This window comes from Mobula hypostoma, chromosome 14, assembly GCF_963921235.1.
Source record: "Mobula hypostoma chromosome 14, sMobHyp1.1, whole genome shotgun sequence".
Classification (NCBI taxonomy): domain Eukaryota; kingdom Metazoa; phylum Chordata; class Chondrichthyes; order Myliobatiformes; family Myliobatidae; genus Mobula; species Mobula hypostoma.
Window position 1 is genome coordinate 4,256,111 of NC_086110.1, and position 60,948 is coordinate 4,317,058.

Sequence of the window (60,948 nt, forward strand, 5' to 3'; positions counted from 1 at the left end):
TCATTGGAACGTACCGATGCAGAACTCCACACAAATATCTCCTGAACATTTGCCACATTTCTTCCGTACTTTTCCCTGAGAACATCTGTTTCCAATTTAAGCTTCCAATTTCCTGCCTGATAACCTCATAATTCCCCTTATTCCAATTAAACACTTTTCTAACTTGTCTGTTCCTATCTCTCTCCAAAGCTATTGTAAAGGAGATAGAATTACGGTCACTATCTCCAAAATGCTCTCCCACTGAGAGATCTGACACCTGACCAGGTTCATTTCCCAATACCAAATCAAGTACAGCCTCTCCTCTTGTAGGCTTATCTACATATTGTGTCAAGAAACCTTCCTGAACACACCTAACAAACTCTACCCCATCTAAACCCCTCGCTCTAGGGAGATGCCAATCGATATTTGGGAAATTACAATCTCCCATCATGACAACTCTGTTATTATTACACCTTTCCAGGATGTGTCCCCCTATCTGCTCCTCGGTGTCCTTGTTACTATTGGGTGGCCTATAAAAACACCCAGTAAAGTTATTGACCCCCTTACTGTTCCTAACCTCCAGCCACATGCTGGAGGAAGCCAGCAGCTCAAGCAGCATCTGTTGACAGGAATAAACACTCGACGTTTCAGGCCGAGACTCTTCTTCAGTACTCTAAGGAAGGGGGAAGAAGCCAGAATAAGAAGGTAGGGGGGAGGGGAAAGTGTATAAACTGGCAGGTGACAGGTGAGACCAGGTGAAGGAGAAGGTGGGTAGGTGGGGGAGGGAGGATAAAGTAAAAATCTGAGAGGTGATAAGTGGAAGAGGTAAAGGGCTGAAGAAGAAGGAATCTGATAGGAGAGGACAGTAGACCATGGAATAAAGGGAATTTGGAGGTGAACCAGAAGGAGGTGATGGCCAGGTGAGAAGAAGAGAAGGGGAGAGAGGGTGGGGAACCAGAGTGGGGAATGGAAAAAGAAAGAAGGGTGGAGGAGGAGTGATTACCTGAGGTTTGAGAATTCAGTGATGGAATATGAGATGTTGCTCCTCCAACCTGAGAGTGGCCTCATCATGGTAATAGAGGAGGCCATGGACAGACAAATCAGAATGGGAGCGAGAAGCTATCAGGAAATTTTGGCTTGACAGCGGACGGAGCAAAGGTCTGCAGTGAAGCAGTAAAAATGCTACGTAAGATTTCATCGTATACATACAGAATGGAGGCTACCTCCTCTTTCCTAGGTGGTACAGGGTTAACTGTCTTTCATATATGGTCACTGGTTTTGGACTCTCCCATAAATCAAAGTTCAAAGTCAAATGTGTTGTCAGAGTACATATATGTCATCACATAAAACCCTGAGATTCTTTTCTTTTTCTTGTGGACGTACTTAGCAAATTTATAGAACAGTAACTATAAACAGGTTCAATGAATAACAAACTGTGCAAATGCAGCTATAAATAAATAGCAATAAATAATGAGGATGAAATAACAAGATGAAGAGACCATCAGTTGTGGAAACACCAGAAATAGAATAAGTGTAGTTATCCCCTTTTTTTCAAGAGCATGATGGTTGAGGGATAGTAACTGTTCTTGAGCCTGGTGGTGTGAGTCCTGAGGCAACTGTACCTTCTAGCTGACAGCGATGCAGGTAGATGCTTTCCCGGTGTCATGGATTCTTGATTACCTGACTGGCAGACCACAGTACGTGTGCTTGCAACACTGTGTGTCCGACAGAGTGATCAGCAGCACTGGGGCTCCACAGGGGACTGTCTTGTCTCCCTTTCTCTTCACCATTTACACCTCGGACTTCAACTACTGCACAGAGTCTTGTCATCTTCAGAAGTTTTCGGATGACTCTGCCATAGTTGGATGCGTCAGCAAGGGAGATGAGGCTGAGTACAGGGCTACGGTAGGAAACTTTGTCACATGGTGTCAGCAGAATTATCTGCAGCTTAATGTGAAAAAGACTAAGGAGCTGGTGGTAGACCTGAGGAGAGCTAAGGTACCGGTGACCCCTGTTTCCATCCAGGGGATCAGTGTGGACATGGTGGAGGATTACAAATACCTGGGGATACGAATTGACAATAAACTGGACTGGTCAAAGAACACTGAGGCTGTCTACAAGGGTCAGAGCCGTCTCTATTTCCTGAGGAGACTGAGGTCCTTTAACATCTGCCGGACGATGCTGAGGATGTTCTACGAGTCTGTGGTGGCCAGTACGATTATGTTTGCTGTTGTGTGCTGGGGCAGAAGGCTGAGGGTAGCAGACACCAACAGAATCAACAAACTCAATCATAAGGCCAGTGATGTTGTGGGGATGGAACTGGACTCTCTGATGGTGGTGTCTGAAAAGAGGATGCTGTCCAATTTGCATGCCATCTTGGACAATGTCTCCCATCCACTACATAATGTACTGGGTGGGCACAGGAGTACATTCAGCCAGAGACTCATTCCACCGAGATGCAGCACAGAGCGTCATAGGAAGTCATTCCTGCCTGTGGCCATCAAACTTTACAACTCCTCCCTTGGTCAGATACCCTGAGCCAATAGGCTGGTCCTGGACTTATTTCCTGGCATAATTTACATATTACTATTTAACTATTTATGGTTTTATTACTATTTAATTATTTATGGTGCAACTGTAACGAAAACCAATTTCCCTCGGGATCAATAAAGTATGACTATGACTACTATTTTTCCAGAGAAGGTATGGAATCCAGAATGCGGCCTGACCAGAACTCTACAAGTAACTTATCATGGCTTCTTTGTCAGTTCTATAACTCCTGAAACAATTAGAAATTTCAATTGTTTGGAAAAACTGTAATGCTGCTTTTAAAGATTTGGGCACGTGAATGCTTAATCTTTCACTGAATACAGCTGAGGGTGATAGGTGATATTTCACAGTTGTGCAGGCAGTTAATATTGCTAGAGCATGTGCTACCGGGCCATGAGGAAACGATATGATTTGGCGATAGGAGTCAGCTGCACCTTTCCTCATTCCCTGTCACGCCCACTGTTGAGCTTGAACGCACGCGAGGTCATTACCCACGCGTCATCCATGTCAGCGCCGGAATAAGATCAACTCCTCGAGCTTGCAAATGACGGTGGGCTGAAAAGTATGTTTGACATAACATCTCTGCCGGCATTCTGGATCAAAGTCAAGGCTAAATATCCTGAGATAGCCACGAAAGCACTGAAAACGTTGCTTCCATTTCCAACATCATATCTCTGAGAAGCGGGGTTTTCTGCAATGAATGCAACTAAACTGCGGAATAGACTGGACATCAGGAACCCCCTTCGAGTATCGCTGTCTCCCATCACCCCTCCATGGCACTGTCTTGTTGCAGGAAAACAAGCCCAGGGCTCCCACTGATTCAGCAATATTGGTGTGTTGCAATGATTTTATATGTTCATACGAGGAAAATATGCGGTGTGTTTAATATCAAAAACGTTACTTAAAATGTTATGATACTATTGACTTAAGTGACTTACAATTGACTTATCACTATATTCATGCGAGGAAAATATGTGCTGTGTGTTTAATATTAAATTTGTTAGATAAACCCTTTTAGAAATGAAATTGAGTGTATTAGCCACTTATAAGTGACTGATGGTTGACTTATCACCTATATTCCGGTCGTGATTAACACCCCCTCCCCCCGTCGGCTGGTCCACAAGAAAATTGTAAATATTAAACCGGTCCTCGGTGCAAAAAAGGTTGGGGACCCCTGTAGCTCACGTCCAGGGACCCAGAATGCTGTGTGTGTGGGACTTGCATACAGTAGTGTGTAGTGCTCCAGTGTCTCCCCACATCCCAAATTTATGAACACAGAAAAAAGAACAGTACAGGCACTGTACCAACCTTTTAACCTATTCAAAGATCAATCTCCAATCACCTTAAAATTATGCCTCTTATAATAGCCATTTCCGTCCCAAGAAAAAGGTGTTGCTATCCACTCTATCCATGCCTCTTATCATCTTGTACCCTCAATCGTCTCCTCTCACTCTCCTTCACTCCAAAGAGAAAAGCCCGAGTTCACTCAGCTTGTACTCAGAAGACATGGTCTCTAATCCGGGCAGCATCCTGGTAAATCTCCTCTGCACCCTCTCTAAAGCTCCAATATCATCCTATAATGGGGCGACCAGATCTGAAAACAACGCAGTATTCCAAGTGTGGTCTAACCAGTTTTATAAAGCTGCAACATTACCTCACGACGAAGTAGAGTTCTACGTTAAGGTTCTTACAAGAGCTAAGTTTAGCACCGGTCTTACGATGATAAAACACGTCTACCCCGCGCCGTGAGCATGCGCTGTCGGTTTCGATTCGGACTACAATTCCCAGAATGCACTCGGCTGCCTTCCCTACGCCCTTTTAGAGTCATGTGACAGCGGTTTCCGCGATCACATGATCTGGGGAGAGTGTGCGAAGCGCTGGTGCCTGGCTGGGTGAGTGCATTGGATTGGGGGTGCGCTTCGAGGGTGGGGAGTGAGTGACTTTTCCCTGAACCCCGGATGCAGTGGGTGACTGGTGGGCTACCCTGAGCACCGTCTCCCACTCCAACCACTATGTCAGTGACTTGTCTGGGAAAGCCCGCTGTAGTATTACCAACTGTATTGGGGACCATGGACTAGTAGGACTTAAGGAAACAAGTTAAATAAATTAGCAAAAGAAAAATCAAGGCACGTGCAGTATGACTTGGGTAAATGTAATCTTTGAGGAAAATAGGTAACGGTGCATTATATTTATAAGGCGAATTGGGCAAGTTGCAAGTTCGGAGATGCTTGGTACTATTGTACATGAGTCACAGGAGCTAAACGTACGGTTGTAGAGACGTGTACATGGGTGTTCACTGCAAGAGGTTTCGATATGGGAGCAGGGGTGTCTTGCTGCAGTAGTATAGAGACTTGGTCAGACTGGAGAATAGGGTACAGTTTTGGAGCGCTTCCCAAAGCAGGATATGCATGCTGTAGAGGGGGTGTAGCATAAATTAATTGGACTACCGTGCAGGGAGAGGGTTACGTTGGCTCGGTCTGCTGTTGTTAGGGTGGGGCAGTGGTCCGCAGCCAGGGGAGTGAGTGTTGGTACAGACTCAGAGGGAAGAATGGCCTCACTGCGGACTGCAGCCTTCCTGTGATCTTTGTGAATTCCTGTCAGCATTGCTCAAAACATTTTAAAGAAAAACATTATAGAAGAGGGCGGAGAATGGTAACCTGGGCTGTAGGCGTCACATGCTGAATCACACGATTTCAAGTCAAGTCCCCGAGTTGTCATGTGCTCAGTTCTGCTGAGGAACTGGCCGCAGCGTCACAGGCCCCGGCCCCTAACTACACAGACCGCACAAATGAAACCCACAGGCACGGCGAGTAGATAGAAAAAACACTTTCCCAAGGGTGGAAATGGCTAATACTGGGGAGGGGGCATAATTTAAAGGTGATTAGAGGACAGTATGGGGGGGGGGAATGTCAGGTAAATTTTTTACACAGTGGAGGGTGCATGGAATGCCCTGTCATGGGTGATGGTATAGGCAGATACTTTAGGGGCATTTAAGAAACTCTTAGGTATGTGGGTGATGGAAAACTTGAGGGTTGTTAGGGAGGGAAGGGTTACGTTGATTTTAATGTAGGTTAAGAGGTTAGCACAACATTGTGGGCTGAAGGGCCTGGACTGCTGTTTTGTTCTAAACAAGACAATGAAAAGACAGACTCAGTAACAACATATTAAAACCATTCAAGAATTTGAGTTCATGAAAAAGAAACATTCCATTTGTAGGTAGCATAGTGATTCGCACAATGCTTTACAGTACCAGCCCCCCCCCCCCCCCGGTTCATTTCGCAGCATTGCCTGTAAGGAGTTTGTATGTACTCCTGTGACTGCATAGGTTTGCTTCCAGAGTCCAAAGACGGAGCGATTGGTGGGTTAATTGGTCATTGTAAATTGTCCCATGATTAGGCTAGGATTATACTGGGGGTTACTGGGTGCTGGGGTTTGACATTGTCCCATGATTAGTCTAGAATTTTACTGGGGGTTACTGGGTGGTGCGGTTCGACATTATCCTGTGATTAGGCTAGGATTAGACTGGGGGTTACTGGGTGCTGGGGTTCGAAGGGCTGCACTGCCTATTCCACACTATGTCGATAGATTTTTAAAAATTGCATGTACTCCAAGCTTCAGTAAGCCAGGTTAAATCCTGACCCCTGAACCCAGGTGCTGTATGTGTATGGAGTTTGCATGTTCTCCCTGTGAACGTGTCGGTTAACACCACCCCATGCCCGGGCTTTCTCCCACAATCTCAAATGCATGCGGGTGGCTAGGTTAATTGGCTGCAGTGTGGGGTGTGAGTGAGGGACACAGCCTGGTGCAGTTGAGGACGGTGTGGCGACTGGGTGCTGGATGGTTGCCGTGGGTTCAGTGGAGGGGAGGGGCCTGTAGGTGTGCTGCCTGACTTGCTGTTGTAAAGTTGGGAAATGCCAGTCAATCTGCATGTCAGCAAGTTTCTGTAATTAGGTTCAACAAGAAAAGCAACTGCTTGTGGAAAAAGGATCAGAAAATGTCTTAATACTCAGCAGGTCAGTCAGCATTGGTGGAGAGAGAAACAGTTGAAGTTTGTGTTGCAGACCCTTTGGCAAATTCATGTCCTTAAGACATAGGAGCAGAATTAGGCCATTTGGCCCATCGAGTCTATTCCACCATTTGATCATGGCTGATCCATTTCTCCCTCAACCCCATTCTCCTGCCTTCTCCCTGCACCCTTTCACACTCTGACTTATCCAGAACCTATCAGTCTCCTCCTTAAATACACCCAGTGATTTGGCCTGTACAGTTGTCTGTGGCAACAAATTCCACTGATATACCAACCTCTAGCTAAAGAAATTCCTCCTCATCTTTGTTCTAAACGGGCATCCCTCTATTTTGAGGCTGTGCCTGTTGGTCTAAGACTTCCCCACCAAAGGAAACATTCTCTCCACATCCACTCTGTCTAGGCCTTTCAACGTTTGCTAGGTTTCAAAGAGAACCCCTTCATTCTTCTAAATTCCAGTGAGTAAAGACCAAGAGCCCATTAATTAATCATTCTCATGAACCTCCTCTGAGCCCTTGCGAATGTCAGCACATCCTTCCTTAAAGGGCCCAGTACTCCGAGTGAGGCCTCACCAATGCCTTTTACATCCTTTTATATTCGAGTCCTCTTGAAATGAATGCTAACATTGCTTTCTCCTTCCTCACCACTAACTCAACCTGCAAAGTAACTTATAGGGCATCCTGCACGAGGATTCCCAAATCTCTTTGCACCTTGGATTTTTGAATTTTTGTCAACGTTTAGAAAATAGTCTATGCTTTTATTGCTTCTACCAAAGTGCATGACCTTACACTTTCCAACACTGCGTTCCATGTGCTTAGTTGCCCATTCTTCTAATCTAAGTCCTGCTGCTGTCGACCTGATTCCTCAACAATACACGATTTCTCCACCTATCTTCGTATCATCTACAAACCTGGTCACAAAACCACCTACTTCATTATGCAAAAGCGGTTCAAGCACAGACCCCTATGGAAAGCCACTAGTCACTGGCAGCCAATCTGAAAAGGATCCCTTTATTCCCACTCTGACTCCTGTCAATTGGCTAATGTTCTACTCATGCTAGTACCTTTTCTGTAATATCTTGAGCTGTTAGCTTGTTAAGCAGCCTCATGTGCAGCAACTTGTCAAAGGCCTTCTGGAAATCCAAGTACACAACATCTACCAATTTCCCTTTGTCTTTCATGCTTGTTATTTCTTCAAAGAATTCGAACAGATTTGTCAGGCAAGATTTCCCCTTGAGGAAACCATGCTGACTTTAGCCTACTTTGTCATGTGCCTCCAAGTATCCCAAAACCGCATCCTTAACAATGGGCTCCAACATCTTCCCAACCACTGAGGCCACGCTAACTGGCCTAAAATATCCTTTCTCTGCTGCCTCCTTTCTTGAAGATTGGAGTGATATTTGCAATAGCCTAGTCCTCCAGAACCATGCTAGAATCTATTGATTCTGCACAAGCTCATCAGCAACCTATTTTAGAACTCCACGGTGTAATCTGTCAGGTAAAGGTGACGTATCTACCCTCACACCTTTCAGTTTCCTAAGCACCATCTCCTGAGTAATAGCAACTTCATTCACTTCTGCCCCTTGAACTTCCACCCTACTGCTAGGGTCTTCCACAGTGAAGACTGATGCAAAATACTTATTCAGCTCATCCACCATTTTCTAGTCCCCCCCATTATTATCTCTCCAGCATCATTTTCCAGCAGTCCAATATCTACTCTTGCCCTTCTTTTACACTTTATATATCTGAAAAAAATGTTTGGTATCATTTTTGATATTATTGACTAGCTTATGTTCATATTTCATCTTCCCCACCCCCCCATGGTTTTTTTTTAGCTGCCTTCATTGAATTAAAAAAAATTCTAATCCTCAAACTTCCCACTAATTTTCACTCTATTATATGCCCCTTCTTTTGCTTTTGATGTCTTTGACTTTCCTTGTCAGCCACGGTTGTGTCATCCTGCCTTTAGAATATCTTTGGAAAAGTATCCTGCACGTTCCGAATTGCTCCCAGAAATTCCAGGCATTGCTGCTGTGGTCCGCCCGTGCTGCAGATTTGCTGATAAGTGTTGTCCGGGGTACTGGGACAGTTACTATGTGGCTGTACTCGTGCTTCATCTGGATGATGATGCCTCTGTCAGATCATCAGTATATTATTGTTTGTTATTTTTATTTAGTGGTATGGACTGTGTGGGGGGAGGGGGAAGAGACCAGAACACCCAGAGAAAACCCACGCTCCCCACGAGGAGGATGTACAGACTCCTTACAGAATGACAATGGGATCGAGCGCCGACTCGGAGTACTCCGCCTGTAATACTGTCACAGTCTCCGCTACGACGTGGACTGAGATGCACTGAAAAGCAAATCAGAACAGAATCAGGTTTATTATCACTTGCACCTGTTGTGAGGTTTGTTCTGTGGCAGCAGTACAGTGAAATAGTGATTTATATTATAAATCATCAAGAAATGGGTATCACATTAGAGAGTGCAAAAATAGCAGGGTAGTGTTCATGGGAAATGTGATGGCGGAGGGGATGCATACAGATCACATCAGGGTAATGCAAAAGCAGACATTTCCAGGTACAGCAGCCGTGATGAGGTAGTTTGAGAGATCAAGTGCTCATCTTTAGCATTTGAAAGGCCCATTCAAGAGTTCTGACAGCTGGACAATGCTGCCCTTGAGCCTGGGGGGCGGTGTGTGTTATTTATTCAGAGAGACAGCTCAGTACAGGCCCTTCCGGTCCAATGAGCCAGTGCCACACATTCAAACCCACCTGACCAATCGATCTGCTGGCCTATGGGCCTTTGGAATGTGGGAGGAAACCAGAGCACCCAGAGGAAACCCGCAGGGTCACAGGGAGAATGAACATACAGGAAATGAACCCAAGTCACTGGCACTGCAATTGTATTACGCTGCCATGTTTGTACAGCGGGGAGGGAGAGGAAATGAGAGAGGTCTTCTCTCAGCATAAGGTTTGCGCTGGAGTGTCTTGGCTGCTATTGGAACCCATGATCTCGTGAGAAGTTAGTGGAGCCGTAAAGCACAGGTATACGGCCTTGGGGCCTATCACATCTATGCTGACCCATCTGCACATTTTCTAGCACCTGGCCTGGTGCCAATTCAAGTCGTTGTCCAGCTGCTGTCTAAATTCAGTGAATGTACCTCTTTTCATCACCCATTCGGGCTGTATGTTCCATTCTGAATGAAAGTATATAGCGATTTGGGTGGAGACAGCAGATAGTCGTATTGTCTTCCTTGTTTTTCTATTCTTTTCTTTTCTTTGCCACTCCCAACTCCCTTCCTTTCAGATGCTGAGTGAAACACCTTTGGTTCTGTGGATGGTCGAGTTCTGGAGTCGGACACACTCACCCAGGCTAACCAAGGCTGTTTGTCTGTGTGAGCCAGTGGGCCTTGCACAGGGATGGCCTGCTCTCAGGTCTCAGTGAACAGTGACCAGCAGGGCTGGAGTGAGGACACTCTCCTGCCCAGCTCATCCACCCGCCAGCCAAGGGGCGCCGGGAAGCAAGGAGGGACACCAGCCTATGCAGCTGTCTTCATCGTGGTGAATGCCGCGCTGGGCGCAGGCCTGCTCAACTTCCCCTATGCCTTCTACATGGCAGGAGGAGTGGTGGCTGGCATAGTCCTGCAGATGGTAAGCTGTTCCAATTGTGGTGAGTCCACCTTTACAGACATAGCTCTTCGATCTTTCTTTCCCCGTCTCCTCCAGCACTTTGCCTGCCCTTCAACCTCATCTGGATATTCAGCAAGAAGCTTTTCCATTGGGGAGTTTGGGATTAGCTTGATATCCAATGCCGAGCCAGAGTGACACAATGGTGTAGCAAGCAGAGGCACCTGCTCCTAACTCCAGAGAGCCAGGTTCAATGCTGACTTCAGGTGTTGCCGATGGGAAGTTTACATGCTCTCCCAGTGATCATATGGGCTTTCCCCTGAGTGCTCTGGTGATGTGACCTGTCCACTGTACTTCTGTAGCAGTGACATTTGGAATGGAGTGACATTTGCAATCTTCCATCCTCTGGAACCATCTCAGAACTTAATGACTCTTGGAACGTCATTACTAGTGCCTTCACAATTTTTTCAGTTACTTCTCTCAGAACATTGGGGTATAGTCCGTCTGGGCCAGATGACTTGCCTGTCTTCAGCCCTTTCAGCTTCCCAAGCACCCTGTCCTTAGTGAAGCAACTACTCTCACCTCTGCCCCCGATACACTCAAATTTTTGGCATACTGGTAGTGTCTTCCACAATGAAGACTGATGCAAAATACTTAAGTTTGCCCCCTATTACTAGCTCTCCAGTGGTCCAAATGCATTCTCACCTCTTTTACTCTATATTTCTGAAAAAAACTTTTTCTATCTTATATTATTAGAACCATAGAACCATAGAAACTACAGCACAGAAACAGGCCTTTTGGCCCTTCTTGGCTGTGCCGAACCATTTTCTGCCTAGTCCCACTGACCTGTACATGGACCATATCCCTCCATACACATCCCATCCATGTATCTGTCCAATTTATTTTTAAGTGTTAAAAAAGAACCCGCATTTTCCACCTCATCTGGCAGCTCATTCCATACTCCCACCACCCTCTGTGTGAAGAAGCCCCCCCTAATGTTCCCTTTAAACTTTTCCCCCCTCACCCTTAACCCATGTCCTCTGGTTTTTTTCTCCCCTTGCCTCAGTGGAAAAAGTCTGCTTGCATTCACTCTATCTGTACAGATCGAAAAGGAGGAGGTCCTTGCTGTCTCGAGGAAATTATCTATACCCATCATAATTGTATATACCTCTATCAAATCTCCCCTCATTCTTCTATGCTCCAGGGAATAAAGTCCTAACCTATTCAACCTTTCTCTGTAACTGAGTTTCTCAAGTCCCGGCAACATCCTTGTAAACCTTCTCTGCGCTCTTTCAACCTTATTTATATCCTTCCTGTAATTTGGTGACCAAAACTGAACACAATACTCCAGATTCGGCCTCACCAATGCCTTATACAACCTCATCATAACATTCCAGCTCTTATACTTAATACTTTGATTAATAAAGGCCAATGTACCAGTAGCTCTCTTTACGACCCTATCTACCTGTGACACCACTTTTAGGGAATTTTGTATCTGTATTCCCAGATCCCTCTGTTCCAGTGCACTCCTCAGTGCCTTACCATTAACCCTGTATGTTCTACCTTGGTTTGTCCTTCCAATGTGCAATACCTCACACTTGTCAGTATTAAACTCCATTTGCCATTTTTCAGCCCATTTTTCCAGCTGGTCCAAGTCCCTCTGCAGGCTCTGAAAACCTTCCTCACTGTCTACTACACCTCCAATCTTTGTATCATCAGCAAATTTGCTGATCCAATTTACCACATTATCATCCAGATCATTGATATAGATGACAAATAACAATGGACCCAGCACTGATCCCTGTGGCACACCACTAGTCACAGGCCTCTACTCGGAGAAGCAATTCTCTACTACCACTCTTTGGCTTCTTCCATTGAGCCAATGTCTAATCCAATTTACCACCTCTCCATGTATACCTAGCGACTGAATTTTCCTAACTAACCTCCCATGCGGGACCTTGTCAAAGGCCTTACTGAAGTCCATGTAGACAATATCCACTGTCTTCCCTTCATCCACTTTCCTGGTAACCTCCTCGAAAAACTCCAATAGATTGGTCAAACATGACCTACCACGCACAAAGCCATGTTGACTCTCCCTAATAAGCCCCTGTCTATCCAAATGCTTGTAGATTCTGTCTCTTAGTACTCCCTCCAATAAACTTACCCACTATCGACATTTAGCTTAGTTTTATATCTCATCTTTTCTCTCCTTATGGCTTATTTTAGTTGCTGTTTTTTGGTTTTTAAAAGCTTCTCTCTCCTCTGATTTCCCATTAATTTTTGCTCTTTTATATGCGCTGTCTTTTGCTCTTGTGCTGTCTTTGATTTCCCTTGTCAGTCTCATCTTTAGAATACTTCAGGGTTTATCTATCATGCACTTTTCAAATTGCTCCCAGAAGCTCCAACCATTTCTGTTTTGCTGTTATCCCTTTCAATCAACTTTGGCCAGCTCTTCTCTCAGACCTCTAAATCCCTTTACTCCACTGTAATACTGATACATGGGACTTTAGCTTTCCCTCTCAAATTGCAGAGTGAGTTCTATCATATTATGATCACTGTCTCCTTACGGTTATTTTATCTGAAGCTGCCTAACCAAATGGGAGAACACCCAAACCAGAATTGCTGTTCCCCTAGTGGGCCCACCCACAAGCTGATCTGAAAGCCATCCTCGTAGGGATTCTGCAAATTCCATCTTCCGGTATCCAGCACCAGCCTGATTTTCCCAGTTTACCTGGCTATTGAAATCCCCATGCCTATCGTAATATTGCCCTTTTTACATGCCTTTTTCTGTCTCCTGTTGTATTTTGTAGCTCTCATCCTAGCTACTGTTCAGAGGCCTGTATATAACTGCCCATAATTTCATACCTGCCAATTTGTAACTGTGCTGTAAGGTTATTTCCTTACACTGCGCACATTCAAATATAACATCTCTGCCCTGTATTTGTCACCCTTTTCTATTTTGTCCCCTATGTTACACTGCAACTCATCTTACTGACTGCAATTTTGCCCTATCATCTGCCTGTCCTTCCCTTGAGTCTCACTACACTACTACACAATATTGAACATGAAAGGTCCTTTTACATTTTACATTCTTAACTTTGAAGATATCCTCAAATAGCTGTCAGAGGCAAAAGTGACTGTAAGTATTTGGTTTCTATCTTCCAATTGACTTGCCTCCCTTTCACCAGATTAAAGCCTCACTTATTCGATGGTGTTATGACGTAGTTACAGTACTTGCACAAGTTTGGGATGAGGACAGTTCCACTGCTACCAAGGGCAGCACCTCATGACAAGGGAAATCAGACCAAATGTTCATGATTACAGGGTAACTTTGGTATCGATCGGAAGTCACAGCCCAGTGGCTGGAGACTGGTGGCCCGGAGGTCCAGAGGCCTGTCGTGGAGTTGGAGGGCTATCTATGGGTGGGAGGGAGGGAGGAATTGGGCTGGTTTGACTGTTTGGTTCTTGTCTTCTGTGTTGTCCTGCCAAGCATTGCACACATGGTATGTTGGTGCCAGAATGTATGGTGACACTTACGATCTGCCTCAGCACATCCTTGGGTGTGTTAGTTGTGAAAACGATCTGTATCATTCACCGTATTTTTCAATGTACAGTATACGTAATAAACCTGAATCTGTTACAGAAAACAAATGGGTCCCATGGGATTGGGTGTCAGGTTCCCACCTGATGGGATACAGACAGGTCCCATGGGATTGGGTGTCATGTTCCCACCTGATGGGATACAGACAGGTCCCATGGGGATTGGGTGTCATGTTCCCACCTGATGGGATACAGACAGGTCCTGTGGGGATTGGGTGTCATGTTCCCACCTGATGGGATACAGACAGGTCCTGTGGGGATTGGGTGTCATGTTCCCACCTGATGGGATACAGACAGGTCCTATGGGGATTGGGTGTCATGTTCCCACCTGATGGGATACAGACAGGTCCCATGGGGATTGGGTGTCATGTTCCCACCTGATGGGATACAGACAGGTCCTGTGGGGATTGGATGTCATGTTCCCACCTGATGGGATACAGACAGGTCCTGTGGGGATTGGGTGTCATGTTCCCACCTGATGGGATACAGACAGGTCCTATGGGGATTGGGTGTCATGTTCCCACCTGAGATACAGACAGGTCCCATGGGGATTGAGTGTCATGTTCCTACCTGATGGGATACAGACAGGTCCCATGGGGATTGGGTGGCATGTTCCCACCTGATGGGATACAGACAGGTCCTATGGGGATTGGGTGTCCTGTTCCCATCTGAGATACAGACAGGTCCCATGGGGATTGAGTGTCATGTTCCTACCTGATGGGATACAGACAGGTCCCATGGGGATTGGGTGGCATGTTCCCACCTGATGGGATACAGACAGGTCCTATGGGGATTGGGTGTCCTGTTCCCATCTGAGATACAGACAGATCCCATGGGGATTGGGTGTTGTGTTCCCACCTGAGGGACAGACAGGTCCCATGGAGATTGGGTGTTGTGTTCCCAAATGAGGGACAGACAGGTCCCATGGGGATTGGGTGTTGTGTTCCCACCTGAGGGGCAGACAGGTCCCATGGGGATTGGGTGTCATGTTCCCACCTGATGGGATACAGACAGGTCCCATGGGGATTGGGTGTCATGTTCCCAGCTGATGGGATACAGACAGGTCCCATGGGGATTGGGTGTCATGTTCCCACCTGATGGGATACAGACAGGACCTGTGGGGATTGGCTGTTGTGTTCCCACCTGAGATACAGACAGGTCCTATGGGGATTGGGTGTTGTGTTCCCACCTGATGAGATACCGATAGGTCCTACGGGGATTGGGTGTTGTGTTCCCACCTGAGATACAGACAGGTCTCATGGGGAATGGGTGTCATGTTCCCAGCTGAGATACAGGTCCCATGGGGATTAGGTCCCATGTTCCCACCTGAGATACAGATACGTCCCATGGGGATTGGGTGGCATGTTCTCAGCTGATGAGATACAGACAGGTCCTATGGGGATTGGGTGTCGTTTTCCTACCTGAGATACAGACAGGTCCTATGGGGATTGGGTGTCATTTTCCTACCTGAGATACAGTCAGGTCCCATGGGGATTGGGTGTCATGTTCCTACCTGATGGGATACAGACAGGTCCTATGGGGATTGGGTGTCATGTTCCACCTGAGGGACAGACAGGCCCCATGAGGATTAGGTGTCATGACCCACCTGAGATATAGACAGGTCCCATGGGCATTGGGTGTCATGTTCCCACCTGAGATACAGACAGGTCCTATGAGGATTGGGTGGCATGTTCCTACCTGATGAGATACCGACAGGTCCAATGGGGATTGGGTGATGTGTTCCCACCTGAGATACAGACAGATCTCATGGGGATTGGGTGTCATGTTCCCATCTGAGATACAGACAGGTCCCATGGGGAATGGGTGTCATGTTCCCAGCTGAGATACAGGTCCCATGGGGATTAGGTCCCATGTTCCCACCTGAGATACAGACACGTCCCATGGGGATTCGGTGGCATGTTCTCAGCTGATGAGATACAGACAGGTCCTATGGGGATTGGGTGTTGTGTTCCTACCTGATGAGATACCAACAGGTCCTATGGGGATTGGGTGTTGTGTTCCCACCTGAGATACAGACAGGTCCCATGGGGATTGGGTGGCATGATAAGATACAGTTACAGCTGTCATACCTTGAGGCCAGGTCATATATTACATTTCCAATTGGTGACCATATCTAGCAAACAGATTCTGGAGCATGCTACTCCCACAGATGTCTCTGGGTCACTCTGCAGGATGGACAAAGCATGGTTCTCTGGCAGTCTCATTTTCACCATGGACGTCCAGTCCCTGTACACATCCATTCCCCATCAGGGGGGCCTTAAAGTTCTTCGAATTTTTGTAGACAACAGACCCAACCTGTTCTGTGCCACCACTACTCTCCTCCATCTAGTGGTCCTCACTCTTTATAATTTCTCCTTCAGCTCCTCCCAGTTCTAACAAACAAAATGTGTAGCCATGGGCACTTGCATGGGTTCCAGCTATGTCTGCCTTTTTGTCAGCTACGTGGAACAGTCCCTTTTCCAAGCCTACATTCTATCGTTCCCCAGCTTTTCCTATGCTACATTAATGACTGTATTGGGGCTGTTCCCTGAACCCATGCTGAACTTCATCCACTTTGCCTCCAACTTCCACCCTACCCTCAAATTTACCTGGTCCACTTCCAACACCTCCCTTTCCTTTCTCGATCTCTGTGTCTCTAGCTCTGGAGATAGTTTATCTGCTGATATCTTTAATAAACGCACTGATTCTCACATCTTCTTGGACTATTCCTCTCCCCACCTTGACACTTGTAAAAATGCCATCTCCTTCTCTCAATTCCTCTGTCTCAGCCGCACCTCATCTTCGGATGTGACTTTTCATCCAGAAGTAATGTGATGTCCTCCTCCTCCAAAGAAATGGCTTTCCTTCTTCCACTATCAAAGCTGCCCTCAACTGCATCTCTTCCATTTTACATACATTTGCCCTCACCCATCCTCTGACCGCCCAAACTGGGATAGAGTTCCTCTTGCCCTCACCTACTACCCCAATGGCTTCTGCATCCAGCACATAATTCTTGGTAACATCCTCCATCTCCAGTGGGATCCCACCACCAAGCACATCTTTCCCTCCCTCCACTCTCTGCTTTCTGCAGGGATTGCTCCCTATGCGACTCCCTTGTCCATTTATCCCTCCTCACTGATCTCCTTCCTGACACTTGCCCTTGCAAGCAGAACAGCGGAACAAGTGCTACACCTTCCCCTACACCACCTCCCTCACTACCCTTCAGGGCCACAAACAGGCCTTCCAGGTGAGGTGACACTTCACCTGTGAGTCTGTTGGCGTCATATACTGTGTCTGGTGCTCCTGGTGTGGTCTCCTGTATATTGGTGAGACCCTACGTAGGTAGGGAGAATACTTCACTGAGCACCTACGCTCCATCAGCCAGAAAAAGCGGAATCTCCTGGTGGCCAACCATTTCAATTCTCCTTCCCATTCTCTTTCCAACATGTCAAAAGTTTAATTATCATTAGTACAGCTGAATGAGAGAGTGTTCCTCTGAGGCCAAAGTGTAAATCATCTAAAGTAGCAAGCAAACAATCAAAAATAGCAAATCATCATGTCAGTCTCTGCTGTCACAACAAGGGCACACTCAGGTTGGAGGAACAACACCTTATATTCCATCTGGGTCACCTCCAACCTGATGGCATGAATTGAATTGAATTGACTTTATTTCTTACCTCCTTCACATACCTGAGGAGTAAAAATCTTTACCTTACGTCTCCATCTAAATGTGCAATTATAGTAATTTATAATAAAAAGAACAGTCAACGTAGTGTAGAGTACACTCAAATCAACGTGAGTTAATCGGTCTGATGGCCTGGTGGAAGAAGCTGTCCGGGAGCCTGTTAGTCCTGGCTTTTATGCTGTGGTACCCTTTCCCAGATGGTAGCAGCTGGAATGGGTTGTGGTTGGGGTGACTCAGGTCCCCAGTGATCCTACGGGCCCTTTTTACACATCTGTCTTTGTAAACGTCCTGAATCATGGGAAATTCATAACTACAGATGTGCTGGGCTGTCCACACCACTCTCTGCAGAGTCCTGTGATTGAGGGAGGTACAGTTCCCATACCAGGCAGTGATGCAGCCAGTCAGGATGCTCTCAATTGTGCCCCTGTAGAAAGTCCTTAGGATTTGGGGACTCATATCAAATTTTCTCAACCATCTGAGGTGAAAGAGGTGCTGTTGTGCTTTTTTCACGACACAGCTGGTGTGTACAGACCACATGAGGTCCTCGGTAATGTGGATGCCGGGGAACTTGAAGCTGTTTACCCTCTCAACCCCAGATCCATTGATGTCAATGGGGGTTAGCCCGTCTCCATTCCTCCTGTAATCCACAACCAGCTCCTTTGTTTTTTGCAACATTGAGGGAGAGGCTGTTTTCTTGACACCACTGTGTCAAAGAGATGATTTCTTCCCTGTAGACCACCTCGTTATTGTTTGAGATAGTGTCGTCGGCAAATTTAATTAGCAGATTAGAGCTGTGGACGGCAATACTGTCATGGGTAAACGGAGTAATGGAGGGGATTTAGTACACAGCCCTGAGGGGCTCCTGTAGTGAGAGTCAGAGGGCTGGAAGTGAGGGAGTCCACTCTTGCAACCTGCCGGCAATCTGACAGGAACACAGGATCCAGCTGCATAAGGCAGGGTCAAGGTCAAGGCCTCTGAGCTTCTTGTTGAGCCTGGATGGAACTATGGTGTTGAATGCTGAACTGTAGTCCAAGAACAGCATTCTCACATAAGCATCCTCCTTTTCCAGATGTGTGAGGACAGTGTGTAGAGCAATGGCTAATGCGTCATCTGTCGATCAGTTTTGTCGGTAGGTGAATTGTAGGGTGTCCAGTTTGGGTGGTAGCAAGCTGCAGATGTGGACGCAATTTCATGAAGTTCCGGTAATTAATCTCTTCCCCCACCTCATTCCTGTTTTTCCCCTCTCACCTTGTCTCCTTACCTACTGATCACCTCTCCCTGGTGCTCCACCCACTTCCCTCCACACCCCCCCCCCCCAACTCTAGCCTAATCACAGGACACTTTACAATGACCACCCAGAGGAAACCCTCGCATTCCCGGGCGGGAACGTAGACTTCTTAACAGATGACGTTGGAATCGAACTCTGAACTCCGATGCCCTGAGGTGTAATTGCGTGGTGCTCACTGCTACGGCAGCTTGCCGCCCAGGAAGGGTTGCAACAACGGCATCAGCTACGGTTCCGCTCCTTGTACTTGGTGCTGAAGGCTTTTGTGTCCATTTCGTTGATGCCCCTAAACACATGGTGGCCTCGTGATCTTTTGACCTTGGATGTTACTCCATCACCTGTCTCCTTGGCAGTCTGGATTTAGATTTATTTATTAGATGTACGTCAAAACGTGGTGAAATGCATCACTGGCATTAACAACCAATGCAGCCTGGGGGAAGCTCACAAGTGCCCCCACGCATTCCAGTGCCAATGTAGCATGCCCACCAGATTTTGCAGAGTACAACAAAACAGAACAGACCAAGAAATAAAGCAACGACGGTCAACAAAAGGCCCATTGCTCCTTCCCTCCCACCCACCAAAGTCTTTGGCTGACATAGCTTCGTTTCCCCCCTCCACAGGGATCACTCCTCCATGGCTACCTGGTCCATTCACTCTTCCTTCCCCAGGCACTCTCCTATTACTGCAACCACTTCACAAGCGGAAGGCCCAGCCCAGCACAGGAGGATTTGACTGTGTATCTACAACTAAAGGACAAGGGACGCTCCTTTGATAACAATGTGCACATTTTGGACAGGGAAGGCAGGTGGTCTGAAAGAAGGCATCTTTGTCAAACCGGAAAACCCATCCCTGGACAGAGGGGGTGGGGTACAACACCACCTATCGGCTACTTACAATGCAGACCGAACATGTCTACACTGGCATCTCCACAATAGTTCACATCTCCATTCAGGAAAAGATAGGACTAATGACCCTCTCATTACCTCTATGACTCTCAAGTGATTACTGTTCCTTTCAACAACTCAGAGTTTATAAACTGGAAAACTGCTCACCATGGATCAGAACTGAAGAAGCCTCTCAGATGAGGGGCGAAATGTCTTCGCAACAAAACAGCAAGTCCAGCTGCCTTGATTCACTACAGCTTGATATACAATGACTTCCTTAGACATAAATGCTATTTTTATAAAAAAATATGCATAAAGGCTAACAAAAACAATGCGCAAACTAATCCAAACTGTGCAATAAGAAGTAATTCTGAGAATGTGTGTTCTAAAGAGTCTTTAGAGTGAGTCTATAGGTGGTAAAATCAGTTCAGAGTAGTTGTGAATGAAATTAGCCGTGCTGGTTCAGGAGCCTGATGGGATTAATGCGAGAGGGGAAAGGGGGTCTGAGGAACGTGTTTCCCACAGAGTGGGGGTGCGGGAATATATGGGATGTGCTGCCAGAAGTGGGAGGTGGACTACTTAGAACTACAATGTTTTAAAAGTATTTAGACTAGTACTTTGATCGGAGAGGTTTCGAGGGAGGTGGGACAAGTACTGGCAAGTGGGACCCACTTAATTAGGTATCTGGGTGAGCTGGACCAAGGGGCTCATTTCTCTAATGTATAGCTCTGTGACTATTAATGTACAGTCTGCTGTTGTGTGCTGCACTTTCTGGGCTAGGTCTTAGAACTTAAACCCTGTGGTTCAGGAAAGAGTGCAGCCAGCCGCCAGTGGTCCCCTGGCCTTGTGTCAGTCTCTGCCTTCAGCACAGTGGGAAGACAATAAAATATTAGGCCATTCAGCCCATCAAGTCTGCTCTACCATTCCATCACGGCAGATTTATTATCCTTCTCCCTATAAAACGTCATCTTGGATTCCCCCACTGGCATATTAAGGGCAACCCACCCACTGCACCTGCACGTCTTTGGTTTTGTGGGAGGAAACCAGAACACGCAGGGAAACCCGCCCAGACACAGGAAGAATGTGCACACTCTATGCAGTCAGCACCCTGGGTGAGGATCTCACCCAGGCCGCTGCAGCTCTGAGGCAGTGGCTGTGTAGTTGGGCCTCTGTGCACATGCCAACTCCAGCCCCTAAAGCTTTTGGAGAAACTTTGGTGTAATGGGGTGGAAGTAGGTAACAGAGGTAACTGGTTTACTGTTGCTACATAAAACCAGAAGGGCATAGGAGCAGAATTAGGCTGTTCAGCCCATTGAGTCTGCTCTGCTATTTGATCAAGGCTCATTTATTATCCCTCACAGTCCCATTCCCCTTGCCTTTTCCCAGTAACCTTTGACATCTTACTAATCAAGAACATCAATGCCTGCTTTAAATGTACCCAATGAATTGGCTTCCACAGGTTCACCACCTTCTAGCTAAAAAAAAATTCCTCCTCATCTCTCCTTACAGTCTGAGGCTGTGTTCCCTGGTCTTAGATTCCTCCACTATAGGAAGCGTCCTCTCCATGCCAACACACATCAAAGTTAAATTTCTCCACACCAGCACTATCTAGGCCTTTCAATATCCAACAGGTTTCAGTGAGTACAGGTCCAGGGCCATCAAAGAGCCTTCACACCTTAATGCTTTCATCCCAAGATCATTCTCATGAACTTCCACTGGACCTTTGTATGCACAGTACATTGAAAAGCTTTTATTTAATGGTCTGCCAGCCATAACTACATTAAGGAAGTACTAAAGGCAAAACAATACAGAATATGCGATGGCATTACAGGTACAGCAAAAGTGCGAGGGCATTATGAGGTAGAGTTTATTTTTGATTATTCTACCAGTGAAAATGGCATCACAGAATTGAAGTAAGTTGCAGAATTAGTCGGCTCCATCATGGGTACTAGTCTCCATCGTATCCAAGACACGTTAAAGGAGTGCTATTTCTGTTTCAGCAGTAATTTTACCTTAACTGCTTATTACATATGTATACATACAGTGACATGTAAAATTTTGGGCACCCTGGTCAAAATTTCTGTCACTGTGAATAGTTAAGTGAGTAGATGAACTGATCTCCAAAAGTCATAAAGTTAAAGATGAAACATTCTTTTCAACATTTTAAGCAAGATTAGTGTATTATTTTTGTTTTGTACAATTTTAGAGTGGAAAAAAAGGAAAGGAGCACCATGCAAAAGTTTGGGCACCGCAAGAGATTTGAGCTCTCAGATAACTTTTACCAAGGTCTCAGACCTTAATTAGCTTGTTAGGGCTATGGCTTGTTCACAGTCATTGTTAGGAAAGGCCAAGTGATGCAAATTTCAAAGCTTTATAAATACCCTGTCTCCTCAAACCTTGGCCCAACAATCAGCAGCCATGGGCTCCTCTAAGCAGCTGCCTAGCACTCGGAAAGTTAAAATAAATGATGCCCACAAAGCAGGAGAAGGCTATAAGAAGATAGCAAAACGTTTTCAGGTAGCCGTTTCCTCAGCTTGTAATGTAATTAAGAAATGGCAGTTAACAGGAACGGTGGAGGTCAAGTTGAGGTCTGGAAGACCAAGAAAACTTTCCGAGAGAACTGCTCATAGGATTGCTAGAAAGGCAAATCAAAACCCCTGTTTGACTGCAAAAGACATTCAGGAAGATTTGGCAGACTCTGGAGTGGTAGTGCACTGTTCAACTGTGCAGTGACACCTGCACAAATATGACCTTCATGGAAGAGTCATCAGAAGAAAACCTTTCCTGCATCCTCACCACAAAATTCAGTGTCAGAAGTTTGCAAAGGAACATCTAAACAAGCCTGATGCATTTTGGAAACAAGTCCTGTGGACTGATGAAGTTAAAATAGAACCTTTTGGCTGAAATGAGCAAAGGTATGTTTGGAGAAAAAAGGATGCAGAATTTCATGAAAAGAACACCTCTCCAACTGTTAAGCACGGGGGTGGATCGATCATGCTTTGGGCTTGTGTTGCAGCCAGTGGCACGGGGAACATTTCACTGGCAGAGGGAAGAATGAATTCAATTAAATACCAGCAAATTCTGGAAGCAAACATCACACCGTCTGTAAAAATAGCTGAAGATGAAAAGGGGATGGCTTCTACAACAGGATAATGATCCTAAACACACCTCAAAATCCACAATGGACTACCTCAAGAGGTGCAAGCTGAAGGTTTTGCCATGGCCCTCACAGTCCCCCGACCTAAACATCATCGAAAATCTGTGGATAGACTTCAAAAGAGCAGTGCATGCAAGACAGCCCAAGAATCTCAGAACTAGAAGCCTTTTGCAAGGAAGAATGGGCAAAAATCCCCCAAACAAGAATTGAAAGACTCTTAGCTGCTGCAGAAAGTGTTTACAAGCCGTGATACTTGCCAAAGAGGGTGTTACTAAGTACTGACCATACAGGGTGCCTGAACTTTTGCTTCGGGCCCTTTTCCTTTTTTGTTATTTTGAAACTGTAAAGGATGGAAATAAAAAAAAATGTTGCTTAAAATATTAAAGAAATGTGTCATCTTTAACTTTCTGCCTTTTGGAAATCAGGTCATCTTTTATTCGCTTAGCTATTCACAGTAACAGAAATTTTGACGAGGGGTACCCAAACTTTTGCATGCCACTGTATATACACTTTAATTCTGTTTTTTCCTGTTATTTATTGCATTGTACTGCTGCTACAAAGTTAACAAGTTTCATGACATTTGCTGGTGATATTAGATCTGATTCTAATTCCCAAACCCGTGGCAATCAGCCCTTTGATCTTTGAATGTTCTGTGATTTTTTTTCCTTAGTGTTTGCTGCTGTTTATAATTGCTGGGCTGGTGATTCTGGCCTACTGTTCACAAGTCAGTGGCAAAGCCACCTACCAGGAGGTGGTGCGGGCGGTGTGTGGACAGGTGGTGGGCATAATCTGTGATATCCTGATTGCTGTCTATACCTTCGGCACCTGCATTGCATTCCTCATCATCATCGGCGACCAGCTGGACAAGAGTAAGTCAGTGGGAGTGGGGTTGGGCGGTGATCCTTGTGTCCGTGGTCAGGGGTAGGAGAGGTTGGCAGCATTTAGGGGAGGGGATGGTATGGTATGGGCAATGAGTGGGTTCACCTCTCCACCCCCACCCCCCCCGCCATGGGTTTACTGGGCACTGGAGGTGAAGGACTCTGCAGGTGGTGAATTGGACACGGTCTAGTTTTTATAGGCCATCATTTGTATGATTGTTGTTGTAATGCGCATATTCTGTGTGGTTTAGAGACACTGGGCTTCACCTTGTCATACTGTACTGCTGGTGTGTACTGTAGGGGCCGGTGGGAAGTGTGTCATGGGAAGAGTAGAGAGTGATCTTGGAATGCTGCCTAATTTCCGGTCTGGGGGTGGGGGGTGTGATTTTGCATTGTTATTGTTTTACTTGCTGTAGTAAGAGAGGGGTTCTGTAATCTCCAGAGCTTCTAATTCTTTTTCCCAATTTAGGTTGTATTTTGTTTCATGAGGGAATGTGGAAGCCCATTTGCTCACAGGGGAAGAGAACGTCGACTCAGACCTTGAGAGGCCTGAGTCGGGCATTTTCATGCCTTACAAGGCACAGATTGGAAGTCTGTGTGGGGCGCCACTCCTCACACAGACACCAGAGCAATGTGTGGTTAAGTGCCTTGCTCAAGGACACAAACACGCTGCCACAGCTGAGGCTCAAACTAGCGACCTTGAGGTAACTAGATGAATGCCTTAACCACTTGGCCACGTGCCCAACACGTGCTCACAGACGCCCCACAAATGAGAACTGTAGAAGATCAAACACTACAGCAGAGAAAAAGCCCTACACCAAGATAATCTTACCCTTCCCTGCCACATAGCCCTCCACTGTCCTATCACCCATGTGCCTACCTCAGAGTTCCTTACATGGCCCGAATATATCTGCCTCTACCACCACCCCCGGCAGGGTGTTCCCCACACCCACCACTCTCTGTGCGAATAAATAAATAATAAACAGCCATTACTTTGTTCCTCGATACTGCCAAGGATCCTTCCATTAACCCTGTATTCTACCTTTCATTATGAACATGGTGATGAAATCTGGACTGATCAAGCTGATACATTAGTCCTCAAGATGTAATGCACTTCATGGTGTTTAACTGAAGTACTTAATCAAACGTGAGCATACTGCGATCAGTAGACCAGCCTTAAGAGATGTAATCATCTTTCTCTGGGAGTTTTTTGTCCCCCGGTCTCTAGCCCTGGGTAGATGAATGTAAACAAATGTTTTAAGGAAGGTAGTTTGTGGGGAGTGATTTGAGTGGTTGGTTTTGCTTTGCAGTCCTCGAGGCGTTGCTGCACACACATGAAGGGGAAGGTCACTGGTACAGTAACCGCAAATTCACCATCTCGGTCATCTCCATTCTCGTCATCCTACCTCTGTCCATTCCCAAAGAGATTGGGTTCCAGAAGTACGCCAGGTTAGTGTGTTAAACAGTTGGACCTTGTGCTGCTGGCAAAGTTCCACAATTCAAGCCTCTGTTGTCTTTCAGAGGTGTGGTGTCTCTGTGTGCAGCATTTGTTGTTCAACAGTCAGCTGGGACTTTTGCCTTGGGTATTCCGATATTATCAATCATATTAATCACTGTTGGAGAGAAGCATGCCCTTCGATTCTTATTGAAACCAAACTGGCAGGTGCCCCAAAGCACAGTGACTCCGAACCTCAGTGGGTCCCTTTCGCTTGCTCTGCCATGACCACCTCCCTCAACCTGTGAGATAAGTCAGTGATCATCCCGTCCAACTTTAGCCTCATATTCCTATCCGACCTTCCCTTCCTGCACCCTTGGCCTTTGACCATACTGTTTGCAGTGTTGAAATTGTGTTTCAAAGTACTTCCTCATCTCTTGTTCTACCTGCCTTGTAATCCCAGAGCCAATCACTCAAGCCTGTCTGAAAATCAAAAAATAAAACTACAGATGCTGGAAATCCAAAGTAAAAACAGAAAATTCCAGGCGGTCAGTCATCATCTTTGGGAAGAGCAGGGTTTGATATCTCTGGGTAAAAATGGGGTGACCCTGGCGATAATCTGTAAACAATGATTTCTGTCAGAAAGTGAATGGGAGTATTTGAGAGTGAGAACAAGACAAAAGAATGTGAGAATTGTGAAATACAGACAGGAGGACAGTCCTGGCAGGTCAGGCTGAACACATCCTCCACTCCCAGAGAGGAAAAGAAACAAAGTGAACTGATGTCTCCAGTGAATGACGGATATGGACAGAGCAACCAGTTGTAGAATTCAACATTGAGTCCATAAGCTGGTGGTTTTGTTGTCCCTCGGTGTACCATTGGCTGATCGATGAGAGGGGACGGGGAGTTAATGGGAAACCTGGTCACCATCACAGACTGAACATGGGCGCTCACTCAGGTGATTACCAAGTCTTGGCAACCTCACCAGCTGTCTAACCTATCACCTCCAAAATTCTGATTCTTCTCGTCCTTTCTCCCTGATGTTTGAGCTGTCCCTGGTTCCTCCATTGTTCCATTCCCTGACGGTCTCCATCCCCACCCCCCTGCAGTTCTCAACTTGGGCTCTGTAATTCTAACACCTCTGATGTGCTGTCTGTAAAACCCCTCTGCCCAGCTTGGGATTTTCCACACAGACCCATCAACTTGCCGGTCCTTTGTTCTCATTCAGGTCAGCAGACCCGGCCACACATAGCTGAACCCCCTGAAAACTGCTGTCAGCCACACTCCCTTGACCACTGACTTCAGATCTTCCCCTCCTGTGCCCTCCCTGGGGACTCCTCTGTCAGAGCAGTTGTGACTCCAGAGCATATGGCCACAATGTGGAAGTGAAGAGCAAATCCTTCAGACCAGATTGACCAGGCTCACTTGCTGTATTGAGTGGACCCTAGTGAATGGGAATTCAAGGCCCCAGACAGTCCTTCCAGGTGAGGTGACACTTCACCTGTGAGTCGGCTGGGGTGATATACTGCGTCTGGTGCTCCCGACGCAGACCGTTTCACTGAACACCTACGCTCTGTCCGCCAGAGAAAGCAGGATCTCCCAGTGGCCACACATTTTAATTCCACATCCCATTCCCATTCTGATATGTCTATCCACGGCCTCCTCTACTGTAAAGATGAAGCCACACTCAGGTTGGAGGAACAACACCTTATATTCTGTCTGGGTAGCCTCCAACCTGATGGCATGAACATTGACTTCTCTAACTTCTGCTAATGCCCCACCTCCCCTTCATACCCCATCCATTATTTAATATTATCATTAATGTATTTTTTCTCTCTCATTTTTCTCCTTCTGTCACTCTCACTATACCCCTTGCCCGTCCTCTGGGCTCCCCTCCCCCTTTCTTTCTCCCTAGGCCTCCTGTCCCATGATCCTCTCATATCCCTTTTGCTAATCACCTGTCCAGCTCTTGGCTCCATCCCTCCCCCTCCTGTCTTCTCCTATCATTTTGGATCTCCCCCTCCCCCTCCCACTTTCAAATCTCTTACTAGCTCTTCCTTCAGTTAGTCCCGATGAAGGGTCTCGGCCTGAAACGTCGACTGTACCTCTTCCTAGAGATGCTGCCTGGCCTGCTGCATTCACCAGAATTTTTATGAGCATCTCAGTAAGTGAGGATGTCATTATAGAATCAATACAGCACTGAAGGAGGCCTTTCAGCCCATCTTGTCCTTTCTGGCCAAGGAGCTGGTCCCATTAGCCTCCATTTGTCCTGTCTCTCTCTCTCTACGTCTTTCCAAGTGTGCCTATTGCATTTTCATTATCTCGTTCTGTTAGCTCTCTATTCTAATCAAACTTTCAGTGGGATTTTGATAATTTGGTGCTTCTATTGCCCGTCCCCTGTACTGACCATGATGCCTTGCTCTCCATGCCATCATCTAGTCCGTGCCCCCTACTCGCTACAACCATCAGGCAGGCAGTACAGGAGCATCAGGTCCCACACACCAGGTTCAAGAACAGTTACAAACACAACCATCAGACCCCCTGAACCAGTGTGGATAACATCACTCATCTCAATGCTGAAATAATCTTCACAACTTGCAGACCTACTCACGTTCAGTGTTATTTATTTACGTCCTTATTTGCTTGATTTGTCTATGTATTGTTTTACATAAATTCTATGTAATTTCTTCGTATCCTGCAGGAAAATGGATTTCAAGGTAGTTAATGGTGACTTTGTGCACTTTGGTAATAAATTTACTTTGAACTTTGAATATGGCCTCTCCTTGATCCAAATTCCTGCCAAACGTGGCTACGCACTCAGCTGGGAAGGCTTGGAGGCGAGGATGTCTGATCCCTCCGTCCATATATTGTTGTTGGTGAAGCATGCTCCGTTCCTCTCCCTGTCCACCATCAATTCCTGAACCCACGTCCAATCTGTGCTTCATGGACAGTTGAGAACATTGTTCATTAGCCTCAGGATGGGTCAGTTGTCTGTGCATGTTGTTGAGATTGGGGTTACCATGAGGGAATGGCTGGGGAAGGTGTTGCTCGGCAAGGGAACCTGGCTAGCTTTGACACTCTGACCTGATACAGGCTGTACCTGTATTCATGAGCTGATTCTGTCTGTAAGTCACGAACTGCACAAAAATCACCCAATATGCCAGCCATGCCATCACAATATTGTAAACCATAACATCATAGCATATTCCACTAATAAGAAAGACAATTACTAAAAGTGGAAACATTCTGTGATTTGTGGGAATTTTTGCATGCAATGTTTTGGGAGCTCATTCATGTAGGGGTGTACATGACCAGGGAATGGTGGGGACAGTACAGTACGAGTGTCTTTTGCTTGGGACAAATCCGGACTAGGGCTTGTGGTGAGATTTGTGTTCCTGGTGACCTGCTGCTCTGCAATAGAAAGTAGATCCCAAAATCACCAGCTGCTATTTGTGATGAATAATATTAAACAGGCCTTGCAAAGCGGTCCAAGTTTGGAACTGATTGAACCGTACTTTGCGTGCTTGGGGCGGTCGATACTGATGCTAATACCTGGAATTCACGTGTACCATTCACCAGAACTTCCACCCTGTTAAAGAGTGAAGCAATTGACCTGAGCCAGGACTTGACGTGGCAGTCGAGGAGCTTTGAACTCAAGCCTCTGTAATATTTGTCAGCTTTTTAACACATTTGCTCTTGATATTTATGGCCAGTGTTGATGCTTATTTCTTTTACTCTAGCACCCTAAGTGTGTTGGGGACTTGGTACGTGACTGTTATAGTCATCGTCAAGTACGTGTGGCCAGACCAAGGCATCAGTACTGGGCATATTCCCACCCGGTAAGTGCTGTCTCCTTGCTGCCTGGTTTGTTAGGCTTCAGCAAGCCATTACTGAGCCGCTGTGACGAGATCTGGCGTGCGTAGGCTGTGCGGGAGGGGAGTGGATGCGGGCTGTCATTGCTGCCTGGATTAAAGAGCAGGTCTTGTGAGTGAGCCAGGGCTTTTCTTTCTGGAGCAAAGGAGGATGAGAGGTGAGTTGATAGAGATGGTCAGGCATAGATTGAGTGGACAGCCAAAGACTTTTTCCCAGGGTGGAAATGGCGAATGCAAGGAGGCATAATTTTAAGGCGGTTAGAGGGATGTCAGAGTAGGTTTTTTTTCAAAAGAGTGTTGGGTGCCTGCAACGATCCTGCTGGGATGATGGATACATTCGGGTCTCTTAGAAACCCAGACAGCTGGATGACAGAAAACGGAGGGCTATGTATGAGGGAAGGGTTGTAGAGTTGCTCTGGAGTTCATGTTGTAGGGTGGGCACAGGGTCAAATGGTCTCTTCCTGTGCCTGGAGGGGTCTCTGCTTACTGCTAGAACAGAGCTAGACATCTGGCATAAAGCACTTATCTCTTTGGCTGAGGAGCGCGAAACAAACTCTGCACCTTCTGCTCTGGATGCCTGTGGTGGCAACTTTGGGCAAGAACAATCTGACAAAGTTGTCTAACCTTCGGGGCTGACGTACAGCAGAGAACACGGGCAGTAAGGGCAGCCTGGTGGTGTAGTGGTCAGTGCAACACTTTACAGCAACCAGCTGTAAGATCAGGTTTTGATTCCTGCCAGTGAGCACTGGCTAGAAGCAGTGTGCCAGTGACTGTGTGGTTTTCTCCCAAGTGCTCCTGCTTCCTTCCTCCCTCATTCCAAAGACTTGCCGCTCAGGGTTAGTGATTTGTGGGCAAGCTGGAAGCGTGGCGACACTCACAGGCGGCCCCAGCACAATGCTCACTGATTTGATTTGATGCATTTCACTGTTTCGGTGTACAGGTATGCGTTGCTTAACGTCCGTGATACGTTCTGTGAAATTGGACGTTGGGCGAACACCATATTATGTACTTTACCTCTTGCTGCTGCTGTCACTAGCAGTGGGTTTGCTGTGTTTGGAAGCCATGATGCACTTTACGGTAATATTTTCAAAAGGAAATTAAACAGGGATAACGCTACTACACTCAAGAGGCATGCAATCATGAGATTGGTTACGTCTGCTACGTCACGTTCTCCGAACGGGACTACGGATGTACAGTGGTATGCAAAAATTTGGGAACCCCGGTCAAAATTTCTGTTACTGTGAATAGCTAAGCAAGTAAAAGATGACCTGATATCCAAAAGGCATAAAAGTTAAAGATGACACATTTCTTTAATATTTTAAGCAAGAAAACTTTTTTTATTTCCATCCTTTTCAGTTTCAAAGTAACAAAAAAGGAGAAGGGCCGGAAGCAAAAGTTTGCGCACCCTGCATGGTCAGTACTTAGTAACAGCCCCTTTGGCAAGTATCACAGCTTGTAAACGCTTTCTGTAGCCAGTTAAGAGTCTTTCAATTCTTGTTTAGGGGATTTTCGCCCATTCTTCCTTGCAAAAGGCTTCTAGTTCTGTGAGATTCTTGGGCCGTCTTGCATGCACTGCTCTTTTGAGGTCTATCCATAGATATTCGATGATGTTTAGGTCGGGGGACTGTGAGGGCCATGGCAAAACCTTCAGCTTGCGCCTCTTGAGGTAGTCCATTGTGGATTTTGAGGTGTGTTTAGGTTCATTATCCTGTTGTAGAAGCCGTCCTCTTTTCATCTTCAGCTTTTTTACAGACGGTGTGATGTTTGCTTCCAGAATTTGCTGGTATTTAATTGAATTCATTCTTCCCTCTACCAGTGAAATGTTCCCCGTGCCACTGGCTGCAACACAAGCCCAAAGCATGATCGATCCACCCCCGTGCTTAACAGTTGGAGAGGTGTTCTTTTCATGAAATTCTGCACTCTTTTTTTTCTCCAAACATACCTTTGCTCATTGTGGCCAAAAAGTTCTATTTTGACATCATAAGTCCACAGGACTTGTTTCCAAAATGCATCAGGCTTGTTTAGATGTTCCTTTGAACCTTTTGAATAGAACTTTTTGGCTGAAATGAGCAAAGGTATTTTTGGAGAAAAAAGGGTGCAGAATTTCATGAAAAGAACACCTCTCCAACTGTTAAGCACGGGGGTGGATCAATCATGTTTTGGGCTTGTGTTGCAGCCAGTGGCACGGGGAACGTTTCACTGGTAGAGGGAAGAATGAATTCAATTAAATACCAGCAAATTCTGGAAGCAAACATCACACCGTCTGTAAAAAAGCTGAAGATGAAAAGAGGATGGTTTCTACAACAGGATAATGAACCTAAACACACCTCAAAATCCACAATGGACTACCTCAAGAGGTGCAAGCTGAAGGTTTTGCCATGGCCCTCACAGTCCCCTGACCTAAACATCATCGAATATCTGTGGATAGACCTCAAAAGAGCAGTGCATGCAAGACGGCTCAAGAATCTCACAGAACTAGAAGCCTTTTGCAAAGAAGAATGGGTGAAAATCCCCTAAACAAGAATTGAAAGACTCTTAACTGGCTACAGAAAGTGTTTACAAGCTGTGATACTTGCCAAAGGGGCTGTTACTAAGTACTGACTATGCAGGGTGCCCAAACTTTTGCTTCCGGCCCTTCTCCTTTTTTGATATTTTTTAACTGTAAAAGAGGGAAATAAAAAAGTTTTCTTGCTTAGAATATTTTAAAAATGTGTCATCTTTAACTTTCATGCCTTTTGGAAATCAGATCATCTTTTATTCGCTTAGCTGTTCACAGTAACAGAAATTTTGACCGGGGTACCCAAACTTTTGCATGCCACTGTATGTGCAATCAGACGTCGTCCGAATGGACGTTAAGCGGTGCATACCTGTACATGTGACCAATAAAGCCAATTTTTTCTCAATCTTTTTACTGGGATGAGGTTTGGGTGTTGGGAGGGAGTTGAGCCGCCAGTAAAGTTAACCATATTTTCTCTGTCTGCAGTCCCTCCTCCTGGATGATGGTGTTCAATGCTGTTCCAACCATCTGCTTCGGCTTCCAGGTACAGTTCTTCGGTGCCCCGTTAGCTTTGCCGGCATCTGAAGAGAGCTCTCCTTTTCTCAGTCATGGTCAGGAGCTAAGTGAATGGAGCTTCAGAGAGCAGGAAAGGGGTACCCTGGAGTGGGTCGTATTGGCTCGGGAGCCATGGACAAGAGCGTGTGGGTGTAAGGGAGAGAGGAGTGTATTTTTACAGAGTGGTTGATGTCTTCAACATGCTGACACAGGAAGTAAATTGGTTGATTACTGTCATGTGGACATCCATACCCATCGTATTGTTACAACACATCGAGGCAGTACAACGGAAAGCAATAACAACGTTATATCACAGAGAAAGTGCAGTCAGTGCAGGTAAACGAGGTGCAAGTCCATAATGAGCTGGGTTGTGTGGTGCTCGGGAGCAGCTCGAGTCTGCTAACAGTAGCATAGAGATTCCTTGAGCCTGGTGGGACGGGTTTGCAGGCTTTCTTATCTCCGACCCGATGGGAAAGCAGGGAGGAGAGAATGGCCAGGGTTTTGATTATGCTGGCTGATTTACTGAGTCAGTGAGAGTCCTTGGAGGGGAAGTTGGTTTCTTTGATGCGCTGAGCTGTGTCCACAACTCTGCGGTTTGTAGTGACTGTGGACACAGAAACACTCAGACAGGTGCTTCAGTGGTGATTCAATAAAAATCAGTGAAGGTCCAAGGGTTCAACCTTTGTACGCTGGCACTCTGTTTCAGACAGACAAGGATTCGGTCCTAATGCAGGCAAATGGGATTCGTGTAGATGGGCAAAGGGTTCAGCATGTACATTGTGGGCTGAAGGGCCTGTTTCTGTGCTGTGCAATCCTGACATTGACTAAGACCAGGCCCAGTCCTGTGATCCTGACATTGACCATCACCATGCCCAGTCCTGTGATCCTGACATTGACGAACACCAAGCCCAGTCCTGTGATCCTGACATTGACCATCACCATGCCCAGTCCTGTGATCCTGACATTGACCATCACCACGCCCAGTCCTGTGATCCTGACATTGACCAACACCACACCCAGTCCTGTGATCCTGACATTGACCAACACCACGCCCAGTCCTGTGATCCTGACATTGACCATCACCACGCCCAGTCCTGTGACTCTGACATTGACCAACACCAAGCCCAGTCCTGTGACTCTGACATTGACCATCACCACGCCCAGTCCTGTGATCCTGACATTGACCATCACCACGCCCAGTCCTGTGATCCTGACATTGACCATCACCACGCCCAGTCCTGTGATCCTGACATTGACTAACACCACGCCCAGTCCTCTGATCCTGACATTGACCATCACCACGCCCAGTCCTGTGATCCTGACATTGACGAACACCAAGCCCAGTCCTGTGATCCTGACATTGACCATCACCACACCCAGTCCTGTGATCCTGACATTGACGAACACCAAGCCCAGTCCTGTGATCCTGACATTGACCATCACCAAGCCCAGTCCTGTGATTCCGACATTGACCATCACCACACTCAGTCCTGTCATCCTGACATTGACCAACACCACGCCCAGTCCTGTGATCCTGACATTGACCATCACCACGCCCAGTCCTGTGATCCTGACATTGACGAACACCAAGCCCAGTCCTGTGATCCTGACATTGACTATCACCACGCCCAGTCCTGTGATCCTGACATTGACTAACACCAAGCCCAGTCCTGTGATCCTGACATTGACTAACACCAAGCCCAGTCCTGTGATCCTGACATTGACGAACACCACGCCCAGTCCTGTGATCCTGACATTGACCATCACCACGCCCAGTCCTGTGATCCTGACATTGACTAACACCACACCCTGTCATGTGATCCTGACATTGACCAATACCACGCCCAGTCCTCTGATCCTGACATTTACCATAACCATGCCCAGTCCTGTGATCCTGACATTGACCATCACCACGCCCAGTCCTGTGATCCTGACATTGACCATCACCACGCCCAGTCCTGTGATCCTGACATTGACCATCACCACGCCCAGTCCTGTGATCCTGACATTGACCATCACCATGCCCAGTCCTGTGATCCTGACATTGACTATCACCACGCCCAGTCCTGTGATCCTGACATTGACTAACACCACACCCTGTCATGTGATCCTGACATTGACGATCACCACGCCCAGTCCTGTCATCCTGACATTGACCATCACCAAGCCCAGTCCTGTGATCCTGACATTGACCATCACCACACCCAGTCCTGTGGTCCTGACGTGGACTAACACCACACCCAGTCCGGTGATCCTGACATTTACCATAACCATGCCCAGTCCGGTGATCCTGACATTGACCAACACCACGCCCAGTCCTGTGATCCTGACATTGACTATCACTTCAACCAGTCCTGTGATCTTGACATTGTACATCACCACTTCCAGTCCTGTGATCCTGACATTGACCATCACCACGCCGAGTCCTGTGATCCTGACATTGACCTTTACCATGCCCAGTCCTTGATGCCACGATTAGAATGAGGGTGCTCCCATTTCCTTGCCCTGTGGACGCTCTGTGATCACAAGCAATCAGTTCTCGCATTGACCTACTGTATAGCTGCACTTTTGTAATCTTGTGCCCCTACTCTGTTACTGTAATGTCTTACGATAGGGTGTTGTTGCAGCTGGCCTCCTCTCTATGTCTTCGATCCGTTCAGATGAGTGTAGTTAGCCCAGGCTGCGTGCTCAGTCAGCCCACCAATGTCCCCCCTCTTTGTTTCCCCTCAACCCCTTGTGCACCCGAACAACTCATCGTTATTCATTCCCACGCTTTTGCCCACACCTTTGCAGCAAAAGTTTGTAGTGGGAAGGGTGTGTGGGGAGAGGGGTTGGTGTGCTGCTGGGTATGTGGGGAGAGGATCGGTGTGCTGCTGGGTGTGTGGGGAGAGGGTTGGTGTGCTGCTGGGTGTGTGGGGAGAGGGGTCGGTGTGCTGCTGGGTGTGTGGGGAGAGGGGTCGGTGTGCTGCTGGGTGTGTGGGGAGAGGGGTCGGTGTGCTGCTGGGTGTGTGGGGAGAGGGGTTGGTGTGCTGCTGGGTGTGTGGGGAGAGGGGTCGGTGTGCTGCTGGGTGTGTGGGGAGAGGGGTTGGTGTGCTGCTGGGTGTGTGGGGAGAGGGGTCGGTGTGCTGCTGGGTGTGTGGGGAGAGGGGTCGGTGTGCTGCTGGGTGTGTGGGGAGAGGGGTCGGTGTGCTGCTGGGTGTGTGGGGAGAGGGGTCGGTGTGCTGCTGGGTGTGTGGGGAGAGGGGTCGGTGTGCTGCTGGGTGTGTGGGGAGAGGGGTCGGTGTGCTGCTGGGTGTGTGGGGAGAGGGGTCGGTGTGCTGCTGGGTGTGTGGGGAGAGGGGTCGGTGTGCTGCTGGGTGTGTGGGGAGAGGGGTCGGTGTGCTGCTGGGTGTGTGGGGAGAGGGGTCGGTGTGCTGCTGGGTGTGTGGGGAGAGGGGTCGGTGTGCTGCTGGGTGTGTGGGGAGAGGGGTCGGTGTGCTGCTGGGTGTGTGGGGAGAGGGGTCGGTGTGCTGCTGGGTGTGTGGGGAGAGGGGTCGGTGTGCTGCTGGGTGTGTGGGGAGAGGGGTCGGTGTGCTGCTGGGTGTGTGGGGAGAGGGGTCGGTGTGCTGCTGGGTGTGTGGGGAGAGGGGTCGGTGTGCTGCTGGGTGTGTGGGGAGAGGGGTCGGTGTGCTGCTGGGTGTGTGGGGAGAGGGGTCGGTGTGCTGCTGGGTGTGTGGGGAGAGGGGTCGGTGTGCTGCTGGGTGTGTGGGGAGAGGGGTCGGTGTGCTGCTGGGTGTGTGGGGAGAGGGGTCGGTGTGCTGCTGGGTGTGTGGGGAGAGGGGTCGGTGTGCTGCTGGGTGTGTGGGGAGAGGGGTCGGTGTGCTGCTGGGTGTGTGGGGAGAGGGGTCGGTGTGCTGCTGGGTGTGTGGGGAGAGGGGTCGGTGTGCTGCTGGGTGTGTGGGGAGAGGGGTCGGTGTGCTGCTGGGTGTGTGGGGAGAGGGGTCGGTGTGCTGCTGGGTGTGTGGGGAGAGGGGTCGGTGTGCTGCTGGGTGTGTGGGGAGAGGGGTCGGTGTGCTGCTGGGTGTGTGGGGAGAGGGGTCGGTGTGCTGCTGGGTGTGTGGGGAGAGGGGTCGGTGTGCTGCTGGGTGTGTGGGGAGAGGGGTCGGTGTGCTGCTGGGTGTGTGGGGAGAGGGGTCGGTGTGCTGCTGGGTGTGTGGGGAGAGGGGTCGGTGTGCTGCTGGGTGTGTGGGGAGAGGGGTCGGTGTGCTGCTGGGTGTGTGGGGAGAGGGGTCGGTGTGCTGCTGGGTGTGTGGGGAGAGGGGTCGGTGTGCTGCTGGGTGTGTGGGGAGAGGGGTTATTATGCTACTAGATATCCTAGGCTTCATAAATAGCACAACGTGTGTAAACTGGGAGGGAATGTTGAGTGTGTAGGAAGAGAGGACTTGGATATCCATTTCTGGTCTTTGCCCTTGGGTGGGATGTGAGGACCCAGGGAGGATGTCAGAATGCTTTACTCGAGTGGTTGAGAGGGCAGTGGTGGGGTTAGACTGCAGAAGGTAGACATTCATTTGCCGCTAAGGCTGTGGAGGGGGTGTGGACACAAGCTTATGGCCTTGTGTGAAGTTAAGAGAGAGAAGTTCTCATTTGCTGATGGCTCGAGGAAAGTGAACGACATTTTATGCGAAGTATGGGGACGCAGAGTCAGGTTCATTATCACTGACACGTCTTGAAGTTTGTTTTGAAGCAGCAGCGCAGTGCAATACCTGAAGAACTATATAAAATAAATAGTGCGAAAATAGGAGAGAAGAAAGTAAAGTTAGTCTTCAGGTCTCCTTCAGAAATCTGATGGCAGAGGAGAAAAAGTCGTTCCTAAGACAGAGTGTGTGTCTCCAGGCTGCTGTACCTTGTCCGTGATGGTAGCAATGAGAAGAGGGCATTATTTCCATGGTGGTGAGGGTCTTTCAAGATGGATGCCATTGAAGATGGAAACGTCAGCCTAAACTCTCAGAAGGGAGTGGGGTTCTTGAGGAAATGATCTGCAGTCCAAGAATGGTGGATTGGACTGATGGAATTGTAACTGTTAGATGTACTGGGGTGGAGTGGAAAGCCACGCAGTTTGCATGCCATCCTGATAGTCCAGCCAGGACTGTCCAATGTCTCCTCGGGGATCAAGTTCTCTTGGCTTCACCTGGTCAAAAATGCTCTCTTTGCCCGATGCATCCCCCTCACTCTCTGCAAATTAAAACTAGGGCTCACTCTATCCCCGTTTGGTGAATCAGCCCTGATTCCCTTTTCACAAATACTGCATCCCTCACTTGTCCTCAGCATGTTTGGATTTTAAAAGTTTTGGACCAGATGCTTTTCTGCAACGAGAGGTCTGAATGCTCTGTTCCTGAGTTATAGAGCCAAAGAGCACTACAGCACAGAAACAAGCCCATGACCCATCCTATCTGCTGAACTTTATTCTACCTAGTTCCGTTGACCCAGACGTGGACCACGGTGCCCGTACCCACCTCATCTACGTGCGTATTCAAACCCACATCCAGCACTTCTGCCGTCACCTCGTTCCACAGTCTCACCACCCTCTGAGCAAAGAATTTTCCCTTCAGCATTTCACCTTTCACCTTTAACCCATGACCTCTGGTTCTAGTCTTCCCCCAACCACAGTGTAAAAAATCTGCCTGCATTTACCCCATCTCATAATTTTATAAACGTACCTCCATCAAATCTCCCCTCAGTCTCCTGTGCTCCAGGAAATGAAGTCCTAACCTATTTCACTCCTCCCTAAATCTCCAGTCCCAACATCTTTGTAAATGTTAGCTGTACTCTTTCAACCTTATTTAGTTTTTATTCATTGAGACACAGCATGTAGTAGGCCCTTTGGCCCTTTAAGCTGTTACCCAGCAATCCTCTGATTGAATCCTAGCCTAATATCACCTCCCGACCGGTACATACGTCTCTGCTAATAATAGGACAATTTACAATGACCAAGTCACCTCCCAACCGGGACATGCGTCTTTGTGCTAATAATGGGACAATTTACAATGACCAAGTCACCTCCCAACCGGGACATGCGTCTTTGTGCTAATAATGGGACAATTTACAATGACCAAGTCACCTCCCAACCGGTACATGTGTGTCTGTGCTTGTAATGGGACAATTTACAATGACCGATGCACCTCCTGACCGGTACGTGCGTCTTTGTGCTAATAATGGGACAATTTACAATGATCGATTCACCTCCCGATCGGGGCGTGTGTCTCTGTGCTCGTAATGGGACAATTTACAGTGACCAATTCACCTCCTGACCGGTACATGTGTCTTTGTGCTCGTAATGGGACAATTTGCAGTGACCAAATCACCTCCTGACAGGGACATGTGTCTTTGTGCTCGTAATGGGACAATTTACAGTGACCAATTCACCTCCTGACCGGTACGTGCGTCTTTGTGCTAATAATGGGACAATTTACAGTGACCAATTCACCTCCTGACCGGTACGTGCGTCTTTGTGCTAATAATAGGACAATTTACAGTGACCAATTCACCTCCCGATCGGGATGTGCGTCTCTGTTCTCTGGGAGGAAACCAGAGCACCTGGAAAGTCACGGGGAGAACATGGAACCTCCTTACAGGCAGTGACTGGAATTGAACCCGGGTGGCCTGTACTGTAAATCATTGTGCTGAGCACTGTGCTACTATGCAGACCACCTCGCTATTCCACCTTGGTTCTGTTTATTTTTTTGTAGCTTGTAGAAATTCCTCTATTAACTCTTGGACAGCACATGGGTGTTGAGAAATGGAAATGGAGGGAAGGGTGGGATTGATGTTGGAGTAGGTTAACATGGTGGGTCAAAGGGCCTGGACAGTGCAGTGACGTTCTGTGTTTTGTCTCGCACTGTACTGCCACAAGGTAAGTTTCACAACATATGTCGGTGATAATAAATCTGACTGTCCTTGCCTGAGGTGAAACGGAGGTTAGAGGGCCTGTTGCTAAGCCGTTCTTTCTCCTGTCTCTTCCCCCCGCCCCCCGCCATCGGCAGTGCCACGTGAGCAGTATCCCGGTGTTCCACAGCATGGAGAGGCCATCAATGCAACGCTGGAGCTGGGTGGTGACGGCTGCAGTCCTGGTCTGCCTGTTTGTGTACACAGGCACAGGTATGGTGCACATCTGCCCCACCACCGAGATAACAATTCTATCCCACCCCCACCCTCCCAGTGCTTCACTGGAGCAGGCAAAACCTCTTGGTGGGTTGGGGGGGGGGTGCTAAGTGTTGGAAGTGAGGAAACAGATTTGATAGGTCTCAAAGGCAAGGACTCTGGACACAGCCTTGGTAGTAAAGGATTTTATTTACAGAAGGTTAAACGTGAAAATGGCAACAGAAGCCACACGCGCGCGCACACAATTTACAGTAGTTGGATCAACAATAAAACACGCGGACAATTAATAAAATCGCGTGGGAACAAAGTATGTATATATATATATATATATATACACACACACACAGACACACACACACACACAACCCCCCCCCAAGGGAAAAGTCAATACAATACCCGACACCCTTGACTGTGCGGGCACAACTCTTCTGCTTAGGGACAATATCCACGCCCTTAACCCTATCCAATGCAGAACTCTCCAACGGCTGGGTGGTCCCTCGGAGGTAGCAAATAGAGAGAGGGTGAAGCACACGTGGCTTCCTTTACAGTGCAGCAGGGCTGATGAGTCAAGCCCAGGTGATTCACGGCGGGCGGTGGGGGGGAGGAAATGGCTCTGTGCCAACAGGGTTAAACTAATTACAAAGTCCAATTGCCCGAGGTCAAGTACAAGGCTAATTGAAAGGGCCAGTGGTTAGGAGTGCATCGATGGGCAAGGAGGGGTCAAACCTTGATTGGTAGGTGGCGTGCCTTTCGACCAGGTAGATGGGCAGTGCTGTCCCGTGACAGTCACGACCCCTCCAATACACTAAGACACTCAGTAGTGGGACATCAAGTTCCCAATCCACCAGAGGTGGAGTTGAATTGTGGGGAGTGTGGAGATCTCGGGTACATGAGGGACTGCAGATGCTGTAATCTGGAGTGTAAAGCAGGTCAGGCAGCATCTGTGGGGGAAGGAATGGACAGTGGGCGTTTGAGGTTGAGACCCTTCACTGTGACTGAAAGCGAGGGAAAGGAGGGAGAGCCAGTGAAGGCGAGGGGTGGGACAAGAGCTGACAGCAGAGGAGAGGAGACTGGGAACTTTGACAGGCAGCCAAGGGCTGGGGGTGGTGGACTATGATAGTGGGGTGCTGGAGCATGGGAATGGGGGGTTCGGGGAGGGGAGGGTACCCGGTGGGGGGAGTGTGGAGATAATGTGTAGAGGGATGAGAGACAATATGGTGGGGGCAGCGGCAGGTTGTGGAAAGAGCTGGGTAGATCAGAAGGAGTAGGAAAAGGGATATTTTATCTGAAATTAGACAATTTGGAAGTTCATTGTGTGCCAGATGGAGTGAGATGCTGTTCTGCTCATTTGCTGTTGTTGCATCCCATCTCATCAGTTTTTTTATACATGTTAAGTCACCGTCAGGTGGGGAATGACAAGGGTAAGCTCTGGTGATCAAAGGGTGCAGAAGGAACAGTGAGGACTAATGAAGGAAGCCGTCCACTGTGTGTGAGCTTTGATAGAACATGCCCAGCAGGCGGTTGCAGGAGGGCTTGGCATCTGACTTGTTTTGGTGGGGTTGATGAAAGCAGTGTGTAGAACGCAGAACCATTTTTCCATTACTAGCAGGTTTGGTTTATCACCCACTCTGGATTTTCAGGGTGAAAGCTTCACTAAACAAGGATCTTGGACTCAGTCCCCTCCCTCCGGTTCTCATCACTCTTGGTACTGTCCCAAAAACGTGCTGGCTGTCAGATTGTCTGGTGCTGAGGAAGAGAAAAAGTGAGGTGGTTTTTGTGGAGCTGAAGTCCATGTGCGATGGCATAGAGAGAGGTCGCTTTGTCTCACTGCTGTTGTACCTATCCTGGGAAAGTTTGATCCTTTGCTCCGGGTTGAACCAGCACATGGCCTGCTGGCAGCATTTGGAGAGGTGAGGGGTGACCCGTAGGAAGCCACGGACCACCTTGTTGTGGACTTTAATGTCAATGTGGGGTGTATGTTGTGTGTCTGACCCACACTCACCACAAACCTTTGACTACTGTCCAAATCTCTCTGCAGGAGTGTGTGGTTTCCTGACCTTTGGCTCCAGGGTGAATGTTGATATCTTGCTGTCGTATCCGTCGACCGACATCTCTGTGGCTGTGGCTCGAGCCTCCATCATCCTGTGTGTGCTCACCTCCTACCCCATCCTTCACTTCTGTGGCAGGTGAGGCTTGCAGCTGACTGCAGGACCGGGAAGGGGACTGGCCCTTGGTCAGTTATTGGATTCATCACCTTTACCTGCCATGGCAGAGTCCTGCGGTGGGAGGAGGGAGCGTAGATTGAGGTAGATTGCCATCAATAAGAAACAGAAAAACATGCATTTGTTTTGTGCTACCACGGTCTACAGAGCATTACAAAACTTTTCAGAGCCAAGATATGCTCTCGAAGTGTACGTTCTGTAATAAGATGGGAAATCTCTGGAACAGCTGTTGGAAGGCAGTCAAAGCTGAGTGTAGATCTTCATTCAAATACAAATTGGATAGATACCCTCTTGAGACTAATGTTTAAGGACAAATACAGTGTGTTAGTAACTTGAGACGTGGCATGACATTTGATTCAAGAGTAATTGTCCTTCAACCATGAATACAGTCAAACCAGACAATGTTACTCTGGGGCCAAGGTGCAAGACGGTACCAACAGTCACCAGCTCCAACTCAACCCCTCACACCTGCCTTCTCGCCATAACCTTTGATGTCCTGACCAGTCTGGAAACTACCAATTTTTGCTTTAAATATACCCACAACTTGGCCTCCACTGCAGTCTGTGGCAGAGCATTCCACAGATTCACTAGTCTGGCTAAAAAAATTCCTCCGTACCTTTGTTCTGAAACTAGAGGCTGTGCCCTCAAGTTCTGGGCACCCTCCACCATTGGAAACATCCTCTCCTTATCTACCCTTTCTAGTCCTTTCAACATTCGGTAGGTTTGAATGAGATCCAATCCCCACCCCGCCCCCGCATTCTTCTAAATTCCGGTGAGTACAGGCCCAAAGCTGCCAAATGCTTCTCATATGTTAACCCCTTCATTCCAGAATCATCTTCGTGAACCTCCTCTGGACTCTCTCTAATGAGAACACAACCTTTCTGAGACATGGGCCCAAAACTGTTGGCAATACTCCAAGTGTGGCCTGACTAGTGTCTTATAAAGCCTCAGCATTATCTCCTTGTTTTTATATTCTATTCCCTTAAAATAAATGCCAACATTGCGCTTGCCTTCTTTACCACAGACTCAATCTGTAAATTAACCTTCTGGGAGTCTTGCACAAGGACTCCCAAGTCCCTTTCCGCCTCTGATGTTTGAATTTTCTCCCCATTTAGATGATAATCCACGCTATTGTTCCTTTTACCAAAATGCATTATTGTACATTTTCCAACAGTGTATTCCATCTGCCACGTTTTCCCCCGTTCTTCCAGTTTGTCTAAGTCCTGCAATCGCATTGCTTCCTCAGCACTACCTACCCCTCTTCCAAGTGTTGGTACTTGTAATCTACAGCATATTCATGAACTCTATGTGTGTGTGGGGGGGGAGCTACCTCTGACATTCCTCCCTATACTTTCCTCCAATCACCTTAGCATTATGCCCTATGAATTACCGTTCCCTCTCTAGGAAAATATCCCTGGCTATCCACTTGATCTGTGCCTCTTTTAACCAGGGAAAGGAGGATGTGTTTGGGGCTCCGTGCAATGAACCCAGATGTAGGATAGTAAAGCATCTACGAACCAACCTTCACCACAGATAACAGGAATTCTGCAGAGGCTGGAAATTCAAGCAACACACATCAAAGTTGCTGGTGAACGCAGCAGGCCAGGCAGATTGCTTTGATGTGTGTCACCAGCAACCATCGACTGTACCTGTTCCTAGAGATGCTGCCTGGCCTGCTGCGTTCACCAGCAACTTTGATGTGTGTTGCTTCACCACAGATACTGAATTATTTGCACACGCGGATGGTTTCACCAGGTAAAACAATGGAGCAATTGTCTGCTGTTGCCATTTCCACACCTGTTATTTAGTTCTACCTTTGTCCTGAGCTATATCTTTTCCTTTCTAACTGGCAAGGCAACATCACTGCATTTGTCCAATCTTGTGACCTGTGGTTCTGCATTTGCAGCATCTACTGTGTTTGCATGAGTGGTTTTGTTTTCAGAGGAAATGGACAAGTCACATAGGAGATCACTTTTCTGATGCCTTAAGCCTGTGTACCAGCTTTGGACATCAGTACTGAAATCTCTGGACTCCCTCACATGCTACTCCCAAGGGTAGTTGGGTTGGTGTCATTTTGGCACTATTCTAATTTGCCTTCAATCCAAACCAGATGATCGTCGCCTATATTGATCTTTGCTGGAAGAGGGATTCCAGTTCTGATGAAGGATCTTGACCCAAAACGCTGACTGTCTCTTTTCCAAAGATGCTGCCTGGCCTGCTGAGTTCCTCCAGCATTGTGTGTGTTGCATTTAATCTCTGCTACTTTCCAGTATAGTGGGGTTTTAATGGGTAATGTCCATGTTTATTCCCCAGTCCTTGCTGCCCTTGGGAGTGGGATTATCAGCCTGAGGGGGCAGAGGCAGAAGGCGCAGGTTTAGGTGAGGGGGAAAGTTTAACGTGGATGTGAGGTACACGTTTTCATGCAGAGGGTGGTGAGTGAATGGAGTGAGCTGCCAGAGGAAGTGGTACAATTACAAATTTTAAAAGACATTTGGACAGATGAGTGGAGAGGAAATCTTTGTAGTGATGGGGACCAAATGTAAGCAAATGGGGGCTGGCTCAGGAAGGCGCCCTGGTCAACATGGATGAGTTGGGCAAAGGGTCTGTTTTGTGCAGTGTTAGCGGGGCCGTCCCTGTGCTGAGGGTGGATGTTGAAGGAGAGGAGACGAATGCCGGGCTGGTGCGTGACTTGGCGGCGAGCGCAATGTTCTGAGCAGTACACACACAAAATGCTGGAGCAACTCGGGCAGAGCAGCATCTGTTTATCGAAGTAAACAAACCATCGGCGTTTCAGGCCGAGACTTCATCAAGACTGGAGAAAAAAATAAGAGATTAGTGAGAAGATGGGGTGAGAGGAGGAAGAGTCAGTGGGGAGGGATGAATGGACAGGGGAGTTGTGTAGGGAATGTTCCCTGTGGAAAGCAGAAAGTGGCGGGTGGGGAATATCGTGCTTTGTGGTGGGATCCTGTCGGAGGCGGCCCTCCTGGCACTTATCCTTGCAAGTGCCACACCTGCCCCTGCACTTCCACCTCAGGCGACTGAGGAAGTTTGGCATGAGCCCACAAATCCTTTTGCAGCTGTACAGGGCCCTGGTGAGACCACACCTGGAGTACTGTGTGCAGTTTTGGTCTCCAAATTTGAGGAAGGACATTCTTGCTATTGAGGGAGTGCAGCGTAGGTTCACAAGGTTAATTCCCAGGGTGGCGGGATTGTCATATGTCAGAAGATTGGAGCGACTGGGCTTGTATACTCTGGAATTTAGAAGGCTGAGAGGGGATCTTATTGAAACATATAACATCATTAAGGGATTGGACACGCTGGAGGCAGGAAGCATGTTCCCGTTGATGGGTGAGTCCAGAACCAGAGGCCACAGTTTAAGAGTAAAGGGTAGGCCATTTAGAACAGAGTTGAGGAAAAACTTTTTCACCCAGAGAGTGGTGGATATATGGAATGCTCTGCCCCAGGAGGCTATGGAGGCCAAGTCTCTGGATGCTTTCAAGAAAGAGATGGATAGAGCTCTTAAAGATGGCGGAATCAAAGGTTATGGGGATAAGGCAGGAACTGGATACTGATTGGGGATGATCAGCCATGATCACAGTGAATGGCGGTGCTGGCTGGAAGGGCCAAATGGCCTACTCCTGCACCTATTGCCTATTACCTCCTCCCTCACGACCATCCAGGGCCCCAAACAGTCCTTCCCGGTGTGGCGGCACCTCATGTTGGGTTCATCTGTATCCGGTGCTCCTGGTGTGGCCTGTATATCGGTGAGACTCGATGTAGATTGGGAGACTGTTTTGCTGAGCGCCTATACTCTGTCTGCCAGAAAAAGCGGGACCTCCCAGTGGTTGCCCATTTGAATTCCACTTCCCATTCCCATTCTGACATGTCAGTCCATAGCCTCCTATCGGCGTTAAGAGAGGCGGGACTGCGCAGGCGTGTGACGTTGGGCAGTGAAGCGCGGAAGATTTTAAAGGAACAGAGCCTCATACAGCGGGCAGCGTAGTTTGCGGGCTGCGGAGTGAGCCGGGAGCAGAGTGAAGGTTTAAGGGCTTCAGCTCAACGGGCTTAGGCGGAAACGGGCGAGGCGAGGAAGGTTTGGTATTCATTTTTTGTTGTTATTTGAGGAGAGGGGTAAGTATGAGTGTGAGGGCAGCTTGTTGTTCTCAGTGCCGGATGTGGGAGGTCCTGGAGTCTCCCAGCCTCCCAGACGTACACATCTGCGCCAGGTGTGCCGAGATGCAGCTATTAAGGGACCGCGTTAGGGAACTGGAGCTGCAGCTCGATGACCTTCGTCTGGTCAGGGAGAGTGAGGAGTTGATAGAGAGGAGTTACAGGCAGGTGGTCACACCGGGGCCACGGGAGGCAGACAAGTGGGTCACGGTTAGGAGGGGGAAGGGGAAGAGTCAGGTAATAGAGAGTACCCCAGTGGCTGTGCCCCTTGACAATAAGCACTCCTGTTTGAATACTGTTGGGGGGGACAGCTTACCTGGGGGAATCAACAGTGGCCGTGCCTCCGGCACAGAGTCTGGCCCTGTAGCTCAGAAGGGTAGGGAAAGGAAGAGGAGGGCAGTAGAAATAGGGGACTTGATAGTAAGGGGGTCAGATAGGCGATTCTGTGGACGCAGTCCAGAGACCCGGATGGTAGTTTGCCTCCCTGGTGCCAGGGTCTGGGATATTTCTGATCGCGTCCAAGATATCCTGAAGTGGGAGGGTGAGGAGCCAGAGGTCGTGGTACATATAGGTACCAATGACATAGGTAGGAAAAGGGAAGAGGTCCTGAAAGGAGAATATAGGGAGTTAGGAAGGGAGTTGAGAAAAAGGACCGCAAAGGTAGTAATCTCGGGATTACTGCCTGTGCCTCGTGACAGTGAGAGTAGGAATGCAATGAGGTGGAGGATAAATGTGTGGCTGAGGGATTGGAGCAGGGGGCAAGGATTCAAGTTTTTGGATCATTGGGACCTCTTTTGGCGCAGGCGTGACCTGCTCAAAAAGGACGGGTTACACTTGAATCCTAGGGGGACCAATATCCTGGTGGGGAGATTTGCGAGGGCTACTGAGGTGACTTTAAACTAGAATGGTTGGAGGGTGGGAATCAAATTAAGGAGACTAGGAGAGAGGAGATTAGTTCACAACAAGGGGATGGGAACAAGTGCAGAGAGACAGGGGTGTAAAATGAGGATAGAGGCAAAAAGTAGTAAGGTGAAAAGTGAAAGTGGCAGGCCGACAAGTTCATAGTCATACTTTATTGATCCCAGGGGAAACTGGTTTTCGTTACAGTTGCACCATAAATAATAAATAGTAATAGAACCATAATAGTTAAATAGTAATATGTAAATTATGCCAGTGAATTATGAAATAAGTCCAGGGCCAGCCTATTGGCTCAGGGTGTCTGACCCTCCAAGGGAGGAGTTGTAAAGTTTGATGGCCACAGGCAGGAATGACTTCCTATGACGCTCTGTGCTGAATCTCGGTGGAATGAGTTTCTGGCTGAATGTACTCCTGTGCCCACCCAGTACATTATGTAGTGGATGGGAGACATTGTCCAAGATGGCATGTAACTTAGACAGCATCCTCTTTTCAGACACCACCGTCAGAGCGTCCAGTTCCATCCCCACAACATCACTGGCCTTACGAATGAGTTTGTTGATTCTGTTGGTGTCTGCTACCCTCAGCCTGCTGCCCCAGCACACAACAGCAAACATGATAGAACTGGCCACCGCAGACTCGTAGAACATCCTCAGCATCGTCCGGCAGATGTTAAAAGGACCTCAGTCTCCTCAGGAAATAGAGACGGCTCTGACCCTTCTTGTAGACAGCCTCAGTGTTCTTTGACCAGTCCAGTTTATTGTCAATTCGTATCCCCAGGTATTTGTAATCCTCCACCATGTCCACACTGACCCCCCGGATGGAAACAGGGGTCACTGGTACCTTAGCTCTCCTCAGGTCTACCACCAAATCTAGGGCAAAAATCAAAAAGGGCCACTTTTCGACATAGTTGTATAAGGGCTAAGAGAGTTGTAAAAGCGTGCCTGAAGGCTTTGTGTGTCAATGCAAGGAGCATTCGTAACAAGGTGGATGAATTGAATGCGCAGATAGTTATTAATGAATATGATATAGTTGGGATCACAGAGACATGGCTCCAGGGTGACCAGGGATGGGTGCTCAACATTCAGGGATATTCAATATTCAGGAGGGATAGACATGAAAGAAAAGGAGGTGGGGTAGCATTGCTGGTTAGAGAGGAGATTAATGCAATAGAAAGGAAGGACATTAGCGGGGAGGATGTGGAATTGATATGGGTAGAGCTGCATAACACTAAGGGGCAGAAAGCGCTGGTGGGAGTTGTGTACAGGCAACCTAACAGTAGTAGTGAGGTTGGGGATGCTATTAAACAGGAAATTAGAAATGTGTGCGATAAAGGAACAGCAGTTATACTGGGTGACTTCAATCTACATATAGATTGGGTGAATCAAATTGGTAAGGGTGCTGAGGAAGAGAATTTCTTGGAATGTTTGCGGGATGGTTTTCTGAACCAACATGTCGAGGAACCAACTAGAGAGCAGGCCATTCTAGACTGGGTATTGAGCAATGAGGAAGGGTTAATTAGCAATCTTGTTGTGAGAGGCCCCTTGGGTAAGAGTGACCATAATATGGTGGAATTCTTCATTAAGATGGAGAGTGACATAGTTAATTCAGAAACAAAGGTTCTGAACTTAAAGAAGGGTAACTTTGAAGGTATGAGACGTGCATTAGCTAAGATAGACTGGCAAATGACACTTAAAGGGTTGACGGTGGATATGCAATGGCAAGCATTTAAAGATCACATGGATGAACTACAACAATTTTTCATCCCAGTTTGGCAAAAGAATAAATCAAGGAAGGTAGTGCACCCGTGGCTGACAAGGGAAATTAGGGACAGTATCAATTCCAACGAAAAAGCATACAAATTAGCCAGAGAAAGTGGCTCACTTGAGGACTGGGAGAAATTCAGAGTCCAGCAGAGGAGGACAAAGGGCTTAATTAGGAAAGGGAAAAAAAATTATGAGAGAAAACTGGCAGGGAACATAAAAACTGACTGTAAAAGCTTTTATAGATATGTGAAAAGAAAAAGATTGGTCAAGACAAATGTAGGTTCCCTACAGACAGAAACAGGTGAATTGATTATGGGGAGCAAGGACATGGCAGACCAATTGAATAATTACTTTGGTTCTGTCTTCACTAAGGAGGACATAAATAATCTTCCGGAAATAGTAGAGGACAGAGGGCCTAGTGAGATGGATGAACTGAGGGAAATACATGTTAGTAGGGGAGTGGTGTTAGGTTAATTGAAGGGATTAAAGGCAGATAAATCCCCAGGGCCAGATGGTCTGCATCCCAGAGTGCTTAAGGAAGTAGCCCAAGAAATAGTGGATGCATTAATTTTTCAAAACTCTTTAGATTCTGGACTGGTTCCTGAGGATTGGAGGGTGGCTAATGTAACCCCACTTTTTAAAAAAGGAGGGAGAGAGAAACTGGGGAATTATAGACCGGTTAGCCTAACATCAGTGGTGGGGAAAATGCTAGAGTCAGTTATCTAAGATGTGATAACTGCACATTTGGAAAGCGGTGAAATCATCGGACAAAGTCAGCATGGATTTGTGAAAGGAAAATCATGTCTGACGAATCTCATAGAATTTTTTGAGGATGTAACTAGTAGAGTGGATAGGGGAGAACCAGTGGATGTGGTATATTTGGGTTTTCAAAAGGCTTTTGACAAGGTCCCACACAGGAGATTAGTGTGCAAACTTAAAGCACACGGTATTGGGGGTAAGGTATTGATGTGGATAGAGAACTGGTTGGCAGACAGGAAGCAAAGAGTGGGAATAAATGGGACCTTTTCAGAATGGCCGGCAGTGACTAGTGGGGTACCGCAAGGCTCAGTGCTGGACCCCAGTTGTTTACAATATATTTTAATGACTTAGATGAGGGAATTAAATGCAGCATCTCCAAGTTTGCGGATGACACGAAGCTGGGTGGCAGTGTTAGCTGTGAGGAGGATGCTAAGAGGATGCAGGGTGACTTGGATAGGTTGGGTGAGTGGGCAAACTCATGGCAGATGCAATTTAATGTGGATAAATGTGAAGTTATCCACTTTGGTGGCAAAAACAGGAAAACAGATTATTATCTGAATGATGGTGGATTTGGAAAGGGGGAGGTGCAACGAGACCTGGGGGTCATTATACACCAGTCATTGAAAGTGGGCATGCAGGTACAGCAGGCGGTGAAAAAGGCGAATGTTATGCTGGCATTCATAGCAAGAGGATTCGAGTACAGGAGCAGGGAGGTACTACTGCAGTTGTACAAGGCCTTGGTGAGACCACACCTGGAGTATTGTGTGCAGTTTTGGTCCCCTAATCTGAGGAAAGACATCTTTGCCATAGAGGGAGTACAAAGAAGGTTCACCAGATTGATTCCTGGGATGATAGGACTTTCATATGATGAAAGACTGGATGAACTAGGCTTATACTCGTTGGAATTTAAAAGATTGAGGGGGGATCTGATTAAAATGTATAAAATCCTAAAGGGATTGGACAGGCTAGATGCAGGAAGATTGTTCCCGATGTTGGGGAAGTCCAGAACGAGGGGTCACAGTTTGAGGATAAAGAGGAAGCCTTTTAGGACTGAGATTAGGAAAAATTTCTTCACACAGAGAGTGGTGAATCTGTGGAATTCTCTGCCACAGGAAACAGTTGAGGCCAGTTCATTGGCTATATTTAAGAGGGAGTTAGATATGGCCCTTGTGGCTAAAGGGATCGGGGGTATGGAGGGAAGGCTGGGGCGGGGTTCTGAGTTGGATGATCAGCCATGATCATACTGAATGGCGGTGAAGGCTCGAAGGGCTGAATGGCCTACTCCTGCACCTATTTTCTATGTTTCTATACTGCTCCAACCTAATGGCAGCAATTTCTTGAACCTCCAGTAGTGAGCACCCCCACCACTCCCTGTCCCGTTTCCCTCTCTCACCTTATCTCCTTGCCTGCTCGTAGCCTCCCTCTGTTGCTCCTCTCCCCTTTCCTATCTTCTACGCCTTCTGTCCTCTCCTATCACACTCCCCCTTCTCCACTCCTGTGTCTCTTTCACCAATCAACTTCCCAGCTCTTTACTTTATCCCTCCCCCTTCTGGTTTCACCTACCACTTCACTACCTTTTACTTCCTCCTCCCTTGCTCCACCTTCTTACTCTGACTTCTCATCTTTCTTTTCTCCAGCCCTGACATTTCGGCCCGAAATGCCGACTGTTCATTTCTATAGATGCTGCCTGGCCTGCTGAGTTCCTCCAGCATTCTGTGTGTGTGTTGCTCGGATTCCCAGCATCCGCAGATTTTCTCTTGTTTGTGAGGTGGTGATGTTCCCCTGCCCCTGCCCCTCTTTGTGGAGGAGACCACAGCTTTGGGCAGCACAGTCAGAGTAAACCAGGTGGATAGCTGGATGAACCTGTTGTCGATGGTGCACATGGTTGCCATGATTACACTGGTGTAACCATGGCAATGGGATGAGTATTGAGCTGGGGGTAGGAAGGACAGGTTCACCTTTCCTAATGCACGGCAGGCATCTGTGATGATTGCTTGTCATAATGGAAATCGCACTAACCCTCAAAGTGTGGAAGAAACTTGGTGACCCACTTTGACAAACAAGGCTGTGCTCACCCAGAAGTTGCTGCCTTTGAATGAGGGGCAAGGAAATGAGAGGAATGCAGTGCAGAGTTCAGCAGACTGTTGATACAGGCTAGTGTCATCGTTAGTACATGCATAGAGACCGTGCTGAGGGCCCCAATAGAAACTCAGTAAGCCATGGTACCGGAAAGGGACGTGGGCGTGAGCATCCATGCTTGTCGGGCTGTCCTAGTTCACCGCACGTCATTGTCAGCTGGAAGCACAAGGATCAGTCAGTCAGTGTTCAAGCTGCAGGGTCCTATCATCACCTAGTCCAAAGTCAATCCTAGACATTCAAACACTGCCCCCTCCATCTGTCCCACTAAAGGCAGGTGCACCTTGAACCCAGGTGAGTGTCCAGAGCATTACCTTTTGAACTGGAGCAGGTGAGTGAAGCCAGGTGAATGAGTGTGCTGGTGGAGGAGAGCCAGTTGGGCCTCTTGCTTCCGAAAGAGGTGGAGTGTATTCGGGACCTTGTCTGGTGTGGGATAGAGGGGCAAGAAAGGAACTGGAAGCTGTCGAATGGGAGAAGGGTTGGGGGATGTCGTGAATACAGTTTGGAAGGGGCTGGACCAAGGAGAAAAGATGGGGGTCGAGGTAGGAGAAGTTGGAGTTGGTTTATTAATGTCACAATTACTGAGGTACAGTGAAAAGCTTGTCTCGCATACTGTTCAGGCAGATCAGATCATTGCAGAGTACACAGAGGTAGAGATAACAATGCGGAAGAAAGTGTAAAAGCTACAGAGAAGGTGCAGTGCAGGTAGACAATAAGGTTCAAGGTCGTAATGAGGTAAATTCTTAGGTCAATAGACCTAGTGGTACGTTTGGGGCAGAGAGCATTCTGAAACAATGGTCCAATTCGTGAATTTGAGGCAGGAGTTGAAGTGGAGTTGAAAGCCGGGGAGGAAGATGGTGAGGCACGTGTCAATGTGTATCTTGCTCTGACTGTCATCTCCTCTCATCCAGGGCTGTGATTGAAGGCCTGTGGCTCCGTTACAAGGGGGAGGCCCTGGAGGTGGACAGGTATCGAGAGGGACGGCGACGGATACTCCAGACAGTGACCTGGTTTGTGCTGACCCTGATTTTGGGCCTCTTCATCCCAGACATCGGGAAAGTGATCTCTGTTATCGGGGGATTGGCTGCCTGCTTCATCTTGCTGTTCCCAGGTACAGGTCATGTGGGTGGGGTTGGGGGGGGGAGCGTGGGGCATTGTAGAGGGGAGGCTGTGTGTGTGCCAGCAGAGTCAACAATAGCTTTGTCATGTATAATGCAGCTAGGAGCAGATCTGGGTGGCCACACCGGGCTTGTGGGGCTGTGGTGGTCTCTGGGGAGAGATCTGAACAGCAATCAGCTGGGGGTGAAAATCGAAAGGAAGCTGTCGACACTGGAAATCTGAGATAAAAGCAGAAGCATGCGGGGAAAACTCAGGTCAGGCAGGGTCTGCAAACAGTATATGGTCACTTGGAGAATGGAGATGTTGATTCCTGTCATGAAAGTTGGTACGGCAGTGGGCTAGAAGACTATTTGGGCATGCTGAGGGGGAGGAGGGTTTGGAACTAGCACCCAGCGGGAGTTTGTGTTTCAGTGGGATGCAGCAGAGCAACCCAGGGGTTCTCCTCTCAAACCGGCATATTTCCTGCTGACTAGAGGAACAGTGGGGAAGGAGAGCTGAGGAGGGGGTTTATGGAACCGTTCCTCATTGTAAGATCACTGATTTCCAGAGCACTGCCCAAGAGCCACGGGTGGAGGAGAGCTGCTCTGCTACACGGCAGTGATTTGGGCCATTGGCTGCAGCCCTGTGCAGTTAGATTCAGCAGTAATAGAACAGTACAGTAGAGACACAGGCCCTTCAGCCCATCGTGCCCATGCTAGCCTTATTGCCAAATTCACCTCGTCCCATCTGCCTGTCCACGATTGCCTTCCTGATCCCATGTCTGCGTAAATGACACTGCTGCCGTGACTGGTTCTGCCACCCACCACACCTTTTGGGGGAAGAAACTTGCCTCTTGGATCTCTTTTGAACTTTCCCCTCTCACCTTCAATGCATGTTCTCTAGTGTTTGACATTTTTCATTCTGGGACTTTACCCTTCCGATAAATTTCTGTCAGGTCTCTCCTTGGGCCTCCAGCGCTCCAGGGAAAACGGCCTGTATGTGTCCAACCACTTTAGCTAATACTCCCTAGTCCAGGCAGCGTCCCAGTAAACATCTTCCATACCTTCCTCATCCTGCAGCGGGCAGGCCAGAGCTGTGTGCACTGCTCTGCCTATGGCATAAAACTGGCTGGGAACGTGGGATCCCCTGCCTGCAAGGGTGCCAGCAGTAGGTTCCCAGCTTGGGTTAGCGATTGAGGGGATGTGGGGCAGCTGGCTGGAGTGGGGAGTGTCAGAGTGAGTGAGCATGGGACAAGTCTGTTGGGTTATTGTTAATGTGTTTTTCTGTGCTCTCAGGCCTCTGTCTAATCAAAGCAAAGCTCTCTGAGATCCAGCAATCCAACTCTGCCAGGTAAATATCAATGGATGCACCCTGGGCATTGGTTCCTTCGTCTTGAACTATCTTTTTCCCACATCCACTCTGACAAGTGACCTGATGGTGCATTTACTTGGCTACCTCTGAGTACTTTATCAGAGTGATGACTTGGGGAGGGGCTGCTTTTGGGACAGTACACTGAGATGAGGAGAAGGGTGTGGGGTTATTACTGACCTGGGGAGGGAGGGGGGATCTTTACATTGTTTCCAGCCAGTCAGCAGAGCTGGAGGAGAGGCCTGTTGAGTTAATCGCAAGAGTGGAAAGGGCCTGTTGGGGAGAGAGTGTTCTTGGGGTTGTGTACTGAGGGTGGGTGGTGTTGTAGTGAAAGTTTCAGAGGAAGTTTAGGGCCACAAGACAGGCCATTCAGTCCATCTAGTCTGCTCTGCCATTTCATTATGGCTGATTCATTCTCTCTCAGTACCATTCTCCCTGCCTTCTCCCCGTAACCTTTCACACCCCGACTAATCAAGAACCTATCAACCTTTGCCTTAAATACACCCAATGACTCGGCCTCGACAGCCACCTGTGACAATGAATTCCACAGATTCACCATTCTCTGGCTAAAGAAATTCCTCCTCATCTCTATTTTAAATGGGCGTCCCTCTGTTCTGAGGCTGTGCCCTCCAGTTGTAGGCTCCCCCTCCAAAGGAAACATCCTCTCCACATCCACTCTACCAAAGCCTTTCAACATTTGATAGGTGTCAATGAGATATCCCTGATTCTTCTAAATTCCAGTGTTCCCAGCGCCATCAATGGCTCCTCATGAGATAAACTTTTCATCCAAAGAATCATTCTTGTGAACCTTCTCCGAGCCCTCTCCAGTGTCAACACATCCTTTCTTAAATAAAGGGCCCAAAACTGCTCATGATGCTCCAAGTGAGTCCTTCTCATCAGTGCCTTATTTCTTCCACCAAAGTGCATGCCTCCTGTCAATCAGCCAATGCTCCATCCATGCCGGTATCTTCCCTGTAATGCCCTGGCCTCTTACCCAGTTCAGCAGCCTCATGTATGGCAAGATTTTCCCATAAGGAAAGCATGGTCTATTTTATCATGTGCCTCCAAGTACTCCAAAATCACATCCAAAATCGTCTCCAATGTCTTCCCAACCTTTGAGGTCAGGCTAGCAGGCCTATAATTTTGTTACTTCTACCTCCCTCCTTTCTTGAAGAGTGGAGTGATATTTAAAGTTTTCCAGTCCTCAAGAACCGTGCCACAATCTCAAACAAGAGAAAATCTTCAGAGGCTGGAAATCCAAGGACCACACATAAAATGCTGGAGGAACTCAGCAGGCCAGGCAGCATCTATGGAAAAGAGTAAACCGTCGATGTTTCAGTCCAAGACCCTCCTTCCATCCTGATGAAGTATCTCGGCCTGAAACGTCAACTGTATATAATGTAACTGCTGCCTGCCCTGCTGAGTTCCTCCAACATTTCTTGTGTGTTCCATGCCAGAATCTATTGATTCCTGAAAGATCATTACTAATGCCTCTACAACCTCTCCAGCCACTTCCTTTAGAATTCTGAGGTGTAGTCCATCATGTCGAAGTGACTTATCTACTTTCAGACCTTTGAGTTTCTCAAGCACCATCTCCCTAGTAATAGCAACTGTACTCATTTCTGCCCCTGGACACCCTTGAACTTCCAGCTTTCTCAGTGAAAACTGATGCAAAATACCTATTCAGTTCGTCCGCCATTTTCTTGTCCTTCGTTATTATCGCTTTAATGTCACTTTCCAGCAGTCCAATGTCTTCTCTCCCCTTTCTTTTACTCTGTATATATCTGAAAAAAAACTTCGGAATCATTTTTGATATTATTGCTCAGCTTGCCTTCCTGTTTTATCTTTTCTCCCCCTAATGTTTTTTTTTAGATGCCTTCTGTTTGTTTTTTAAAATTTCCCAAGCCTTGAACTTCCCACTAATTTTGCTCTATTAAATGTCCTCTCTTTTGCTTTAATGTTGGCTTTGACTTGTCAGCCATGGTTGCATCAACCTGCCTTTAAAATACTTGCTCTTCTTTAGGATGTATCTATCCCGCACTTTCCGAATTACTCCCAGAAACTCCAGCCACTGCTGCTCTGCCATCATCCCTGCTAGTGTCCCCTTCCAATCAACTTTGGCCAGCTCCTCTCTTATGCCTCTGTAATTCCCTTACTCCACTGAAATATTGATAAATCTGCCTTTAGCTTCTCCTCCTGAAATTGCAGGGTACATTCTATCACTGTTTCCTAAGAGTTCCTTTACCTCTGGTTCTGTCGCATCTGTTGTTTTTTGTTTTCGACCCACAGGTTCTTTTAGGAGTCCAAGAATGGGTTGAAATTTGTTGCTTTGCACTCATTTATTTAAACTTTAAACAAAAGAACAGGCGCAGAACACATGAAACTTAAAAGAACTAAGGATAAAGACAAAGAAAGTCGAGATGGTGATTTTTGCAGAAATAGACACTTATACGGAGATGAGGCAAATTCCTGAGAGAAACAAAAGGCCAATTAGAAGCCACACAGGAGTAGCTTTTTTAACATTCAGCCAATGAAAAATGAAAGATGATAAACCGTTATGTAACTGTTATCACTTTGTCACCAATAGTTGGAGTCTAACATTGTGAAAAATACAGGTCAAAAATACAAATTGTATATTAGTGGAACTACAAATTCAGTCTTGCATTAATTCAACTATTACCTTATACCTTAACAAAAACATTAAAAAAAAACTCTTTCTAACAGCTCTCTAATCGTATCCTGTTCGTTACACAACACCCAATCCAGAATTACTGATCCCAGAGTGTGCTCAATCACAAGCCGTGCCAAAAAGCTATTTCGGAGGCATTCCACAAATATTCTCTTGGGGTTCGGTGTCAACTTGATTATCCCAATCTATCTGCATATTGAAATCCCCTATGACTAGCATTGTGTTTTTGACATGCTTTTCCTATCTCCCTCTGTAATTTGTAGCCCACATCCTGGCTATTGGTCGCAGGCCTGTAAGTAACTCCCATCCTTGCAGTTCCTGAACTCTACCCACTAGGATTCTAAACCTTCTGATCCTATGTCACATCTTTCTAAAGATTTGATTTCATTTTTTTTACCAGCAGAGCCACTGCTCCCATGCCTACCTGCCTGTACTTTGGACAGATTGTGTATCCTTGGATATGAAGCTACTAACTACAATAGTCTTTTTTAGCCATGACTCCGTGATACCCACAATGTCATATATGCCAGCCTCTAACTGCACTACAAGCTCATCTCCCTTATTCCATATACTGTGTGCATTCAAATGTAACACCTTCAGTCCTGTATTTGTCACCCCTTCCAGTTGGTCCCCCTTTTACACTGCAGCCCATCCCACTGACTGAAGTCTTGCCCGGTCATCTGCCTGACTTTCCTGACGGTTTGACAACACGCTGCCTCTGCTTGTAAGCCAACAACCCTATCCTCAGCCCTATCACTCATTTTCCCATCTCCCTGCCAGATTAGTTAAACCCTCCCCAACAGCTCCAGCAAACCCGCAAGGATATTCGTCCCTCTCGGGTTTGGGTGTAGCCCATCCCTTTTGAAAAGTTCATGCCTTCCCCAGAAGAGATCCCAGTGATCTTTAAATCTGAAACCCTGCCCCCTGCACCAGCTTGTCAGCCACATATTCACCTGCCAAATCATCCCGTTCATACTCTCACTGTCACGTGGCACAAGCAGCATTCCGGAGATTACTACCCTGGAGGTCCTGTTTTCCAGCTTTCTAACCAGCTCTTTCAGTTCTCTCTGTAGGACCTCTTCTCTTCTCCTCCCCATGTCATTGGTGCTGATATGTACCAAGACATTGGCCAATAAAGCTGTGCATGAGCCTACGTGTCAGATGTCATGCATAGAGTTGGGGTGGGGGGGGGTCATGCCCTGAGCAGAATGAGTTGGTTGCAGGAGCTGGAAAAGACAGGTTCTGCTGAGATTGGATCCCGAGCTGTGTGAGCAAGGAGTCTGCAGACAGTCACAACACCGGTTACCAGGCCAGTCTAGAAACAATGGAGCTTTTCATTATCTCTGAAGGTTTCAGCCTTCTGATTTTGTATCCGGTGGGGCTGGGAAATGTGGAATATCTCCATGCATCACCATTCCCTCTCCCTTCGTTGTCTTCCTGATGGGAACATGGAACAGGTGCAACAGACAGAGTGCTGGAGGAACCCAGCAGGTCAGACAGCACCTACGCAGGGACATTTTGGGCAGAGACACTTCATGAGAATTGCAAAGGAAGGGGGCAGAAGCCAGAATAAGGAAGGGAGGGTGCGGGAGTGCAAGTTGGCCCTTTGCCCCTCGAGCCTGTTCGCAATGTCATGGTGATCTGTGACAATCACTCCTCTCCTTACCTTCCCTTGTACTCCCCCTCCAAACATTGCCTAACAGTGTCAGACTCAGTTTATCATTACCCAGTGAACTTGCGTCTTCTGCAAATAGCATTTGAATCTTTCAGGACTCCTGCCACATTCTACACGTTTCCCGACTCCAGGTATGAAAGGCCAGGCTGTTGTTTGTCGACTTTGCTCCTACAGTTTGATTCTTCCAACGAATGGCAACAGTTTCTCCATCTCCCCTCGTTTGTCTTTACTAAAAAAATACATCATACAACCTTGTTCAGGGTAATCCATCTTGCATCAAAGAGTAAGAAGATGTCCCGAATCTAGGATTCATTTCCAGAGGACGAGAATATAAAAGCTAAGGTGTCATGCTGAGGGTTTAAGGCATTGGCCAGATGGCACTTGGAGTATTGGGCCTCTTATCTAAGAGGGGATGTGCTGACACTGGGGAGGGTCCAGAGGACATTCACAGGATTCTTCTCTTGAAGAAAGGCTTCATGTACGATAGCTCTGATGGCTGTACTCACTGGAGCTTCGAAGAATGAGGGGAAACCTCATTGAAACCTCTTGGATATTGAACGGTCTAGATAGTGTGCACGTAGGGAGGATGTTCCTGTAGGGTGGGAGTTTAGGAACAGAGGCCACAGCCTCACAATGGAAGGACATGTTTCCAGAACAGATGAAGAAGCATTCCATTAGCCAGAGGGTGGTGTATCTATGGAATTCATTGCCACGGACACTGTGAAGACCATGACATTGGGTATATTTAAGATGGAGTTGATATGTTCATGGGTCATCGAGGAATCAAAGCTTATAGTGTGAAGGCAGGAGAATGAGGTTGAGAGGGATAATAAATCAGTCATGATCAAATGGCAGAGCACACTTGATGGGACAAATGGCCTAATTCTATTCCAATGTCTTACGGTCTTAAGCTTCTAAATGCTGGCAATGCTGTTTGTGGGGTAACACTAAAGCTGAGTGCTTTAACAATCTCTGACTGGCACTTGTGTGGCAAAGATCAACTGGCCGGGTGTTTTCTTTGTCTCCTCACTACTGACATGGTTTATCTGAGGAACTGGTCAACTTTCAAGATCTGAAAGCAGCCGAGGGTGGTGTTAATGCCTCTCTTCACCACTATCTTCACGGTTCTGCTGTTCTCTTCCACGTTATGGTTTTGTGACGGGGTGTTGTAGTTTTGGTTTTCTAACCGGTCTCGCTCTGTTCCCTCCCCTCCAGCTGGTGGCTTCGGGTACTGTTTGGGATCTTCATGGTGTGCCTGGGAGCTTTCATCTTCGGACACAGCACCATGAGCTCCATCTTCCAGATTCAACACCAGTGACTGCCTCTCCTCCTCCACCTTGTCTCTCCACTACACCCCGTGAAATCCAGCTGCCAGATCAATGCAGTCCAACGCGAGCTGGACACGTCCAATGTTTACAGGCATTCCGGGAGCTGTGGAGTGACTGAATTTGCCTGTGCTGTGGGGTAGAAGGATTCTGCAATAACTGGCCTTCAAAGTGAGAGAGTTGTGCTTTGCTTTTCCTGATGGTTCGACACTGATTCAGTTTTTTTCCTCATTTTGCATCTGTGAGCTGTGTGGATGACCCCACTGTGGCGTCCTCTGCACCTCAGGTTTCTGCCGTTTGGAGACCACCATTTCCAGGGGTCAAACGCAAATTCAGTCGGGTGTGTCGGAGACTTTGTGATCAAGCCAGAATGCTGAGGAAGGGTTTGTTCATTCAATCACCAGCACTTTGAAACTCACCATGGTGCTGGAAGCATTCCACACACCTTTTCAGTAGAAGGGATTCTGTTAGAACTGCTCTGACCACTAAAACTATGCATGAGTGAATGGGTCAATTGTCATTAATACACTAATTAGATGATCGCCTTCCCTGGAGCCCACTACCTATGTCTCACTATTCCACGTGCACAGAGACCCACCCCCAGCCAACCCATTGACCTTTGCTGCTGGGGCGATGCACACCAAGACCCACCCCCAGCCAACCCATTGACCTTTGCTGCCAGGGCGATGCACACCAAGACCCACCCCCAGCCAACCCATTGACCTGTGCTGCTATGGCGATGCACACCAAGACCCACCCCCCAGCCAACCCATTGACCTGTGCTGCTATGGCGATGCACACCAAGACCCACCCCCAGCCAACCCATTGACCTGTGCTGCTATGGCGATGCACACCTACCCACCCCCAGCCAACCCATTGACCTGTGCTGCTATGGCGATGCACACCTACCCACCCCTACCCAACCCATTCACCTGTGTCCCTACGGCCTGTTCTGGGCACCAGACGGAGCCAATGCTTCTTACCACAGCAGGAGATGGGAAGTCTGCTTGGCCTTTCCTCTCCAGAATGGGCTGAGAATTGTCTGAATCTGGTGCGGTTTTTTAGATGACTTGAAAAGAGAAGGTTGTTGATTTGGGGCTGTCTGTGCACTTTTTTAACCCATGGAGTCAGGCCAGGCAATCAGCAATGCAAACACTGTACGCCATCTGGGCAGGACTGCAGTGCAACCAAGCAGGTTCCGTGTCTTCTGAGGCCTGTCTGATGAACCGTCAGTGCGTTCCAGGACTCAGTGTTGGAAAATGGGAATCTGTGCCCAATGTCTGACTTTGCAACTTTCAATAAAGGTGCATTTTCATAGTTGAATCATTACTAATTCACATGATCTGAGGTGAGGTCTGTGGCTTTCCTGAGCTACGAGTCAGCTAAGTCATACCAAAGCTGACGGTCATTGTAAACAACAGGGATTCCGGAGATGCTGCTTTTCCTCTCCTTTCTTTTCTCCCACCGTCCGCTACCCTCTCCGATCGATCAGATTCACCGTCCACTCCCCTCTCTCATCGATCAGATTCACCGTCCGCTCCCCTCTCCCATCAATCAGATTCACCGTCCGCTCTCCTCTCTCATCGATCAGACTCACCGTCCGCTGTCCTCTCCCATCGATCAGATTCACCGTCCGCTCCCCTCTCCCATCGATCAGATT

At 47.7% G+C, this 60,948-nt stretch overlaps 1 protein-coding gene across 1 annotated transcript; it reads left to right on the plus strand.

Annotated features, from left to right (window-relative positions):
- The first annotated feature begins 4,325 nt into the window (after positions 1-4,325).
- On the plus strand, positions 4,326-60,603 carry slc38a7 (solute carrier family 38 member 7). The gene is made up of 11 exons (XM_063066588.1): positions 4,326-4,421; positions 9,861-10,204; positions 23,462-23,660; positions 24,980-25,118; positions 28,845-28,943; positions 31,960-32,017; positions 39,048-39,162; positions 41,204-41,351; positions 52,045-52,244; positions 53,527-53,581; positions 59,179-60,603. Exons 2-11 carry the CDS (start codon positions 9,974-9,976, stop codon positions 59,279-59,281), a joined length of 1,347 nt encoding a protein of 448 aa, XP_062922658.1. The 5' UTR covers positions 4,326-4,421; positions 9,861-9,973; the 3' UTR covers positions 59,282-60,603.
- Positions 60,604-60,948: the final 345 nt, after the last annotated feature.

Excerpts from the sequence above, each read along its gene's own strand:
- slc38a7 (XM_063066588.1), top strand. The coding sequence starts at position 9,974 with ATGGCCTGCTCTCAGGTCTCAGTGAACAGTGACCAGCAGGGCTGGAGT. Across the intron at positions 52,245-53,526 it reads CTTCATCTTGCTGTTCCCAG|GCCTCTGTCTAATCAAAGCA; the intron begins GTACAGGTCATG and ends CTGTGCTCTCAG. Across the intron at positions 53,582-59,178 it reads CAGCAATCCAACTCTGCCAG|CTGGTGGCTTCGGGTACTGT; the intron begins GTAAATATCAAT and ends CCTCCCCTCCAG.